General features: G+C 44.3%; 3 protein-coding genes across 4 annotated transcripts; all 3 read left to right on the plus strand.

Annotated features, from left to right (window-relative positions):
* Positions 1-17406: 17406 nt before the first annotated feature.
* On the plus strand, positions 17407-31475 carry LOC126987793 (hormone-sensitive lipase-like). 2 transcript variants are annotated; one of them, XM_050845126.1, is made up of 12 exons: positions 17407-17962; positions 20707-20896; positions 21093-21213; positions 21362-21469; positions 21813-22018; positions 23583-23690; positions 23854-24028; positions 24292-24480; positions 24842-25329; positions 25719-25957; positions 26877-27045; positions 28142-31475. In XM_050845126.1, the coding sequence occupies exons 1-12, from the start codon at positions 17583-17585 to the stop codon at positions 28415-28417; spliced, it is 2649 nt and encodes an 882-aa protein (XP_050701083.1). In that variant the 5' UTR covers positions 17407-17582; the 3' UTR covers positions 28418-31475. The 2 variants fall into 2 exon arrangements, with proteins under 2 accessions (XP_050701083.1, XP_050701085.1); XM_050845128.1 differs by having other exon boundaries at positions 17413-17962; positions 21813-22006.
* A 10320-nt stretch (positions 31476-41795) lies between these two features.
* On the plus strand, positions 41796-46982 carry LOC126987794 (uncharacterized). The gene is made up of 4 exons (XM_050845129.1): positions 41796-42364; positions 44299-44413; positions 44563-45695; positions 45969-46982. The coding sequence occupies exons 3-4, from the start codon at positions 44576-44578 to the stop codon at positions 46742-46744; spliced, it is 1896 nt and encodes a 631-aa protein (XP_050701086.1). The 5' UTR covers positions 41796-42364; positions 44299-44413; positions 44563-44575; the 3' UTR covers positions 46745-46982.
* Positions 46983-54504: 7522 nt separating this feature from the next.
* LOC126987798 (coiled-coil domain-containing glutamate-rich protein 1-like) lies at positions 54505-56950 on the plus strand. Its single transcript, XM_050845137.1, has 2 exons — positions 54505-54670; positions 55726-56950. The coding sequence occupies exon 2, from the start codon at positions 56235-56237 to the stop codon at positions 56691-56693; it is 459 nt and encodes a 152-aa protein (XP_050701094.1). The 5' UTR covers positions 54505-54670; positions 55726-56234; the 3' UTR covers positions 56694-56950.
* Positions 56951-58940: the final 1990 nt, after the last annotated feature.

Below are 58940 nucleotides of genomic sequence, written 5' to 3' on the forward strand. Positions count from 1 at the left end.
TTGAAAGCAGCGGTGCCCACCATGCCGTTGTGTTTACAGCTGTGACGTCACTACTAAGACAGCTGAGGCGTGTCATGCGGAGGAGCAGAGGAATGATTGGCAAGAACTTGGGGACATCTTGAAACCAGGGCGCCAGAACAAAAACGGCATGACTCACAGGAATTTCCGAGAAGGTTTAGCCACTTTTCCACGCAATTACACACACACACACACACACACACACACACACACAGGGAGTCTTTTACCGGCCATTGTCAGCGCAAATGAACCAACCAAATCGGCGCGAATCACGAAATTATAATACGTAATGTGATCGTGTGTTTGTGTGTTTGTTTGTACATTGGAATTAAGGGAAGTTTTATTTGACGTTTAGCTTTCTTTTGCTTCGCTTTTTTTTTTTTTACTACGTGTTGTATTCATCATGACCTCTCTCTCTCTCTCTCTCTCTCTCTCTCTCTCTCTCTCTCTCTCTCTCTCTCTCTCTCTCATGATTGTTTTTTATCGACACGAGTATTTTTTTTTATATTCATCAAGAGTAATTTCGCTACGCTTCCCTTCCCTTCCCTCCCTCCTTTCCTCCTTCCCTCCACATCTCTCTCTCCCTTTCTCTCCTTCTTTCCTCCTCCCCTCCACGTCTCTATCTCCCTCTCCCTCTCCCCCTAAACTACTGACCCATTTCTACATCATTAATTCTTTATTTATCGCCATGGCAACAAGCATTTATCTTTATTTTGCCCCTCCCCCCCTTTCCCCCCTCTCCTCCCCCCCCCCCTCCTCCTCCTCCTTCTTCCCTCCTTTTCCCTTCTCCTTCTCCTGTTCCCTCATCCCCTTCTTCCTTGTTCCACCATCTCATCGATTGATCTCTAACTTTTTTTTTTTTTCCCGCGAGCTGTTTTTCTTTCTCTCTACCTGTTCATCTCTCTCTCTCTCTCTCTCTCTCATTTACTCTGCCACCTATCTCTCATTTTCCTCTTTTCTTACTCTTTTCTTTCTTCTTCTCTTCCTATTCATTCAATTTTCCCTCCTTTTCCTCTCCCTTCTTTCTCTTCCTCTGTACTGATCGATCTGTGTTTCATCTCTTCCTCTTCCTTATTCTCCTCCCTTTCTCTTCTCCCTCATTTTCCTTTCCCCTTCTTTCTCTTCCTCTGTAATTATCAATCTGTGTTTCATCTCTTCCTCTTCCTCTTCTTCCTCTTTTCCTTTCCCTTCCTTCTCTTCCTCTGTACTTCTCAATCTGTGTTTCATCTCCTCCTCTTTCTCTTCTCCCTCTTTTCCTTTCCCTTCCTTCTCTTCCTCTGTACTGATCAATCTGTGTTTCATCTCTTCCTCTTCCTCTTCTTCCTCTTTTCCTTTCCCCTTCTTTCTCTTCCTCTGTACTGATCAATCTGTTTTTCATCTCCTCCTCTTTCTCTTCTCCCTCCTTTTCCTTTCCCTTCCTTCTCTTCCTCTGTACTTCTCAATCTGTGTTTCATCTCTTCCTCTTCCTCTTCTCCCTCCTTTTCCTTTCCCTTCCTTCTCTTCCTCTGTACTGATCAATCTGTGTTTCATCTCCTCCTCTTCCTCTTCTCCCTCTTTTCCTTTCCCTTCCTTCTCTTCCTCTGTACTGATCAATCTGTGTTTCATCTCCTCCTCTTCCTCTTCTCCCTCTTTTCCTTTCCCCTTCTTTCTCTTCCTCTGTACTGATCAAGCTGTGTTTCACCTCCTCCCTTCCTCTTCCTCCACCCACCCAATCACTCTCTCCGTCTCCCCTTTCCTCCTCTCTCCTCTTACATGTGTACCTGACGATCTATGTTTCATTCACATGCTCTTTCTTACTCCCTTCCTTTCCTCCTCAGTCACCCCTCACCCTTTCCATCTCCCTTTTCCTCCCTGTTATCCTCAGTTACTCCTTCCTTCTCATCTACTGTACCTATCGATGTATATTTCATGGTTTTTCCTTGTTATTCATTCATTCATCTCCCTTTCCCATCTCCCTTTTCCTCCCTGCCCCACTCATTCATCCTCATTTCCCGTTTCCCCTTTCCACCTCTCTTCTCCTCCCTGCTCCACTTTTTTTTGTATACACCTAATGGAGGCAGATCAAAGCTCCCTCTCCCCAAATAAAGAAGAATCACTACATTTAATCCTACGATGCGAACAATAGAGGGGGGGTGAAAAACAAGTCAGGTCGATGTTTGAAATTCCCCCTTATTATCTCCCTCTCTCCCTCTTCCTCTCTCCCTTCTGCTTATTGATTTACCTCCCTACCTATCTGTCTAAATCAAAGCTCCCTTAACCAAATAAAGAAAAATCGCGTGGTAATAGAAAAATAACAAGAACAGTGAGAGAAAAAAAGATAGGCCTACGTTTGAAGCTCCCCTTTATTCCCTCTCCCTCTCTCTCTCCCCTCTCCTCTATCTCCAGATCTACCTACCTATCTACTTCCTCACCTGCCTTAATGTCTCCCTACCTGTCTACCTGTACTATGCCTACCTACCCTAAAAAGAGGTCTAAATTTGTGTGTCTATTTCCTTCACTTTTCTATCCTTCCCACTTTCTCCTGCTTGTCTATCTGCTTGCATATTTTCTCATCTGCCTACCTGCCTGAAAAGAGAAAAGGAGAAAGTAGAAAAAATATAGGCCTACAGTTGTTGTATTTCCGCTACTTTCTCACTTGATATTTATTTTTTTCCCTACCTACCTACCTACATACCTTCTCACCTGCTGACCTATCTGCTTATAAAAAGAGAGCAGGTGGGAAATGAAGGCAAACGATACTTCTACACAGCTCCTCTCTTCTACCTATCTACTCCACTACCTGTCCAGTCCACCTCTAACCTTCCTACCTACTCTTCTTTACTCTACCTCTTCACCTACTTAACCTACCTGACTAACCCGTCCGCTGCGATTGGCACGGATTTCGCCTTCACTGGTAGCCTGGTCACCCGCACTCCCAAGTCCTTCTCTGCCTCTGTGGTGGTACTGGTGTGCTGGATATCCCCTCCCAAGGTGCAGGACTTTACATTTTTCTTCATTGAATTGTAGCAGCCACTTTTTGTTCCATTCCTGTATCTTGATGTTTTCTGCTAGGTAATCCGCAGTCAAGGGGTTAAATTAGACAACAGTGGGTTAATAAAAAATTAAAAAAAAACAGATAGGCCTACGCTGCTAGTTCCGCACTGTTCCTCTCTTCTCCCTATCTACTTCACTACCTGCCCAGTCCACCTTTAGGCCTAACTTACCTACTCTACTCTACCTCTTCACCTACTTACCTACCTGACTAAAATAGACAACAGTAGCGGGCTCTTATTTTTAAACATTTGCTACCTTTTTTTATGCCCTTGAACTGACTTCTCTGCTGTAAAAAAAATAATAATAAAATAAAAATAAAAAAAGACAGGCCTACGTATATATTTCTGCTAGTCCCGCACCGTTCCTCTCTTCTCACCTACCTCACTACCTGTCCTATCCACCTGCTGCCGACCTATCTCTCTATCTGCTTAAAATAGGGAAGAAGAAAATAACAAAAAACAGAGACAAGCTTACATAAGACTCTAATACTTTCTCACTGTTCCCCTTTTATCCTCACCTCACTACCTGCCCAGCGCACCTGTACAAGTCGTAATCAGGCGGCCTCTCCTGCGGTTATCGGCCCCGAGTTTTGTTTACCTGTGACGTAGTGGAGTGTGCAGATAAAGACAGGTGAGGGGGATAAAAGATGAGGTAAGGAAAAAAGTCGAGAGAGAGAGATAAGAAATGAAGGAGAAGAGGGACAGGAAGGGAGAGGTGAGGAGGGAGGGAGAGAGACGGAGAGGAGGAGGATGACAAGGAGGTACTCTATATGTAGTTTGGGATGAGGAGGAGGAGGATAGGGATGAGAAGGACGAGGACGACGAGAAGAACAAGAGAATGAAGAACAAGGACAGCAATAACACAACCATGGCTACATACCTCCTCGTGGACCCCATCAGAAAGGAGAAGATGAAGGGATTGAGAGATACAAGGAAAGAGTGAAGATACGTTTTGAAGGAGGAAGAGGAAGATTGCGAACATGGAGGAAGAGGAAGAACAAGAAGAAGAACAAGAACACTACTTCCTTGCAGATCCCATTAGAAAAGAGGAGAAGATGAAGGGACTGAGAGATAGAAGGAGTGTGTGAAGATCCGTTTGGGAGGAGGAAGAAGAAAAGGAACATTGAGGAGGAGGAAGAACAAGAACAAAAACACCACCTCATCGCAGATCCAATTAGAAAAGAGGAGAGGATGAAGGCTCTGAGAACTACAAGGAAAGAGTGGAGATATGTTTTGAAGGAGGAAGAGGAGGAAGAAACGGAGATTTATGGGTTTGAAGCGCTTTCTACAGAGACAAACAGTGAGGGGAGAATCAAAGCGAGCTGGAGATTGGTGTTCGATCCTCTGTGCAAGGGGATGAAAATGGGGAAAGAGAAAAAGGATATTGATATATGGTTTAGAAAGAAAAGGTGAGAGAGAGCATACTACTGGAAGAGCGATAGTGAGAGAGAGAGAGAGAGAGAGAGAGAGAGAGAGAGAGAGAGAGAGAGAGAGAGAGAGAGAGAGAGAGAGAGAGAGAGAGAGAGAGAACCACCTAGGTCATCCCTGTACGAAAATAAAAATGAAGAGAAGAAGAGAAGGAGGAAAAAGGAGGAGAAAAACACCAAGCGAATATTAACCCATAAACACGTTCTGAACGCCACAAAAACACTGCCGATATAAGAAAGAATCCTAAGAAAAATAAATCAGGAAAAAAGTGATATATTGAACCTTTGACGTTTAGAAAGAAAATGTTCGTAAGTGCGTGCTGATGGTGGAGTAAAAAAAGGCGAGGAAGAGAGAGAGAGAAGGAGGGGAATAAGAGATGAGGTATAAGGAAAAAAATAGAGAGAGAAAGATAAGAGACGAGGGAGAAGAGGGAGAGGAGGAGAGAGGTGAGGAGGGAGTGAGAGAGACGGGAAGGAGGAGGATGACGAGGAGAGATAGAGGAGGAGAATGACAAGGAGGTACAGATGATGGGGCAAGAAACGGGGCTGATAAGTCATTCAACCCACAAGTCACTGCCCTCGTTTACACCTCCACATCCATTAAAGGTGGAAGCAAATAAACAGACATATAAGACATCTTAGCCACAAACAGACAGCAAAGACACCTTCATATAGCTTCTCAAACTCTTTCTTCATTTTTTCAATCTTTCCTCTGATCAACTAAACTCTCTTCAAACTCGTACACACTTGCTTTCTTTCTCCTTCCCTGTCCTCCTTTTCTTTAGGTAGCATTTTTTCAACCTCTCTGTAGGAAATAAAGGGTCGTATCGCTATATTTGACAAGGCTTTCGCAGGAGTTTGGGACACTTCCAGGATTAGCTTTATGACCCTGGTGGTAGTTTGATCCCTCTTCTGTACCGTGAACCTAAAGAAACACCCATTAGAACCTGATTAACCCCTTCTTTGACCTTTAGAAATAGCTGATATGAAAAGCGAAAATGTCTTATATATAATACCGGCAGTGGTTTCGATCTGGGTCGCGCGCGTCAATTAAAAACTTCCCAAATGATTCAGCAAAGTTAGTCTCCCTTATGCTAAATTCCTTTTATTTTTACTCTGCTCCCAATTTTTTTTCTTCTTTTTATTTTATCGACGCACCAAATTCGCAATCGTCTCTTTCTTTTCGCCTAATTTCATGTTCTTCGTCAGCAGAATCTGACCGAGACTTGAAATACTACTGTGTCTCTGATTTCTCTCTCTCTCTCTCTCTCTCTCTCTCTCTCTCTCTTCTTTTTTTTACTTTAACCTCTAGATGAGTCATTACCCTTGCATTTTTACTCTCATATCCTCTTCCTCTTCCTCCTCTTCCTCCTCTTCATCTAATCTATCTTTTTTCATCTCTCGATCTTCCTTCCCAACAAACTTTTCCTGAGTTTTTCTTCTTCTTCTTCTTCTTATCTTCCTCCTCCTCTTCCTCCTCCTCCTTCGAGCCGATTTTCCGATATACTGAAGCGATAGAATCTAGTCAGCTCACGGTGGCTTGATAAGGGATTAGAAGGTGACAAAGGTTGGAGGATGTGCGATTAGTTGATATTTATACCATTTATAGTGTATGCTGTGTGTGTGTGTGTGTGTGTGTGTGTGTGTGTGTGTGTGTGTGTGTGTGTCATAATGTACTTTTTTTCTGTGTTGGAACGAAATAGAAAAGTGAAAGAAAAACTGAAAAGATAGAATGAAAATGTGGAAGAAAGTGGAATTGAAAGATGAGGGAGGATGGGAAGTAGAAAGGAAAGGACAAGGAAAGGAAGGAAGGAGCAAAGAAAGATAAGGAAACGAAGAAAAATAAAGAGACAAAAGGAGAAAGAAAAAAAATAAAGAAAAATAAGGGATTGAACATAAGGAAAGTAACAGAAACGAGAAGAAAAGGGAAGACAAGAAAGAAGAAAATAATGAAAGCAAAAAGAAAACGTAAGAATAAGCTGAATATGAAAGAAAGAAAAAAATTAGAACGAAAGAAAAAAAGTATGATAACGAAAATAATAATAAAAATCCAACTGAGATCACAAATTTCCACCAGATGCAAAACCGAATAAAAACAAACAAAAATAAACAAACACAAATAAAAAGGTCAACATATAAACAAGAACGTCATATACCTGTACGTTCCTCTCCATTAAACTCTCTTGATAGCCCTAATTTTTGTTTATTTGTTTGTTTGTTCCTGATAAGACGAGCTTGACACAGCGTTACTCCACAGCCTGATGCGTGTTTATCTGTGTCTATCTTGATGTGTCAGTGTCTATCTCCTCATCTCCTAATCACTCCTAGCCCCCGATCCTTATCTTCCCTATCTCGTGCGTTCCGAAATTAGTACAGCGGGCGAGACAGTGCTATGTTTGGTTAGGTGGGTTGGGCCATCTCGCGCTAGGGCATTATTGGTGTATGTTAGGCTAGTTTAGTTTTTGCATTTTATTTTCATTTTGGTGCATTCCTAATTATAATGGTTAATAATGTCAGGATTTAAGAGATAGTTCGTTTAATTAATGTTAAGACAGTTCAAGTTATAATTTACATTGGGCTACTTCATTTTTGGAAACGATTCGTGAAAGTTAGGCTAGTTTAGTTTAATACATCGGTACTTTTCTAATAGTTAATAATATCAGGGTTTAAGATGTAATTCGTAAGTGTTTTAAGCCAATTTTTGTCAGGGTAATTTCACTCTAGAAAACAATATGTGAAAGTTAGGTTGGTTCGGTTTTATATTTTCTTACTTTCTTAGTGGTTAATGAAAGAGTTTAAAATGTACCAATTCATGTTTGTTTTAAGCCAGTTCAAGTCAAGCCTTCCTTTGTCCGTATTTCCTCCTGTCTACGACTTCAACGCTCTCAAGAGGGGACTATTAAGACACCTCTCCTCTCTTTCGGAAAAGCTTTCACTGCCCACTACGTACTTGCATGCAGGATCAGCGCCAACGAGGTTTTTTTTTTTTTTTTTTTTTTTGGGGGGGGGGGGCCTTTAATGCCTCCTTTGGGTAGTATTAAAGAAAAAAACACAGCAAGCTTTTGTTCGTTTATTGTATAAGTTTTCTTCACTGATGATTACGTTATGCTCTCTTGCCCAAGGCCACCACTTTTTGTAACTCGACCGTTCTTGTTCAGTGTCCCTTATCTTGTCCTTATCTCATGTTCTCTAAACGTAATAGGTATGGCTGGATTACGTAAGGTCAAGGTCCACTAAAGCTAGGTGGAGGTACGTTAATTGCGAGGTCATGGTTGCTGTAGGATAGGTCAGGACTCGTCTGGCTAATCTCTGCTTCTCATAACTTTTAACTACCCTCATTTTTCTTCCCCGGGTCCACAGGATTATCAAGGTGACTCGGGGGAAGTAAAAAATCGATATCATTCACGTATTTTCTTTCCTCGATTTCTTGGGTTAGGTTTGAAAAAAAGTTTCGTTGTGGAGTGAGGTGAAAATAAGCTCAAAAATGCCACCGTTAAACTATAAAGTGGAATGAAGTGGAAGGAAAAAAATAAACTTAAGATTACGGCCCTATATCCAGACTAGGCTATCTCCAGTTAAGCCCGTATTACCAAACGTCTCAGAACCAAAGCACATACGATAACAAGGCTCTCATAGGAGTTGTGGGCATTTCCAAGGGTAGTTTATGATCCTAGTGGTACTTTAAGCCCGTATTACCAAACGTCTCGGCGCCAAAGCACATACGATTAACAAGGTTTTCATAGGAGTTGTGGGCATTTCCAGTGGTAGTTTTATGATCCTAGTGGTAGTTTAAGCCCGTATTACCAAACGTCTCGGCGCCAAAGCACATACGATTAACAAGGTTTTCATAGGAGTTGTGGGCATTTCCAGGGGTAGTTTCATGATCCTAGTGGTACCTTAACCCTTCCTCCTTACCATGAATCTTAGACAACACTCATTGGGTGGGGAGATGCCTTGATACTCTACCTATCTACATATCTATCTATCTATCTATCAAGTTATCTTCGTGTGTGCAAACTTCGTGTATAGTCCAGCGGGTCTTGATTCTCTCCTCTATCTATCTACCTATCTATCTTTCTAGCTATCCTCGTGTGTGCAAACTTCGTGTATAGTCCAGCGGCTCCGGCAACGAACAACAGCACTCCTCCTTCCTTCCCTGGCCGCGGTGTTTGCTCAGCTTCTATTCTTCCCGCCGCCGCTGGGATACGAACGGGGCAAACATCCTCCACTTGAAAGACAGAGAGAGAGAGAGAGAGAGAGAGAGAGAGGAGGGGGAGGGGGTAGAGGAGGTTTGAAGACTGCTGAATACCTGTTTGTTACGTGTTTAAAGAGGAGCAGAAAACAAAAAAAGATGAAAAGGTTGGTTTGTTCTTTTTTTTCTCTTGCTTTCTTTTATATTTTGTTGTTGTTGTTGTTGTTGTTGTCTTACGTAAAAATACCAGAATGAAGAAGCAATGGGGGAACGGAAATGATTGGCGTTTTATCTTAGCAGGACAGAGATGTGTTTATCAATCGCTATCTTAAGTATATATGACGCGCTTCCGTGGTGTAGTGATTAGTATGCCTATCTATGAATCCGCAGGCAAGGGTTCGGTTCCGGCATATAGTCAACATTCATTCCACCCAGCTCTTCATTCTCCCTCCCAGGCTAGTCGATATATGGATACCTGGGGATACCCGGGAAAGGTAAACTGTGGTGACCCGGATATCACACGTTCCTTGCGTACTGGGACAGGGGCCAAAGAGACGGAGATGAGACCCGAGGCAACGCGCAGCTGAAAAGTAGGCCCCTAACTAAATGATTACCTTTTATCTTAGGGGAAGTGAATAGTGAAGAGACGGGGAATGAAAGGGAGGCAGTGTAGGGGAGGTTGGAGTTACTATGCCAAGAAGGGATGGCTAGGCGGGGATGAATGAGGAAGAATAGAGGGAGTGAACGAGTGAGATTTACATAGATTTACATAGATATTCAGACCCCTACCGATCCTATGGTCCAGACTAATAGGTGGCAGGGAAGATGACAAAAGGGATGATAGAAACGGCGGTGATAGATAGCGAGGGGCAGGAAAGGAGAGGAATATAGGGGGTAGAAGGGAAAGATTGTGATGAAGCTTTAGAGGAGCAGGAAGGGAAAGGCAAATAGGAGGTAGAAGGGAATGATTGTGATGAAACTCTCTTAACACACACACACACACACACACACACACACACACACACACACAAACGGACAGTGAAAATGAAAGCCACTAATGATTATAATAAAAAGTGGTGGTATTATTTTTTTTACAGTAAATAAAAAGGTAAATAAAAAAGAAAGAAAAGAAAGAAGGAAAAAATAAAGAGAAAGAAAGTTAGAAAAAGAGACAGAAAGGGGAGGCAAAGAGGAGGTAGAGAGCACCGGGGAAGGAGAGGCATTTACGAGGTAGATGACAGGAGGCGGTGATCTGCTGAAGTTTGGGTCAAGGGGAGGTAGATAGGTAGGGGAGGTCGAGTACAGACTGAGACTGAGTGAGAGCAAGGCGGAGAGTGACGCAGGAGGTTGCAGAGTGGAGGAAGAGAGAGGAAAAGAGAGGGCCAGGGCCAGCGATGTCAAATTATCGTACTCTGAGCATTGCATTTATAATTTTTAGGCTTCAAGACCGTCGTAACCACACAAACAACGATAGAAAATTAAACTTATCGTTGAAACTGTTAAAGAGTGATGGTTTTTCGCTCTTTTTTGCTGGAGTTATCGGTCAGAAACTGGGAAAATGCAATGCGCTGAGTACGATAATTTGGCAACGCTGGCCAGGGGAGACCCGATCAGTATGTTGTCTCACGTTCTCTCCACGACCTGCTTATTTCTTTCCCTGACCGCGCGTTACCCTCATCGACGAGTGACGGAGTGGATTTCTGCGACATGGAGGCAGCAGCAACTCTCTCTCTCTCTCTCTCTGACACACTAGCACAAACATAACCAATAAACTAGAAGTATAATTAATGAAGGAACGAATGGATTTGTGAACTTGTGATAGCGTGAAGGATTTGTGAACGTATGATAGCGTGAAACTTGCAAAAAAAATAACGTTCATCATGAGAGAGAGAGAGAGAGAGAGAGAGAGAGAGAGAGAGAGAGAGAGAGAGAGAGAGAGAACATCCGGGGTAATGAGACTTCCATGGTTACGGTAACTTTCCAATTAAGATACACAGACTTTTTTTGAGAGCAGAAGCGGTTATATTAATACTCATGGAGAAGTTATTTTATCAGGAGTTTTGACACACACACACACACACACACATATATATGAAGCGCCTGAAGTAAAGAGATGAAGTTGCCAAGATGATGATTTGAGTCCATTGCAATCGGGAAAGTTTGAGAAGTCACGTATACATGTTAATATATACTCAACAGACTTATGAATGAATGATTGATTGATAGTTTATTGTTGCAAGTAAACAACAAAGGAGAAGGGAGGAACAGGCCACCCCAACCCCCAGGCAGTACAGAGTGGGATTATACGATTATGGATACATGTGGAAGTAGCACTAGGAAACTAAAGAGATACAATGGTAGGGGACAAGGGCTAAAAAAAATAAAGGCCTATCAAATATCAAAAAGACTAAATAGGAAGGAAAAATGCACGACTTCATATATTTTCGCATAGCCCGATTTGCCAAACAGTAAGGAAATAATGGAAAAAAATAGCAAAATTCTGACATGTTCACACTCAAAAACTGCTGAATGAACTAGTAATTCCTGCAAAGCTCACATTTTATGAAATCTCAAAATATTAAAAAACAAATCATTTAAACTAAAAGCGTTTATTTTATGTTTAAACTGGAAACGGTTAAGATACAAGCTGGGAACAAGTTAAATATCAAAACGAGTAAATAGGAAGGAAAAATGCACTTCATATATTCTCGCATAGCCCGATTTGCCAAACAGTAAGGAAATAATGAAATAAATAACAAAATTCTGACATGTTCACACTCAAAAACTGCTGAATGAACTAGTAATTCCTGCAAGGCTCACAACGTTTTATGAAACCTCAAAATATTAAAAATCAAATCAGTTAAACTAAAAGCGTTTATTTTCTGTTTAAAAACGGTTAAAATACTTGCAACACTAACCCTTTCACCATGTCGAGTAGGCTACGGTGGCGATCGGGGGGCGGTTTTCAGCAGTAACACGAATAAAACACTGAATGGCTGCGCTGGCAAGTATAACACAACACACTTCCTGCCCTCACCTGCTTGATACTACGCCTACTTATACACTTCGCCACTTATCCCCTGCTTAAAGACAGCCTACTACTTCAATTTTCAGCGGTAACACGAATAAAAAAAATGACTGCACTGACAAGGATAAAACAACACACTTCCTGCCCTCACCTGCTTAATACTACGCCCACTTATACACCTCACCACTTATCCCCTGCTTAAGGACAGCCTGCTACTACGGTTTTCAGCGGTAACACGAATAAAAAAAAATGACTGCACTGGCAAGGATAAAACAACACACTTCCTGCCCTCACCTGCTTGATACTACGCCCACTTATACACTTCGCCACTTCTGCTTAAGTCCAGCCTGCTACTTCAATTTTCAGCGGTAACACGAATAAAAAAAAAATGACTGCACTGGCAAGGATAAAACAATACACTTCCTGCCCTCACCTGCTTGATACTACGCCTACTTATACACTTCGCCACTTATCCCCTGCTTAAGGACAGCCTGCTACTACGGTTTTCAGCAGTAACACGAATAAAAAAAAAATGACTGCACTGGCAAGGATAAAACAACACACTTCCTGCCCTCACCTGCTTGATACTACGCCTACTTATACACTTCGCCACTTATCCCCTGCTTAAGGACAGCCTGCTACTACAATTTTCAGCGGTAACACGAATAAAAAAAAAAATGACTGCACTGGCAAGGATAAAACAACACACTTCCTGCCCTCACCTGCTTGATACTACGCCTACTTATACACTTCGCCACTGATCTTCTGCTTAAGGACAGCCTACTACTACAATTTTCAGCGGTAACACGAAAAAAAAACAACATTCCTTACTGCATGGATAACCCAATACCACTTCTTTTCCACACTTCATTGGTCACGTCCACTTATACAATCCCACCCAACCAACGATTTAGTCAAGTGATTCATGTTTTCCTGGTGATAGATGTAGTGATTTCCATGATTTTGTACCTTATTTCCGTCACAAATGTCTGCCTTTCGAGTTATGCCCTTTTTAAGTCACAAGTTATGGCTATGCACAGAACGCGGCGGACTATATAGTTTGAATAGGTAGAACAGACGAATTGGCACCTAAACTCCTTGCGGTTACCCGGGAAACTGCCTAAGTGGGTTGTTAGACGAGCGCTGATTGGCTGCCCCTCGCCATATAAACACTAGAGAATAGGAGAGCTCTTATTGGTTCTTGCGGCTATCAACGTTGTCCCTGCGTAAATATACCTGATTTCCATTTCCCAGTAAGATTATTAAAACTAAGCAGATTGTCTAAGATACTTGTCCTTTGAGGGGGCGGGGTTAGGTTAGCTGCAGGATGATTGGTTTAACATTTTGTCTTCCCAACGGCTCCTCTTAAATGATTGTCTTCGCATTTTTGTTTCTGTATTGTTTTTTTCTTATATTCCAGAGTTCATACACTATATATCGTTTATCCTCTAGTTTTGGTGTTGTTGTTGTTGGTGGTGGTGGTGGTGTTCTTGTCGTTGTTGTTGTTGCTTAGTAGAAAGAGTAAGAAGGGGATGGTAAGGGAAAGGAAGGGAAATGGAAGAGAAAAGAACGAATAAAAAAGGAAACAAAGTAGGAAGTGAAATGGGAGGGGAGGGAAAGGGCGTGAAAGAAAAGGAAGGGGAAGGAAAGGATGATGAAGGGAAACAAGGGAAAAAAAAGAGGGGAAAAGGGGAAAACAGGAAAAATGCAGGGGAAGGATGGAGGGATGGGAGGAAGAAAGGGGAAGGGAAAGGAAGGGAAAGGAAGGAAAGGGAAGGGAAGGGAAAGGAAGGAAAGGGAAGAGGAAAGGAAGGAAGGAAAGGAAGGAAGGAAGGAAAGGAAGGAAGGAAAGGAAGGAAGGAAAGGAAGGAAGGAAGGAAAGGAAGGAAGGAAAGGAAGGAAGGAAGGGAAGGAAGGAAGGAAGGAAGGGAAGGAAAGGAAGGAAGGAAGGGAAGGGAAGGGACGAAGATCGGAACGAACGAAGGAAGGAAGGTAAGGAAGGAAGGAAGGGAAGGAAGGAAAGGAAGGAAGGAAGGGAAGGAAGGAAAGGAAGGAAGGAAGGAAGGAAGGAAAGGAAGGGAAAGAAGGAAGGAAGCAAAGGAAGGAAGGAAGGAAGGAAGGAAGGAAAGGAAGGGAAAGGAAGGGAAGGGAAGGGAAGGGAAGGGAAGGGAAAGGAAGGGAAGGGAAAGGAAGGGAAGGGAAAGGAAGGGAAGGGAAGGGAAAGGAAGGGAAGGGAAGGGAAAGGAAGGGAAGGGAAGGGTACATGAGGTGTTTCGTAGGGGTGACGTTACAAGGGACGAAAAACACTTCTTAGTCTTCCTTCCTCCTCTTCCTCCTCCTCCTCCTCCTCCGTACTGCATCGCCATTCTTTTTTCTTTTTTTACATCAAAGGACACGGCTCAAGGGCAACAAAAACAGTACCCCCCCCCAAAAAAAGCCCGCTAATCGCCGCTCTTGAAGTAGTTTATCATTATTTCAATTTCTCGGATAATTTTGAAGCTTAACTATGAATAATCTACGTTCTCTCTCCATCTTTCTATTTCCCTTTCCCTCTCCTCCCATTCCTTCAACTTTCCTTATTAACTTTTCTTCTCGTTTCTTCTCTCTTCACACCTTCCCTCGCCTTCCTCTTCCCTCTTTGCTACGCTTTTTACTTACTTAGAAGGAACGCCAAGTACAACACCTAAATTTAGTGGGTTTTTTTTTATATAAGTCAAGATAAACTTTCATATCGCGAGGCATTCCTTTCCTTTTTTTTCTTCCTTTTCTTTTTCCTTTTTTTTCTTCTATTTTTACGTGTGCCGTGTGGAGTCGTAATTACATAGTCCGGCATAAGCGATATGTGATAACGTTTGCGTAGACTGATGCTGTAATCTTGTTCACTGTAGCAACAAAGGCGATAAGAAAGCAATTTTAAAGCATTTCCGATACATTTTCTTTTCCTTCCGTATCACTAAGCTCTGTGTTTGCGGAACTAGGTTGGTATCATAAGACACTCTCGCTATTTCTAAAGGTCAAAGAGGGGATCAGTCGGGTTCTAATGAGTGTTTCTTCAGGTTCATGGCACAGAAGAAGACTCACGCTACCACCAGGGTCATAAAACTACCCCTGGAAATGCTCACAACTCCTACGAAAGCTTTGTCAAATATGTGTTTCTTCAGGTTCATGGTACAGAAGAAGACTCACGCCACCACCAGGGTCATGAAACTACCCCTGGAAATGCTCACAACTCCTACGAAAGCCTTGTCAAATATGTGTTTCTTCAGGTTCATGGTACAGAAGAAGACTCACGCTACCACCAGGGTCATGAAACTACCCCTGGAAATGCTCACAACTCCTACGAAAGCCTTGTCAAATATGTGTTTCTTCAGGTTCATGGTACAGAAGAAGACTCACGCCACCACCAGGGTCATGAAACTACCCTGAAATGCTCACAACTCCTACAGCTTTGTCAAATATGTGTTTCTTCAGGTTCATGGTACAGAAGAAGACTCACGCTACCACCAGGGTCATGAAACTACCCCTGGAAATGCTCACAACTCCTACGAAAGCTTTGTCAAATATGTGTTTCTTCAGGTTCATGGTACAGAAGAAGACTCACGCTACCACCAGGGTCATAAAACTACCCCTGGAAATGCTCACAACTCCTACGAAAGCCTTGTCAAATATGTGTTCTTGGGTGGCAAAATATCTCATAACACGACCCTAATTTAGTCTCCTCTTTTTTCCTCTCTGTTGCAATGAATGCGTCAGTAGATACCTCGATGTCATCTGTTACTCTTTAGCATGAGTCACGCGCCTGCTTCCTCTTCCTATTATCTCTACTCACGCAATGCCGCTGACCGTGACGAAGGCTAACTTGCGTAACACTAATGGCTGAAAAATGCTGCTAATCCCTATACATAATCTGAGGTAAGTGAGTAAGCTTATATCACTCGTTCTATGCCATCCTTAGTAACAGTTCGCCTGCCCTTGAATGCCTTGTGAAGTAAAGCACGATAGACTTCTTGATAGATGGTGGAGACGTGTGTATAACGGGATAGGATGAGCAAGTACATGATATATTGATAAAAGTTACTAGAATTTACATAGTGTAGCTGCCCTTGAATGCCTTGTGAAGTAGAGCACGATAGACTTCTTGATAGTAGATGGTGGAAACGTGCATAACGGAATAGGATGAACAAGTAGGTAATATTATGATAAAGGTTACTAGAATTGACATAGTTCAGCTGCCCTTGTATTCCTTGTGATGTAAAGCAGGACATGTCTGTAGCATGATGAAGACGTGTATCATATAAGAGAACTGAGGCTTTAGCAACAAGTGGGTGACAAACTGATAAAAGCTACCAGAATTTACGTCATCTATTTGGACTCTGGTACACTTAGTAATAGTTCGACTCCCTTGAAATCCTTGTGCAGTAAAACAGGATAAGTCGTTTTTCACTTGATGGAGACGTTTATATTGGAAGAGGATTTAGGCAACAGCAACAAGTGAGCGATAAACTGATAAAAGCTACTAGAATTTACATCATCTATATGGATTTTGGAACACTTGAAATCCTTGTGAAGTAAAACAGGATGCGTCGTTTTGAGCTTAATGGAGACGTTTATAATGGAAGAGGATGGAACAAGAGGAACAAGTGGGCGATAAACTGATAAAAACTACTAGAATTTACATCATCTATATGGACTTTGGAACACTTGAAATCCTTGTGCAGTAAAACAGGATACATCGTTTTGAGCTTAATGGAGACGTTTATAATGGAAGAGGATGGAACAAGAGGAACAAGTGGGCGATAAACTGATAAAAACTACTAGAATTTACATCATCTATATGGACTTTGGAACACTTAGTAAGACTTCGGCTGCCTTGAATTTCTAGTGAAGTAAGGCACGAGACGTCTTGGTTGTGTGATGGAGGCGTATATAATATAATAGGTTGAGGCCTTTAAAGCTACTCGAATTCATATAATCTATAGGGTCTGAGGGAGCTTTGGCAGACCTATATATAGCAATAGTTCGGCCGCACGACACGTCTTTGTAGTGTGATGGAGACGCTTTAAGTAGCAGAGGATTATGGGATTAGCGACAAGTAGGTGATAAGCTGATAATGATAACAAATGCCTAAGAGGATATATATAGCAAGATACGTGTTATAGCCCAAGCTTGCCAATAGACAATACGAAGAGAAAGAATCGTTTGCACTAAGATTCATTGCGATATGGAAGAGTATAACTGGGGTAATAGTTTCAACCAGGCACATAGATACTCTAAAAAAGAAGTGGTAAATTCAGGGAAGGGTGGAAATTGTCGTAGAAAGACTTCATTGCTGAGACATTTTCTACCACACCACCAACACGCCAAGAGTAGAGGAGTCCAGTAGAGAGGAACCTATAGAAAATCCTGCCCTGGAATCCATCTATAAGTATCTATAGTGTCGCACCTCTGTGTACCGTACGACAATTTTTCCTGAGCGGCGATGGTGTTTTTCCTGGGCGTCCAGATGCCAGTGAGGGTAATTTCTTAACTTTGGCCAAAATATCATATCGAGTTGCAAAACCAATATTATGAGTACTAGCAAGTCAGTACAGTTCAATTATAGCTATTTTCACATTTTTCGTATTCTTGTATTACTGCAAATCACATTATGCCTGGGGGTCGGGATGGCATGTTAATTCCTCTCTTATCCTTTGCTGTGTGCCTTTACAACAATAAACCATCAATTAATCAATCAAGCAATCACTTATTTTCGATCCAATATTACTTTGTCAAGGGATAAGAGGATGGTATAGGTATGCTGTTGGGGAGGTGTTCAAACAGTAATTATCGCGCCTCCCTTGAGTCAGGGCGTGATGGCGTTTTGACAGTTCAGTGTGTAAACAAACATGGCAGAGGGCAGAGGTACGGACGATGCCTCCGCCTGCCCTGACGCGGGAATGGCGGCGCCCAGCGAGACCATCCTCCCCACGGTGCTACACATGATGGAGGACAACACGGCGCACTTCAAAAACGACGACTCGGAGTACGGGCAGCGGCTCCACAGCGGGTTCGTGGTGCTGCGGGAGAACATGGAGAAGGTGACGCGGCTGTCGGAGTCGCTGCGGCAGGAGGCCCACCTGTACGACCTGTCCCCCGCCACGCCCGGCAACGGCTTCAGGAGCTTCAACAACATCGTGCACCAGGCAGTGACGGCGGTGTTCGGGCTGTGCCGCCAGGTGTGCACGGGGCGGGACTCGCTGCTCTTCAGGAAGGGCCACTACGTCAGGTGAGGCGCGGCGGGGGGCGGGGCGGGGGCAGGGGTCAGCAGGCGAGGGGATGACACCTGGCAATGTTAAACTGTGAGTGACACTAGGGAGTAAACAAAGGGTTAAGAGTATAGGCCCGTTAAGACTCATGTTCCTTAATTGTTGTAATTTATTGCTTTGTGCAGCGTTGCCAGATTATCATACTTAGAGCATTGTACTTTTGGATTTCTGACCCACAACCGCTGAAAAATGAAAGTTATTAACCATTTCAGCAATAACTATAAATGAATCTAGCTATTGGGAAAAGTTCAAAGTAACAGCTACTTTAAATATCAATTTAACTTCGGTTTGTTTATTGGCACTAATCTAAAACCCTTAAAAACACCTAGAGATCTGAATTTTTTGTATGTTGTAAGACACAGAGTTTCCCATAAAAGATATAGCTAGTACTAGCATATCAAGATCAGATGACCAAAGTGTACACAAATAACTAAATGAACAAATGAAATTTCAAGTAAAAAAGGTTTTCATTCCTCTTATCCCTTGACAAAAGAACAAAGTAATCCTCTTGGTAGGGCCACAGGTTCTGAGCCTCCTGGCCCTTGCTCTCACCCTGAATGGCCTCTGCCTGACCCACTGGCACTGTAGGATCCTCAAGAGACACATCTTGAGCAGAACAAAAACATCTTCACTCTCCTTATCAATATGTGATGATGTGTGCTACTGTTTTGGTCACTGTAAGACTGTGTGTGATGTGAGTGTGCTACTGTTTTGGTCACTGTAAGACTGTGTGTGATGTGAGTGTGCTACTGTTTTGGTCACTGTAAGACTGTGTGTGATGTGAGTGTGCTACTGTTTTGGCCACTGTAAGACTGTGTGTGATGTGAGTGTGCTACTGTTTTGGTCACTGTAAGACTGTGTGTGATGATGTGTGCTACTGTTTTGGCCACTGTAAGACTGTGTGTGATGTGAGTGTGCTACTGTTTTGGTCACTGTAAGACTGTGTGTGATGTGAGTGTGCTACTGTTTTGGCCACTGTAAGACTGTGTGTGATGTGATAATGTTGTAAGTGGACTGAACTCTAGAACTGCTCTCGTCAGCTGTTGTTGTGTTGACCAATCATGTCTTATCATGTTTACATGTAGTCAGCTAACAGTGTGGCTGACTGACTGTTGAAGACATGCCCAGAACAGAGAGGAACAAACATGTGTAGGGCCTATACGGTATAAGCTTTGATATTAGAGTTGAACTTAACAAAAGCAATTGGTCTTTTATCAAAAAAGATGAATGATTAGCAGAATAGTGAACTCTTCCACATCAGCTGATAAAGAGGAATAAATAAACACTGCCCCTCACATTAACACTCATTCATAGCAAGCTCCTTGTGAATCTCTCTCAGCACTTCATGTTCATTCATACCACTTATCTTCTCCCTGAACTCTTTTATTACTTTTGCTTTCTGTTATTTTTGTTTACTATTCTGCCACTAACTATCCAGCTCTTCCACATTTTCTTCCTCACTACCATCCTTTTCTCAGGAACCTGTACTGATCTCTATTTCCCTCACCACCCTTTCCTCTCAGATCTTCCACAATTTCTCCCTCATCATTTGCTCTTCCATTCCTTATCAAATATTTGACTTCACTTTGGTTTTTCCCATAGTTCCTTAACATACCTCATTCTCCCAACTTCCCCTCTCTGGAGATTCCTGAACTTCTTCACTTCTACAGTACAGTCTGTTCATGTGTGTGGTGAGGACATTGATATCTTGGAAAATTTCACATATCTTGGTAGCATAGTTCAGAACATCATTGGGTCTCTTGAAGAAGTCTTACTGTGGCTTAGTTTTACCTATAGTGTTAATAACTTGGTCAGCACAAGTAAAATCATTGTCAATATATACTTGTGCAGAAGAAAAAAGGTTTAGATCTTCAAGTCATTTGTGCCCCCTGTCTTAGTCTATGGCTGTGAGAAATGGACATGAAGAGGCAGATTGATACCTTTGGTAATAAGTGCCTGCACAGAATTGTAGGATATTGTTGGAAAGACATTGTGTCAAATTGGTAATTACATACTCTTTGAGACTGATTCGAGGCTGCATGGTCCATGAATGTCAACTCTGGCTATATAGGCATGTGGCATTCTACCCAGAAGCTGACTTTGCTCCCCGAGTAGTTTTTGTAAGAAACAATTCCAAGTGGAGTAAGCCAAGGAGATGCCCACAGAGCTTGTAGCTTGTGGCATATGCCCCTATTAATTCATTGATTGATCTGTCTGCTACATTTAAGCATCATCTGATGGTTCATAGTTGTCTCAAGCATTCCATATGTACTGCAGAATCCAATGAGAGCAAGTGAGACACATTCAGCTATGTAATACTTGGTGTCATGAGTGACAAGCACTATTATGGTATTGTGTATTTTCTTTCTCATAGCAGCTGTGTTATCTGCTGCTTTTTACAAGAAGGTATGAAGTTTGAGTTCAGGTATTTCCCTCTCTGAATTCCTTGCTGGAGTACAGTTAACCTTCAGCTTTCCAAATTTCAGAGTTTGGACCTACTTTTGGACTTAAATTTCACATAACTTGCATTTTCCAGATGCCAACTATAATGGATGAGATGTCCTCCAGTTAGTGCATACAGTGGCAGTATTCTCTTTGTTGTTATGCTTGGCTATGAGTAAAGGGACACTGCACATTATATCAGCATAAATCTTTTATTTATGACGTGTAACAATACTATATACTGGTTTTGTCATTCTCTCAGGGAGGTAGAGGCATGGGGCCAGACCCTTGCCTCGCTGGTTGTGCTGCTGGAGTACATTGACGACGTGCTGCTGCCACGCTGTGAGGACGGCAACCTGCTGAGTGGCACCGGCAGCTCCCCCGATGAGCTGATGACGATGCTGAACTCGGTGCCTCAGTACTCCTTCTACGGCCGTTGCTTGGGGTTCCATGTAAGAATTCTAGGATTGTCATTCATTACATGCTGACTAAATTGTGTTTTGATGTGTAGTTATTGCAATAGATGATTTGGGTAGTGAGTACAATGAGACTGACAGGATAATTTCTTGAATAATTATTTTCAGGTGATTATTGTATTATATACTTCCATTTTTCTCTATCAAAATCAGAATATATTTTTGTTTCCAGTATGTTCCTTCCTTGCGCAAGACTCTGAAGTACTTGAACATCTGCCTGAGTGCGTTTAGTGAAGTCTACTATGGAGGGGGCAACAGCTTCATGCAGAGGACAAAGAACACGGTTATGCTAAGTAAGCTGTGAATGTTTTTGTCATACATTCAAGACCTTATCTAATCATAATATTTGAAAATGCAACACAGAAATGTCAATCGGGCTTCAGTAAAAATGTCATTCAGTGTGTGCCGAGTGTGATGTGGTGTGTGTGTGTCCTGCCCCAGGTAGCCGCTATGTGGTGGACGCTGAGCTTCGGTCCCGCCGCATCGTGGATGTGGTGCAGTACTCATCCATTGACTTCCTCAAGACGTTTTGGTCTGTGGCAGAAACAGGTACACTCTATGCTTGCAATCCGGCTGCAAATTATTTTCTTTTCATCCATTTACTAATTCTTGTCCAAGAATTCACAGTTGCTACAGCAATGTTCAAGTTTCTTCTATAGCCCATCCCTTCTAGGCTGATGATGCAGAGCTTGTAGTGATAGAGGAGGTAGTTGGCATACCTTATATTAGGTTGTCTTTCTAGCCATGGCACTCTTTCTGAAATTGCATTTTTAATAGTACATAGTACTATTATATGCCATTATAGGAGTTGATTTTATAATTTTTATCATGCAGCCTTAACTGATGTAGTGTGTCTTCCAGCAAAGCATAACTTGTTACTGGGCTATTTCAGACATCATGACCCAGCTGCCGGGCATCGTGGGGCCCAGCCTGGCGGTGCAGCAGGTGGTGGTGGTGCCGTGCGAGGAGCAACAGGTCACGAAGGTGGACGGTACCGCCACTGTTGTTGTTCCCCCGCCACACTCCCACCTGGAGGCGCGGCCCATCACCTGCCACCTCCTGTCAGCCAAGGTTCACGAAGGAATGGTAGGCGCCAAGGTAGGCTAGATGGGTCTGTGTGGGTGTGGTAGTGGCTTCCTGCCAGCGCTTGGTGGGTGAGCGAGAGTGAGTCTTCCTCCCTGTCCCCCTTGAAGTGTTCATGAGGTTTGTCTTATTGACTGTGAGCATGCAAGCTTTAGGTATGTGGTTACTATCACTGAAAACTTTTTTGTATTGGTTCATTTTCAGCACTTGCTTTACAGTTTACCATACATACTTTGTTCTACCTTGAGTCATCACTAGTCTATTGCCTTTCCCAACCTCCCTGTCTGATCTAGCATAAAGCATCCTGCTCCAACAAATGCTTTAATTTCATATCCCCACCTGGTTCTCTGACCTGACTTTACAATTTCTGGGTTGCCACTCTGTTCTGTTATCATGGTTCTTCGTCTGTTATCAGTTCTATGCATAATATGACTTTCCCAAGTCCTTTTTTTATTCTCAATAGTCATTAGAATATCTTCAATATTTTTATTTTCCCTGATCCATGTCTCTCCCTATTTCATTACCTTCGTTTTCTTCATATTCATCTTCAGGGTTACTTTTAGAATCTGAAATTCCTCCATAATTCTTTGTGAGTTTTACTTTGAATCACTAAGAATGCATCATCTGTGAATCAAAGTTTATTAAAGTATTCACTGTCTATTCTGATTCCCATGTTATCCCACTCTAATTTCTTAAACAGTTTTTTCAAGCAAGTCATGAATAATTTTGGAGATACCGTGTCACCTTGCCTTATGCCTTTCATAATTGGGAAATTTTCATTTTTTGTGTGGAGTTTGATGGTTACTGTGCTGTCTTTATATATTCAAACATCTTTATGTATGGCTCATCCACACTGTGCCTCCTGAGTGCCTGCATGATTGCTGAGGATTTTACTGAGTCAATTTTTTTTCATAATCTCTGAAAGCCTTGTGCAGTGGTTTATGGTACCCAGATGACTTCTTGACAACTTGGTTAGTGACGTGGGTGTGGTCAGCTGTCGAATATCCACTACGAAATCCGGCCTGTTCTCTTGGCTGATTTAAGTCTAGTGTAGTTGTCATTTTGTTTGTTATTATCTAAGTTAAAAGTATGTAAGTTATAGGGAGGAGACTTAATGGCTGGTAATTCTTCAAGTTTTATGTATTGTCATTGAAAAAATTGTCTTGTCAAAGGAAATACTGTACCAGTTGAAATTGAAACATTAAAACAAGTGAAGTTAAAGTGCAGGTTGTAGTTGTTATAAAGTATGTAGCAAATGTTTTTGATTATATAATTTTCTCCCTAACAGGATTTCTTTTTAGATAAACCTGTGAATGAATTGTAGTTGAGTGATTTTCTAAGTCTGAAGTGTGTGCGTAGTATTTTATAACGCATGGCAGATGGGGTTCATTTTTTTCCAGCATCTCTTGAAATTTTCATAAGTTTGAGTGATGCTTTCACATTGAGAGTACTACTAACTGTTCTGCATTAGAAGTACAAAATCAAAACTTCTCCAGACACTAAGAAAAATGATGTTGCTCTTATTGTTCCAATGCTAATATTTGTTGGTTTACAAACTGAATCATGTCTTCTTTACTAGCCTGGTGAGAAGGAAGCAAAGGCAGGAACCGTGGCTCCACCTTCAGACAACCTCCTCATCCACTGTCATGGCGGAGGCTTTGTCACCCAGTCCACCAAGGCGCAGGAGGTGAGTCACTGACTTGCTACATCATGCTTTAAGTGTGGTTTGAATTCAGTCATCACTTGCAATTATTAATAGAGCTTGCACCAGACTTATAAGAGACTTACTTTGAGACCAGTCATGTGGCATCACCAGTTAATGTGAAGAAAGAGTGACTGGTGCCTTGCAGGTGTTCCTGAGGGAGTGGGCAACCAGCACTGGAGTTCCCATTCTCTCTATCGACTACTCCTTGGCGCCGGAGGCCCCGTACCCCCGGCCGCTGGAGGAGGTGCTGACCGTCTACTGCTGGGTGCTCAACAACCTCAAGATTCTGGGATGCACAGGGAAAAAAATTGTCCTCACAGGTATCAAAAATGAAGATGATAGTGATTGCATTGATTTAATTTTGTTGAGAGCATTTTATAAACTTTCTATAGCCAATTTTGCCTCTGATTGGTCTTTTCGTTTGCATGGTATTTTCTTATATTTTATGCATTCCTTTTACACCAAACCAGCATGTCATTTTTTGTCGTTTATTCATTCATTTGTTACCCTGTTTTTTATATGTTGGTAGCAAGTTTTTTTTTTTTTTTCATAAATCATTTAGTAGTATATTTCTAAACCCTAGGTGACAGTGCTGGTGGTAACCTGATCACCGGCCTCACCATCAAGTGTCTGGAGCTTGGCATTCGTCCGGCTGACGGCCTCTTCCTGGCCTACACGCCCTTTGTGTTCCAGCTGATCCCTTCCCCGGCCAGACTCCTCGCTGTCATGGATCCAATGCTGCCGCTGGGTTTTGCTCTCAGGTGTCTTAAAGGCAAGTACTGGTTGAAGTGATCATTATCCTCCATTCCCATAGTTCATCACAAAATGCCTTGGTGCTCTAGATTTTAGATTAATGCACTGAAGGAAGGACTTGCAAGGATAGTAATCTGGATTGTTTCATACATGAAATTTAAATGTCTAAAGATATTTCCTGCCAAAAACCAGTTATATACAGAAATTTCTTCATAAAAATTCTAATGTAGAGACTGTGGTGTATTAACTGACTTATTTGTTGAGAATATTTTAAAGAAAGATATACCATCAATACTAATCTTGTAAAGTGAATTCTCATTGGCCATTCTTCCCAGGGTTTTCCATACTTGCTGTAACATGAATGCCTTGTTTGCTTGCAGCGTATGCTGGGGTACCAAGCCAGCAGGTGTCTCGGGTCACCACCCCGGGAGACTCCTCCCAACCAACCCCCTCCTTGGCCACGCCCTCCATGGCCACACCTTCCCAGGCCACACCCTCCATGGCCTCCAACATCACCACCTCAGAGAGCAATGGGCCACCGGATGAAGCCCCACCATCACAGACACCGGGTCAGGGAAAATCAGTGGTATCGGAGACAGTCAGTGACACTGAGTCCTTTGTGGAGGTCTCTGAGAGTGATGTGAAAGATGCCGAGGCCTTGGTCAAGAGTCCATCATTCCACTCTGAGCCGGGATCAGACACCCTCACCACGGTCTCCCTTACCTCCGAGGCCTCAAAGCTGGAGGAGTCCACCAAGACCAGTAACGGTGTCATTGGCCAGAAGCCTGAGGAAAAAGAGGAGCGCTCCAGGAGATATGTGGCAGAGTTCTTGGAGAAATATGTTCTTGATTCTCGAACGGATAAGCAGGTAAAGTGTGCTAATTTTTTTTCATTGCTTACTGCAAGTAGTATATTTCATTGAAAAGTTCATATGTACATATTTCAGTAAGTGTATGCGTATATAAATTTGAGAAATTTAGTTTCAGTATTAAGGGATGCAATGCTCACTTGCATTTCATTCATTCTTATTTTGTGAAATTACATTTATCAAAAAGAATACAAATGTGACCATAGCTCATATTTCACACCTCCACCTTGCACTTATACCAGTTATGCTGTAAAGATTTTAACTCCTGGCCCTGTGCTGGGTGCCCTGTAGTGTTGTTGCTCCGGAGTAGTTGCTGGGACAAACTATCCAGAGCCTCATTAGTGCCCTACTGATATGCATTACAAGTTATGTCAATCACTCACTCACAGGGCAGGAAAGTACCCATCCTCCGGACCGGCAGCGAGGAGAGTGAACCAGAGGATGAAACGGTGCTCTTTGAGGCCCCGGGTGTTGGTGCAGGAATCACAGCCAAGCTGGGACGGGCCAGGGATGCTGTCGTCAGTGGCATCTCAGCCGGCCTTACATCATTTGGTCTCCGCAGAAAGGAAAGTGTGTCCTCGCCAACCTCACCTGTCAAGTCACCGCCAGCACCAGAAACCGCAAAAAGGTAACTTATTGGAACACAGTTTTCTTCATTTTATCATTATTTGTCTTCTTCTTTTGACAGTATGTAAACTGTGTCCATTTACCCTGATCTATCTCTTTTTTTTTCAAGTTTTCTTAATCCCTATCTCTACTTATGTCAGAACATTGTCTGTGCTAAGAGTAAATGTATACATCAGAAGTAATTTTTATTTTTTTTATGTGCCAACCTTTAGCACCGGTAGGGTTTCTTAAGGGGCCTGGATGGTAGTTGGCCCCAGCCCGTCATGGGGCAGGCAAGTGTTTTATAGAGGCACCATCTTTTCTTGGCTCACTCGGACGGTTTCCTCTAGAGTCCGGGTTGATGGATGGTCTTCAGGACAGCATATGGGTAGTATTAAGCCACTCGGTGGTGACTGTAAAATCCCAGGTGGTAGCAACGGATTCGAACGAGCGTCTTCCATCACACGGTGAATGCGGGGCCTGCACGCTAACCACTCAGCCACCGCCTACATGTGAAAGAAGAACATGTACAGAAGTTTCAATCAAATTGTAGTGCCTTAGAAGAAAATATATATTCAGTGGATGTTAGAAGTGAAAGGTTTAGACTTAGAGAATAGCATAGAATGGAATTTTTTTATGGGGAGAGGATATTAAATACAGAAGCAATAGGAGCCCAGTAACCAATATTCAGGAGTTATGTTTGACATCTTTCTTAATGCTCTGTGAGATGGCAAAAGTATAATAAAAAAGCCAGCTACAGAGTTGTTTTGATATTTGCTTCATCAGAGACAATCAGAGAGTTTTGTAGTAGGCACAAAAAAAGAAAAAAGAAATAACATTATTTTGAGACTTTCCGTAATTGTGTGAGAAACAAAGTAAATGTGTAGAAATGTCAGGAACAAGATAACTTACTTAATTATTTTGCCACTTTTCTTGACCAGACCCTCCATGGGACAAATACTGATGGGAGGGAACAACGCTTCACGGAGGAACAGCCGCTGCAGCCTGTCGGAGGAGTTCAGGGGAGTGGAGCTGCTCAACGACCACTACCTCAGCCCCCTCACGGCCCCCAAGGAGACACTGGCCAAGTTTCCTCCATGTGTCATCCTGGTAAGTATTATTGGTAGTCTCTTGTTTTTATCATGCAGCCATGTATGCAATAATTTCTTTACTGCTTGGATCCTTGACCTTTGAATGTTATGTCAGAGGAAGATTGAGGAGGGGAGTGGAAAAGAGCCTTGATGAAAGAGCAGGTCATAGGGTCATTAGCATCAGAGAGTCAAGGTAAGTTATGCCATTATTAGTAGAGACAGCAGGTACACAGCAATGACAAAACTAGAGGTGTAATCCAATATTATGACTAGTAAAGCAAATATCATGATGAAATAAGAAACACTGGTGGAGCAGAACTACACAATTACTTGTTCCAAGACCCCCTGACTCCCTTACATATGTTTTATACATAAATGCAACATGGAAGGCTTTAAAACAACACAGCACATGTACCTAGGAATAAATAAGTCCCCCAAACAATGATCTTAGTTGATGATATGAAGAAAAAAAAAATACATATGAGCCTAGTGCAGCCCAAACCTCCTCCCTGCTTCTCCAACCAACTCCACTCCCAAGACATCCTTAACTTTTATTTTCTTAGCTGTTGCCAGCAGCTTCCCCTTCTCACAAGAAACCAAAGGAGAAGCTTCATGGATGGTCATTAAGCAGACCTGGTGGAGCTAAAGTGGCATAAATAAATGCTAAGAAGCACAACACAGAGCGATGCCAACACAGTATTTATTGTAAGATGTGTAAGAAAGGCTCCAGGAACACGATGCAGCACTGTGCATGTAGATGAAGTGGATGAATCCTCTTTCCAGCTGGTGGGGGGAGGTTGCTCTCACCGGAGGGTGCTAACCTTCCTCAGGCACTCATTTATCCACTAGTAGTCCAAAAGAGAGGCTGAGCAGCTGGATGAGCTACGTAACAACTGCCCCGGTTGGGATTTGAACTCTGGCCCATAGATTCGTATCTAGGCATGCTAACCACCACACTACATGAAAATTTCATTTTGTTAGAAACAAAGTACAAAAGATGAATTTGATATCATAAATTTAACATCCAGCAGATAATTCCTTTACTTGAACATTCCAGACAGCGAGATGAGAGTCCTTGCTTCACAGTTGCTAAGTTGTTGACTTTGCCCTTCTAGACTGTGGATTATGACTTCTGTCTGGATGATGACGTCACAATGGCTAAGCTCCTCAAGTCCCTGGGCGTCCCCGTCACTCTGGACATCCTGGAGCAGCTGCCTCACGGCTTCCTTAGCTTATCCATGGTGTCCCAGGAGGCGCATGTTGGGTGCAAGAAGGCCATCTTTCATATCAAGCATCTCCTAGGCATAAATGAAGATCCTGCCCCCTCTGCTGCAGCAGCGGCTGCCTCCACCACCTCAACCTCCAACAACACCACCAACAAGATTACCTAAGTTGAAGAAACTCGCAGCTTTTGTGTTCTACAAGTAAGTAGCTGACTTGTCTTCATTATAATCAATATATTATACATAATTTAGATTTTTTTAGATTGTGGTAATGTAGTTAAAAGTTTGCTCAGTTCTGCTATTACATTATTATTGTATTTATAATAAATATAGTTGAATTAGGTTTATGGGATGTTGAATCTCCTTTATTAGTTTGCCAAAGATGAATAACTACTGTAGCTTGTATTCTTGAAACTTTATATGATATACAATACTCCAATGATAATCCTTGCATAGACTGATAGCACTGCAGATGTATAGTTTTATACTTCACAGTCCTATGAAGGCACCACAATGTCTGCGAGTTTAGTTATAGTTTTAATGTGATACTCTGTTTATTAAGTTATTTCATAATATTACATAATACTTTGGTGAGTTTTTGGAATGTGCTTCAAGTAGTTACTTATATGGAAAGGAATTCTGATTCAGATTTGACCTTTCATTATAGAAGTGTTTATTTATTTATTTATTTATTTATTAGACTGTGCTCCGATACAGAAATGGATTTGCTAAATCTGTGTATTTGAAGTCTAGGCTAAGTCAAACGTATTATATGATGGAACTGGACATCATAGATCCTATGTAACCAAGTAAGGAAATTAGATATGGTCATTCTCCATTGTCAGGTTTGTTTCATAAAGTATTTGGAAGTCCTTTGAAAGAAATTTAAAGGAAATATATTTTTTCACTGAAAGATGTAACTAATGGAGGCCTTTCAAGCCTCATTAGCTGTTATCATGTTGGTGTATTTATTGTGTTTCAGAAAAAGATATGATTCTAATGTTGCTTCCATGGCTTCTCATAAGTAACCTGAAACAATTTATTGATGTCACTTCAGACTGAAATGTGTTAAGAACTCAAGCATTATGTCAATTTACTCCTTAACTTCACTTTGGGGGCTTCATCTTACCAGCCTCCCACCAAAGGTGACACAAACATATCCCCTTCAGTCTTTGGGTTAGCATGGTACTCATGAAGGAACTATCTTTAAGACCAGAAGTGATCAGAAAGAGTTTGTAATTTTTTTATGTGCCATATTTTAATAGTAATATACTGTAGATGTGTTCATTACTTGCATGGACTAACACTTGATAAATGATTTGAAATGCTTTATACACTTGACCCTTAATTTAATGGATTTTGGATTCAATGGACTCCATTCACTACCAGACAAGCAGACTAGACCACTCAAAAAGTCTGCTTCTTGAAACATGTGTCCACCTTACGGCTATGTGGTGATGCAACATTCCTGCCAAATCATGCATGACTTGCAGTACATGTCTACCATTACTACACTACACATGAATGCCATAGTGTAACAACTGCACCATGTGGAAGGTGACCTGCTCACTTTGGATTTGATTATCACTGGTGAGCCTGTCTTGGTAGCGCAACACGGCCGATGACCAAGATCAAGACTTGGTAGATGGAGTGTGCAGCTAAACCTTGTGCTACCATTGGATTATAATGTATGGATTACCGGTTTTACCACAACACTTTTTTATTACCACACAAAAGAATATATGAAGAAGATCAACCCTGAACCAAGACCAAAACCAACACAATAACCATTACAATGGACACTGATATTTATTGTATCAAACACTATTAGCAAGCAATGGACTTTTTCCAGTAACAGACTAGTTGATTTCCCAGTGAGTCTGCTAATTGAAGGGTCGAGTGTATATATATATTTTTTTTACTTTTCTTTCACTACGTATGGAATGGGCCTAATGTTGATGGATTCGCCATATAAAGACTTGGTACAGGAATTCCCGGCTAACCAACCCACGTGCATCTCTAGACTACCAGTTGGATATCGAACAGTGTGATCCTGACCTAATGTTCATATAAGATTGTGGAGAATCAGCTTGGTCACATTTTGGTCACAGCAGTAGTAGACAGTTCCTTGTACCTTCAGTTCTCAGGCTATTTTATGGGGTCATTGTCCATTATCATAACTTCAAATGATATCAGTCTTGACATGTAGCTACAGGCTATGTGACCGTGCTTCCCAAGAGTATTAGGGGTCTTGTTGCATGGCGATCAACTAGAACAGGTGGTCTTCAGGAACTTCAGTATATTTCATTGACTTCTTTTTTAATGGCCTGTATCTCCTGTCTAGTTCAAGCATGTGTTTCATTATCCAAGACTCTCCAGGACAGCTGTAAATCATTCCAATTAGTCATTTTTTCTCTACATCTAGCTTTTCCTTCTCTATCACCTCCACTGTGTCATCTGGTGGACTGGTGAGGAAACGTTTTGCTAGCAGACATGTATGGTTTGAAGAAGTGTTGGGTCTGAGTGAGCCAGTCATGTCTCTGGGGAAACATGGGTTGGATAGAAAATAGACTAGTCAAATAGATATGGCTGATTCTGCAAGTGGTTGGTTATTGAGAGGTTGGTTTGGGGGTAATTCCTGTACACCAGAGTAATACTCAGTGGCATTTTACATACTCAGCTGTTTTACAATACATAGTTACTGTTAGTAGCTACTAACATGGTTCTGATAGAAAAACATATAATGTAGTTATGTAGTATTTATATCTAAACTTAAGGGCTTGCAGCCTGCTTGTGTCTTTTAATAGAGCTTAGTTGAAGGAGCTTTGAAATATCTCATTCAAGAATTGCTGCTATACATATTTATAATGGAAATGAGAATAAGTTTATGGTGTGGTTATGCTAAGGTGCCATTTCTGGAAAAAAAATGTGTTTGATTCTTCATGATCTTGGAAAGCATTCCTTTTTTTTTTTTTTTTGAAAGTATTTCAGGGGGATAAAGTAGGCACTGAGCTGACACCATTTCAGCAGGTTAAACAAGGGTCTAAAGGGGGCAAAACAGGAGCAGCAGTAGTAGGCATTACCTGTCTGTGGGACCCAAAGCTGTCATCTGAGCTGGTCCAGTGATCACCGGGCATCACTAATAAAGACACTTTTTACATTAAGGGAATAGTTCAGGGAAGTATGGGTATTAACTCCAGCAATGATATTTGCAATAATTTTAAATTTAGCAATCACTCATAATATCTGAATGATAGCCTTTGTTTGTGAATGATTGTAAATATTCCTGCTTGCGTTAAGGATATGCAGCAAGTGTACTCTAGTCTTGTTGGACTCATAATTCAAATATATTACTTGCAGCAGCTGCAATAGAGTAGTGTTGAATATATGAGTAGATTATATGGAATCTACACACCATAAGTCATATGCCAGGGGTTACTTTCACAGGTATTCCTACCACAATATTCAGGCTTGAAATTAGAAACTTCTGCCAAAATGGGCAGTGATCTTTTGTAAGATGGAATCTCCTCTGCTTGTCATGTAGATTCAAGGCTAAGGTACTGCTGTAGATGCAAATTGCTAAGCAGAGGTCTATTTTATTACACTGATTTGTTATCGTCTTTTTACTTTGTTTTTGTATATGTATTGAAGAAGAGCCTTTGGCTACTAGAAAGCCATAGTGAATACTGCTATCTGGATCTGGATCTGGATACATGATGTGCAGGGCACCTTTCAGGTGGCATGAAGGATGCCTCTCAGTTTAGAAGAGGCATCGTGCATCATTCTGGTGTGAAATAGTCATCAGAAGTGCGTCACAAATCCACTACTCTAGGCCTACCTCAGTGCATAACTGAGCTCTTCTTAGAGACATCCTAGTCCATGATGCTTTGCTTTTTCTTCATATTTTGTAATAGTGCTATGCTTCTGAGATATAGCAAGTAAGGCAGGTTTTTATATGAAGTTAATTTGAACTAGGTATGTTACTTTATGGGTGATATTGATTAACATTATATATACATATATATATATATATATATATATATATATATATATATATATATATATATATATATATATATACATATATATTGAAGAGAGTGACTTGAGTGCATTATATTATATTTGTGCCAGTTTGAGTGTAAGTTCTATATGGTTTAAATATTTATATTTATTGCATCAGTTTTGGGGCATAATTGAGTATGTAACGGAGCTGCAGTCCTGAATTAGTCATGAGGGGTGAATCATCCCTTGGCAGGACTTCACCTGCAGTGAGAGCTGTGATGGGTAGTACGGGTGTGTAACATTAGTACCTAATGTGTGTTGCAAGCATTGGCAGACTATCAGAAGGAGCTAAAGCTGTTCTCTTCACCAAGTCTTTTATTTTATATGTGAAATGGCACCCAAGATAGAGGCAGAAAAAATATAAATTATATGTTTTATAGTGTTGCCAAAGAATATACACCTTTGACATGAAATTTTCAAAACAAAGGGAACAAATGCCTTGAAGCTGTTGCAGTACATACATAAGTGATATGAGAGTTGATGCTGTGAAAAAGGTCCTTAGATAGAGACTAAAAGTACAGGCTACGTCACTATAGTGAAACCAAATTGTCGAGTCCGTTTTGGCGTTGGCTCCCACGGGTCCATTTCTCCCCTCTGCTCTGCCACACAGTCCCAACACCTATTTTTTCCTCTCATATGTTACCTATAGCTTACACATGAGAGGAAGAGATAATTGTTGGGACTTAACAGAGGAAGAAAAGACCGAAGACTCATGAACTCCAGCCCCGACATACTTGAAAGACTATAGAGCAATAGCATGTATGTCATGTTTGCGCGTGGCTTTCTGACCGTTGCATCATGGCGTTTTGTGCCACTACCCTCTAGCGTTTGCATTGCATTTTATAAACAGAAGAAAGTAAACCAGAGAATGTTATCCTAGCCATATCACAATGAATAAAACTTGCATAATCTCTCTGTCGTTGCTGCTCTCAAGCCTCTTGGTGCAGCTTGTCTTAGCTTTGCTGGTGTTTGCCTGCCGTGTTAGCCGTATAGACTCTCTTTTCATTACACTGTGTCCTTTGTCTCGTGACCTGACCATATATCTGAGTCGGTTCTGTGTCATCAGTATCTCCACGTGTCATACTCATTATCATGTCAGCATATACACATTTTAATTTTTGTACATAGATATTTGTATAATTAAATGAAAGCAATAAATTTCACATATCTTTTGGAAATACTTTATATTACATTGTAAACAAAATTAGCATGTTGATGCATTTTTTGTAATGTATTGTAAAAACAAGTCACCATATATGGAGGAAGTACTCCATGCTGCCAGACATTCCTGTGAAAGATAGTCATACTTTGTTTTCTTTGTGTTGTTGATGTTTTTTTGTTTTTGTTTTGTAAACCACTGAATAAAAAAGTCCAAAATGTTGAACACTGGAAAAATGGTTGTTTTATAAATGGTCCCTTCATAAACAGTCTCCTGGTGTGCAGAGTAGTGCCCGCCCCTGCAGCTCCCTGGGCTTGTGGACGGCTTATTTGTCTTGGATCAGCGCCCCGTCCCACCACCAGGATACCAGTGATTATTATAATGACAAATATTTTCATTGCATAGTTATTATTGTTGCTACATATCATTATTATTATTGCCATTATTGTTATCAACATTATCATTATTATTATTATTATTATTATTATTATTATTATTATTATTATTATTATTCCTGTTATTATTATTATTATTATTATTATTATTATTATTATTATTATTATTATTATTATTATTATTAGTAGTAGTAGTAGTAGTAGTAGTAGTACCAGTAGTATAATCCTTACCATCATCAACATAAATTACTTCAATAACTTGTGATATGTAACTGAGATGTTAGTTTATCATAAAAAAGTTACAAGAGTCAGATTAAAAAAAAGATAAGACCTGGATATTTAAAAGGACAAGAAGAAAAATGCAAAGAAAAATGCAACTGAAGTATTCAAGAACTGAGGAGCAAAGAAAAGATGGAAGGCTGGAGGGGAAGAAATTCTGGAGGCGACTGGACGGCACACTGGAAGAGCTGAGAGGAAGGCGCCGTCAGGGACAACCTGGCGAGGAGTGCTGCCGGGTGCCTGGCTGGCCAAGTAGAATTTGCAGAAGTAGTGTTAGTAGTCGCAGTAAGATCATCATTGCTATTATTTTTATCATTATTATTCTTGTCATTATTATCATTGTTGTTATTTTGATCATCATTTTTATTATTATTATTATTACTGCTCCGTGCAGGCCACTGATGACGTGTGTCTGCCGTGTGCCTGACTCCACCTATGCAGGCAAGGCATTGGTGAAGTCTAGGAATTGTCTGAAGTGCAAGTTTGTATTTTCAGGACAACGCTAGGCTCGGCGAGGCTACATCGTTCTGGCCGAGTTAGCGTCATGCCGTGACCCTCCCCGCGCCCCTCCACTCTCGGGAGGTGCAGGTGACCTTCAGGCTTTCCAGTGAGGGCGAGTCACTGTGTGCTCAGAGGCCCTGCAAGGACCAGGCGGCGCGGGGCCGAAAGCGTTCAATAAATACATTTGAATTATTTGTATTCCAGTGAATTTCTCCCACGCCGAGGACAACATGTTGACAACATGTTGTCCTCGGCGTGGGAGAAATTCACTGGAATACAAATAATTCAAATGTATTTATTGAACGCTTTCGATATCTTTCTGGGAAGAGACGTGGCACTCAGCTCTCAGTTCACGGGAGAAGTCTGCAGGTAGAAGGCCCAGACTGCGCTGGGCAGGAGTGTCCGGCCCCGCCAAGGCCGCCATGCGTGGCGCACCTGCCGTCCCTGAGCCGCCGCCGCGCCAAGGCTGCGGCCACGGGAGGCGGGGTGGCAGGGACTGTTGGGTGGGTGTTACGTATCACCCTGGTGTGAACTGCCAATGTAACACAATATGCTCCTGGTTTGCACGCGTTTAGCATTATCAATTTATTCAGTTTATTATATTCATCAATTTTCGATTTATGTCAGGCCTTACCTTAATTAGTCTGTTCTCACTGCGTTTCCTTATCGATATTAACTAAAGGATAGTTGTCTAGCTGCGGATTGGCTTGCATTGCCGCGAAGCTCGTGTTGTGGTTTCAACGAGCCTTGTTGGTACCTGACACACACACAGAGAAAAGTCTTCAAGGAACAAAAGCAAATCGGCGAGTCACTTGGACAAACGAAACGGAGCACACACCTAATGTTGACCGACGCCGCAGCCCTCACCAGCCCGCCGCGCCGCCGATGGTGCTCTGCTGCCTCGCCGTAGTGGACTTTAAAGACCACAACTCTGCTCAAGCCTCAGAAACCTGTGTTGAACTAATATTGAAAGGAGATATAGGAGATCGATAAAGAAAGCTAAGTTCATGAAAAGAGACAAACAGTTTCTCAGTCTTTCCAAAAACCTTAAGCAGAGGAATTTTTAAAGGGATGCGTCGTTTCGATCCTAGATAAACATTGTCAATGAAGATGCACAGAAGCGCGGCACTCAGCTTTTTTAAGTATAATCTTTCAGCGAGGTAACTTGGCGCTGGCCCAAGTAGTAATCAAAAGGGATAAGTCAAGTGTCCCGCCAGGGTTTGATATCACAAAGAAAGATGATCTCCTATTAGCACCTGGTTACATCGGCGGCAAGGTGACCCGCAATAGCGTCGACTCATGGCCGCGTGTTTGGTATCCAGCAAACAGCGTAATAATCTACATCGTCTGAGCTTGTAAATGATCAAATTTTCTGGTTAGCAATGCAAGAGGGTGCAACTATAAACACTTGCCTGCACCCCTAACAGGCTGGGGTCGACCATCAGGCCCCATCAAGAAAGCCTACAGGTGCTACAGGATGAATGTAAAATAAATAAAAAAGAAGAAAGAAAGACAGCTTGGTGAGACTCCAGTCCGGTGCAGGTGAACGTGACTCCTGAATCAAGGCTCACATCCATCCGGATACTCTGCTTCCAAGAACCTGCCTCCAATACTGCTGCATCATCCTTCCTTCCAAACTAAACATAATGTGCAAGTGGTTGGCCGTAAGCAAACAGAAGCAACGCTGTTGGGATATTAGGGAGCTGCCGAGCCCGCCGAGACCAGTCACGGGGCGTCTGTGGCGGATCGTTCGTACCCTCGAAAAATCTTGCCACACCAACAACTTGCTGAGGAGCTTACCATAGGACTTTCCTGTGAGTAACAGTTGGCTAGACGGAGACTTATGCATAAAAGATAAGTAGACGAATTTGCGGAGTCAAAATTATAGGCTGTGAATGCAAAATAAGTAGGCTAGTGTATAGCTGGCTCAGTTTAACGGCGTCCTTTCCTGCCCTTACGCTACAGGTGACCATGGGTAGGAGAGGCTGTCTCTTGCTGGTGGTGGTGGCGGCGGCGGCTACTGGTGTTCTCTCCGGATCTCTCACCCATATCGGCGGGGGCGTGGACGGCGCCTCCGATCACCTCACAAGACAGAAGCGTGAGCCCGGCCGTCCCACCGCCGTCGCCTACGCCAGTGCCAGCGGCAACGGCGGCTGCTCGACTTGTGGCGGCAATGGTGGGCACGGTGGTGGAGGCTTTGGAGGCGGAGGTCATGGAGGTGGCCACGGAGGAGGCCACGGAGGAGGCCTTGGAGGCGGAGGTCATGGAGGAGGCCTTGGAGGAGGCCTTGGAGGTGGCGGTTTTATAATAGGTTTTGGAGGCGGCGGCCTTGGAGGCGGCAGACACCACAAAGGAGGAGGATGTGTGGGAATACACTGCGGTGGAGGATTAGGAGGAGGAGGAGGAGGAGGAGGAGGAATAGGAGGAGGAGGAGGAATAGGAGTAGGAGGAGGAGGAGGAGGAGGACATCTTGGTGGCGGGAGTGGGTGTGGACATGGTGGATGCAATGGAGGGGGACACCATGGCGGCAACGGATGTGAAAATGGTTTATGCGGTGGAGGCTGCAGTAGCGGAAGATGCAACGGCGGGCATGGTGGTGGCGGCGGGGGGTACAGCGGCTCCTGGAGTGGCGCGGGGTCCTTCAGCGGCTCCGGGACGGGGAACAGATGGCGTCGCTCCCCACACAAGAAGAAATCAGCTTCAAGCTCCGCCAGTGCGTCAGGAACACTCGAAACGCCGCGGGTCACCGTCACCGGCTCCTTCAGCGGCTCAAGAACCACCACGAAGAGAGGCCGACGATCACCTGATGAGGACGCCATGATGCTTCTCTCCGGCGGTCGGACGAAACGTGAGGCCAAGAAGAAAGGATCTGCGTCAGGGTCCTTTAGCGGGTCAGCCTCCGTCAGCGGGTCAGGTTCAGGGTCAGGGTCCGCGTCAGGCTCCATCAGCGGGTCCTTGAGCGGCGGGAAGGGCAGCGGCTCCGCGTCAGGCAGTGGCTCCTTCGGTTCAGGCTCCGGCAGTGGGACGATATCAGGAAGTGGATCGTTGGGTGGAACTGGCTCAGGTGGAGGTAGCAAAGGGCATGGGGGTGGAGGAGGTCACGGTGGTGGAGGAGGACACGGTGGAGGTGGAGGTGGAGGACACGGCAGTGGAGGAGGTGGAGGACTTGGTGGAGGTGGAGGTGGAGGACACGGCAGTGGAGGTGGTGGAGGTGGAGGACACGGCAGTGGAGGTGGAGGACACGGAAGTGGAGGAGGTGGAGGACTTGGTGGAGGTGGAGGTGGAGGACACGGCAGTGGAGGTGGAGGACACGGAAGTGGAGGAGGTGGAGGTGGAGGACTTGGTGGAGGTGGAGGTGGAGGACACGGCAGTGGAGGTGGAGGACACGGAAGTGGAGGAGGTGGAGGACTTGGTGGAGGTGGAGGTGGAGGACACGGCAGTGGAGGTGGAGGACACGGAAGTGGAGGAGGTGGAGGACTTGGTGGAGGTGGAGGTGGAGGACACGGAGGTGGAGGAGGAGTTGGAGTTGGAGGTGGGGGAGGTGGAGGACACGGTGGAGGAGGAGGTGGAGGACACGGCAGTGGAGGAGGAGGTGGAGGACACGGTAGTGGAGGAGGAGGACTCGGTGGAGGAGGAGGTGGAGGAACAGGAAGCTCTGGTGGAGGAGGTGGAGTTGGAGGTGGCTCTGGGGGTGGATCAGGTGGTGGAGGAGCAGGTGGAGGAATAGGAGGTGGAAGTGGAGGAGCAGGTGGTGGGTACGGTGGAGGAGATGGTGGCTCAGGCAGCGGACTTGGTGGTGGAGGGGGTGGAGGAGGAGGTAGTGGAGGAATAATAGGTGGGGGAGGAGGCAGTGGAGGAGCAGGTGGTGGATACGGTGGAGGAGATGGTGGAGGTGGAGGAATTGTTGGAGGTGGTGGAGTTGGAGGGGGATCAGGTGGAGGAATTGGTGGAGGTGGAGGTGGTGGAGTTGGAGGGGGATCAGGTGGAGGTGGTGGAGTTGGAGGGGGATCAGGTGGAGGTGGAACTGGTGGGGGTGGCGGAGTAGGAGGGGGATCAGGTGGAGGAATTGGTGGAGGTGGAGGTGGAAGTGGTGGAGGATCAGGTGGAGGTGGAAGTGGTGGAGGATCAGGTGGAGGAATTGGTGGAGGTGGAAGTGGAGGAGGATCAGGTGGAGGAATTGGTGGAGGTGGAAGTGGAAGTGGAGGTGGAGGAATTGGTGGAGGTGGAGGCGGAAGTGGAGGAGGATCAGGTGGAGGAATTGGTGGAGGTGGAGGAGGATCAGGTGGAGGAATTGGTGGAGGTGGAAGTGGAAGTGGAGGAGGATCAGGTGGAGGAATTGGTGGAGGTGGATCAGGTGGAGGAATTGGTGGAGGTGGAAGTGGAGGAGGATCAGGTGGAGGAATTGGTGGAGGTGGAGGTGGAAGTGGAGGAGGATCAGGTGGAGGAATTGGTGGAGGTGGCGGAGGCGGTGGAGTAGGAGGCGGATCAGGTGGGGGAATTGGTGGAGGCGGTGGATCAGGTGGAGGAACTGGTGGAGGTGGTGGAACTGGTGGGGGCGGTGGAGTAGGAGGTGGATCAGGTGGAGGAATTGGTGGAGGTGGAGGGGGATCAGGTGGAGGTAAGGGAACTGGTGGAGGTGGAGGTGGTGGATTTGGTGTGGGAGGTGGAGGTGGAGGTGGTGGATTTGGTGTGGGAGGTGGAGGTGGAGGTGGTGGATTTGGTGTAGGAGGAGGAGGAGGTAAAGGATAATATGGTGGCGAAAAGGTGGCGGAAAAGGTGGATTAGGCGAATTGGAACATTCAGTGGATAATCTAATATTCAGGCGTGGATGGAGTGGATAAACAGTCACTCCACCTCTCTCTCTCTCTCTCTCTCTCTCTCTCTCTCTCTCTCTCTCTCTCTCTCTCTCTCTCTCTCTCTCTCTCTCTCTCTATCTATCTATCTATCTATCTATCTATATTTATCTATCTACCTTTCTTTCTACCTAGCACTCCACATTAAACAGATCCACCCTTTCTCCTTCAAGTCCACCCTTAGTCCACTCATCCACCATGTGTCACTGGACTCCTAACCCATCCACTCCACTAGCTAGCTCCACATGGCCACAACCAATCCCCTCGTCCTCCTCTCTCGCCAGCTACTCGTTATCCACTCGCTGATCCACTTTGGCCCATCCACATGTCCTTTGTACTAAGACGAGAGTGTTGGCTATACTTTAATCCAGTGAATATATGATTAACACAACACAACAACAACACAAGACAAGAACAACACACAACACAAGAATAGAGAGAGAGAGAGAGAGAGCAATTTTTTCATCATCTCGGGCATATCTTTTTATTTTATTTTTGTTTTATTATCTGTGTTAATAGGATAAAGGAATGCCGTAGGAAATGGTAATGGGAATAAACTCATGTATCAGCTAAAATTGTAAGCAGGCAAAGCTGAAAACACACACACACACACACACACACACACACACACACACACACACACACACACACACACAGAGACAGCATTAAAACAAACACTTACACATTTTTCACTTTGATGTTGAACTAGTACCTTTAAGTTACTCATTTAGAAAAAGCAACCACTGAATTCCATGCCATGAAAATAAAGCATTAGCCATATATAGGTCGCCTCGTTCTCTCCACTTGCTTAATTTTGCACCGAGAACTTAATTGTTTCCCGTGTCGGTCAGAAAGTTTGTGCTCTTTTCATTATTATTTTCTGCATGAATGTTGTTACTTTTTAATGATAATCTTGTGGTTTGATCTATAGGCATGATTACCATTTATTCGATGTACTTGTTAGTCACTTAAATATATTCCCGAGTGTACCTTCGCCTATGTCTGTATGGAAACAATAAAAGCTTTGTGTCAGTTGTCCTTTACTTTCATTCACCAAGGGCCTACGACGATCACCAAGGGCTCGTAACTGAACCTTCCAGGAACACTTCAAAACTGTCTCACGTAGCTGACTGCTCTTTCGGCCACCTCTTCGGATTCTTTACGGGAGCAGCGAGTAGCGGGCTTTTTTTTATTGTTGTTTCCTTTTTTTTTGTGCCCTTGTGCTGTCTCCTATGCTGTAAAAAAAGGTATGGAAATAGGGAGCAACTACAACAACAAAAAATATGATTAAAATGATTGTTCAGAGTGTAATCCAGTCAATAAATATCGCGGGAAGCAAGCAACTCCTGCGCATTGCGGCCTTCAGTTCAGCAGCTGCACCCCAGTGACCTTCATGGCGAGTATCTCAAAATTTCTTCATCTTCATCATGTAAGCAAACCGTGTGTTACCTCATCATCCACTTGTTGGCATAAGGTTGCCTCCGAAGTGGTGAGTTCTCCGAAAGACGGTGTTTGCATGGTGCCACATCCTTGTCCTCTGCTGGATTTTTTTCTCCCCTACCGATAGGCCAGGCTTAGATGAATATCCAGTTTTTGCCCCTATATTGCAATCTCTGTATGTAGTTCCTTGTGCAGGGGGCTTCGTGGTGCAGTGGTTAGCACACTCGGCTCACAATCGAGAGAGCCCGGGTTCGATTCCCTGGCGGAGTGGAAAAATTTGGGCGGCTTTTCCGATACCCTACGCCCCTGTCCACCCAGCAGTGAATGGGTACCAGGTATTAATCGGGGGTTGTGTCCCGTCTCCTGGGGTCTGTTCCCTTCTCCTATAATACCTTCCCCTTCTGTCTCTCTCCGGCATATGACCACATGTTGCGCCGACTAAACGAAACCTTCCTTCCTTCCAGTCCCTTGTGCCTGCCCCCTGCCTTTGTACCTCCATGTGCTGTGTGTGTGTCAATAGTTTTATAATCTGTACTGTACATTACCAACACTCTGTACTCCCTGGGGGAAGGAATGACACGCTCCTCCCGTCTCCTTTGTTGTGAAATCAGCAATGAACTTATCAATCAATCAATCTTACCAATAAGTGATTCTCTCCTCGAGTCGTGCCGTAGGATAATGAGAGACAGCAAATCTTTCACACTTGAATCCCGTTATTGTTTTCTTGCCTAGGGGTTGGTTTAAAGGAATTACACTGACGTCACAAGCCGCGCCACTGATCAGCTGACCCTAGTAAGCTAGTTCCCTGTCTGACCGTGGCGGAATATAAACATCTCGCGGCGCTCGCCCTCCCGACACATAACATTCACATGCCTTGAGCTCCTCCTTATGGCTGGAGAAGTGATTGATGGTGTTCGTTAATCAAACTGTGTTCTTGATATGTTGAACACTGATCAAGCGGGTTCTAATGCGTGTTTCTTTAGGTTCACGGTACAGAAGAAGGGTCAGACTACCACCAGGGTCATAAAACTACTCCTGGAAATGCCCACAACTCCTACGAAAGCCTTGTCAAATATGTGTTCTTGGGTGGCGAAATGTCTCAAAATACGACCCTGAATGTCTCTCGATATATTGAGAAGTGCGCTGAAATAAGTAATCTACACCCACGGAGCAGAACCGCGGCACACATCAAAGGGCATGACAACTCCATAGTGGCGATCTTCCAGACTTACTCCAGTGACATTTCCGGTAATTGCCAGTATTTGAAACGGTGTATATAGTCACAGAGAATAATTGAGAGCACAGAAAGTCTAAAATCCTACAAATACTGAATTGCTGGCTGGGTTAGTGAGTTGCTTGTAAAAGACATTCAACGCGGGAATGGTGCTACAATCTACATACCTATGTAAACTTCATAACAGGTAAGGTAATGTATCTTAAAGCAGTTTGTCTGTTCACGGGTTGTGTAATTCCCATATGAATCAGTTAGTTGCAATATTTCACACACACACACACACACACTGGTAAATTAATATGTTCGCTTCAACCGAGAGGTCCAGGGTTCGATTCCTGAGCGGAGTGGGGACAGATAGGGAGTCTCCTTTAATCCGTGCCCCTGTCCACCCAGCAGTGAATGGGTGCCGGGTGTCAGTCGGGGGTTGTGTCCCGCCTTCCGGGTGTGTATGGATGTGAGGTTTCAGCCGTGCCCTGTGATTCGGTGAGCTTGCTGGCTGGCGATCACGAGTCTATCGCGTGGTCGGACTGTGGTGAATGGTGAATTACACACACTTGCACGCGCCCATAAATAATATATACAGCTGAATGTGTAATTTATGTAGGTAATTACAGACCTACATCTTTTTTTCATTACAAGATATCTGTCTGAGCAAAAGAAAAAAAAAATACGCTACTTGAACAAAGAGTAAAAGAAAATAGTAATTCTATAATGCAGTCAATATAAAATGTTTAGTAATAATAAGACATAATCCGTGAACTTTTTTTTTTCTTTTCCGTGGGTTCCCATGTCTGGTCACGGAGAGGTGAGACAGGGAGCCGGACTGACAGTGCTGCGTGCTGTCACTCCTGCCCCGCCAGTGTGTCCGCGGTGCACTGACCTCTGTAAAGAAATGTCTCAGCTCTTCACTGGGCCTATGTACCGCGATGTTAAACGTCCTCTTCGTCTCCAGTTCGGGAGGTCATCAGCTCGAATCCAGAAGGTATATTAGCTTTTTGATGCGAGGCCATGCTACCTCACAGACATATCCAGACCACGTAGTCTCATAAGTTAGGTGCATGTCTTTGAGGGCTGTGCTACCCCCCCCCCCCTTGGTGTTCCTTTTGAAAAATGTCCCTCAAGTTGGGATTGATTGTTGCTTATCTGGAGAGTGCATGGATTGTCTTCGTTCACTCGACAATGGATGAAAAGTGTCAGCTGGTAACGGAAGAACTCGAACCCAGGACACCAGGATCACACTTGTCGGAGAGAGTAGAACAGATGAAGAGTAACAGACGGAAATAACTGATGTAAACAGACTCAAGGGAAGGGCGTTCACCGGATGGAGTGATGAAATAATTAACAAACTTACGGGAAGGTTACATCAAACTGGTAAACTAGAACCACAAAACATAAACAAATGCGAACGTTTTGGAGGAGAGCCATTTCCTGCAGTGGAATACAACCCGCCGCCGCCGCCGCCGCTGATGGTGACGTCATGATCAGCCACTGCGTTTGATGTATTCATGCAATCAATAGATATTTTTAACCTGTTAGCTGCGGGGTCATGTTTCTTATAGGCCCCTCTAAGCGAATTAATGAGAAAAAATCATCACTCACGCAAACCATTTCATAATATATATCAACGCATTTGTGATCAGTCTATACATCATCTATTTTGCGGGGATTATATCATGGCAAAAATTTGGCCAATCGCTGGTACACGGTAAAGCCACAAATTTGGCCCGTCGCTGGTACACGGTAAAGCCACAAATTTGGCCAATCGCTGGTACACGGTAAAGCCACAAATTTGGCCCGTCGCTGGTACACGGTAAAGCCACAAATTTGGCCCGTCGCTGCTGCCGGGTTACTCATCGCTATGTTTACCTATTATGCATTGTTCCTCAGCCCCTGTCTCTCGGTGGCCTCCACGTAAAGGCCTGACGTGCTTCCCGCTAAAAGGCGTCATGGGCGGCCGTGGCATTGCTTACACGGCCCTTGCTTAACCCTTCCTTCTGCGAACACTCCCGAGTTACCTTCCTTATCCTCCAAACATTGCCGACTCACCATTGTTGCCTAAATAAATACCATGCCACTCGGTCAGTCGCTGGGCAAACTTAATCAACATATCACCGGGGTTATTTAAGGCAGAGGTGTGTGGCCGCCGGCAGTCTGGGTGCATCGGTAGGCCCGCACGGTAGCCAAGACGTCACGGTCCTCCTCACGGCGCTGACTGTCTACCTTGGATCTGCTCCTCATCTTGTAAGTGTCTTTAACTTTTGATGGACAACGTATCTCCTGCAGTTTTTTGGGGAAAAGATGTGTAATGATCAGATATCCTTGTTCCAGTCACTTGTTGCTTTCCTCAGTGCATCCGCTTATAGGTGGAATTAAGACGAGTTTCTTCACAGGCAGGGAGCAGCCATGCACCGGCGGGCAGGGCTGGTGCTGCTGCTGGCGGCGGTGGTGGCCGAGGCGCTCCACACAGACGCAGCCTCCCACGCGCGCGCACGGCGACACGACCTCTTTGGCAACCATAACCATAATCACAACCACGACCACGACCACAACCATGATCACGACCATACTTTCGACCATAACCATGACAGTGGATCCCTCACGAATAAGCCTGGCGTCGGCGGGAACCAGGGCGGCCATAACACTGGCGGCTCGCTCACAAACAAACCTGGCGTCGGAGGCAACCAGGGCGGCTTCAACCCCGGCGGATCCTTGACCAACAAACCTGGCGTCAGCGGGAGTCACATCCAGCGGCGGTCACCCAGCCACGGACACGCCACCAGCTACCCAAGAGCCAAGAGGGAGGCCGAACCAGGAGGCGGCAGCAGAGGCGCGAGCGGGGCCTGGAGTGGCTCATTCAGCGTCAGTGGCTCTAAGGGCTCCGGCTCAGGGTCCTCCAGTGGCTCCTTCAGTGGGTCCAAAGGGTCCGGCGGCTCAGGGTCCATTAGTGGCTCTTTCAGTGGCTCCAAGGGGTCCAGCGGCTCAGGGTCCATCAGTGGCTCCCTCGGTGGCTCTGGCTCTGGCTCTGTTAGCGGGTCGTTTGGTGGTGGTGGTGGTGGACTAGGAGGTGGTGGTGGACTAGGAGGTGGTGGTGGACTTGGTGGTGGTGGAGGTGGAGGACATGGTGGTGGTGGTGGAGGGGGAATAGGAGGTGGTGGAGGTGGAGGCATTGGAGGTGGTGGAGGTGGAGGCATTGGAGGTGGTGGAGGTGGTAGCCATGGTGGTGGTGGAGGTATTGGTGGAGGTGGAGGCCATGGTGGTGGTGGTGGAGGGGGAATAGGAGGTGGTGGAGGTGGAGGCATTGGAGGTGGTGGAGGTGGTAGCCATGGTGGTGGTGGAGGTATTGGAGGTGGTGGAGGTGGAGGCATTGGAGGTGGTGGAGGTGGTAGCTATGGTGGTGGTGGAGGTATTGGAGGTGGTGGAGGTGGTAGCCATGGTGGTGGTGGAGGTATTGGTGGAGGTGGAGGTGGTAGCCATGGTGGTGGTGGTGGAATTGGAGGTGGTCATGGTGGTGGTGGAGGTATTGGTGGTGGTGGAAGTGGAGGACATGGTGGTGGTGGAGGCATTGGAGGTGGTGGAGGTGGAGGACATGGTGGTGGTGGAGGTATTGGTGGTGGTCATGGTGGTGGTGGAGGTGGAGGACATGGTGGTGGTGGAGGTATTGGTGGTGGTGGAAGTGGTGGACATGGTGGTGGTGGTGGAATTGGAGGTGGTAGCCATGGTGGTGGTGGAGGTATTGGTGGTGGTGGTGGAGGTGGTCATGGTGGTGGCGGTGGTATTGGTGGTGGTGGAGGTGGAGGACATGGTGGTGGTGGAGGAATAGGTGGTGGTGGTGGTGGTAGTCATGGTGGAGGTGGTGGAATTGGAGGTGGTGGTGGTGGAGGAATTGGTGGTGGTGGAGGTGGTAATCATGGTGGAGGTGGTGGAGGTGGAGGACATGGTGGTGGTGGAGGTGGAGGAATCGGTGGAGGTGGAGGTGGTAATCATGGTGGAAGTGGTGGTATTGGAGGTGGTGGAGGTGGAGGACATGGTAGTGGTGGAGGTGGTGGCTTCGGCGGAGGTGGAGGTGGTGGATTCGGTGGAGGCGGCGGATTCGGCGGTGGATCAGGAGGTGGAGGAGGTTTCGGTGGGGGTAGTGGATCAGGAAGTGGAGGAGGTTTCGGTGGAGGTAGTGGATCAGGAGGTGGAGGAGGTTTCGGTGGAGGTAGTGGATCAGGAGGTGGAGGAGGTTTCGGTGGGGGTAGTGGATCAGGAAGTGGAGGAGGTTTCGGTGGGGGTAGTGGATCAGGAAGTGGAGGAGGAGGAGGTGGAGGAGGTTTCGTTGGGAGCATCGGAGGTGGTGGAGGAGGTTATGGAACAGGAGGTGGAGGCAGTGGAGTAAGTGCTGGAGGAGGGTGCCTCACTAACAAGCCTGGAGCTGCCTGTGCCGGAGGGGGAGCGGTACAAGCTGGGGGGAGTGGGGGAGGATACGGTGGGGGTGACGGGGGTGCGTGGGCCACAGGGGGCGCCTTCACCTCGGATGGCTCTGGGGTGAAGGGCCTGAGGGTGGATGTAAGGAGTGGAGGTGATGCCTAGTTCTTACTCCACCTGTTTCATTTTGTTTCGTTTTCTCCTTTTCTTTGATTAGTGTCTCGTCTCATGTTGCATTAAAGTGTGTGTGTGTGTGTGTGTGTGTGTGTGTGTGTGTTTGTAATGGTGTTTGTAAAAGTATAAAAATTTGTATCCACTTTTGTATTTTGTTTTCACGTTTGAGATTCTCCATGTTAAAGGTTTCCATGTCGTTTGATGTCAATGATAAAAGAGAAAAATATTATCTTAAGTGTTTCGTCCATTTCCTGTGTTTATTAAGACCATCAATCAGAGAGACGCCTCATACTTCCCCTTTTCTTTCTTCTTATCAATCGTCCAGGTGTCGACAGGAAGCAGATTAGAAGTGTTGATATCTAGGAAAAAAATATGTTGGCTGAGAAGTAAAGATCCATTTATAGCACAGGCCCAACACGATGCACTTATTGAGTCGAAAAAAGAAATAGATACGAAGAAAAAAAATGTTGGTTGAGAAGTACAGCTCCATCTATTTCACCGGCCTAAAACGAAGCACTTATTGAGTCGAAAAAAGAAATAGATGATGAAGAAAAAAATGTTGGTTGAGAAGTACAGCTCCATCTATTTCACCGGCCTAAAACGAAGCACTTATTGAGTCGAAAAAAGAAATAGATAATGAAGGAAAAAATGTTGGTTGAGAAGTACAGCTCCATCTATAGCACAGGCCTAAAACGAAGCACTTATTGAGTCGAAAAAAGAAATAGATACGAAGAAAAAAATGTTGGTTGAGAAGTAAAGCTCCATTTATAGCACCGGCCTAACACGAAGCACTTATTGAGTCGAAAAAAAAGTAGAAAATGAAGAAAAAATGTGTCACAGTCATGAGGTCCTATTTTTTTTTTCTTTGTGGGAGCAGCAAGTTGTCGGGGGTATTTTCTTTACATACAAAATTGATAGGCCTCTTCTTTTTTTTTTTTTTTACAACAAAGGAGACAGCTCAAGGGCACAGAAAAAGGAAACAATAATAAAAAAAAAGCCCGCTACTCGCTGCTCCTAAAAAAAGAAATTAATCAAAAGAGGTGGCCGAAAGAGAGGTCAATTTCGGGAGGAGAGGTGTACTGAGGTGTCTTGCTTCTTCTTACCGTAAAAACAATAGCACAAACAATCATCATTTTTATCACAGCGGCGCAGTTAGATATCATCCGTTGTAAAGATGAAGAAGAGAAGGAAAGTGTAGGCCATCGCTGTGTTGTTGACTCCACGGATTAGTAGAAGTTTGGCAGTGTTGGTGGAAGATAATCTGAAGTGAGTTGTCTCATTAGCACGTCTGTTCTCCGCGTCACCTCGCCACACACACGAGGTAGAGAGGCGCGCTTAGTGCTTGGTCACCCCCCCACCACACACACACACACACACTACTACCTCTACTACTACCACCACCACTACTACTACTACTACTACTACTACTACTACCACCACTACTACTATTTTGTCACTATTTTTCGTACCGTCCTTGACTTAAGAGCTTTCGGATTTAATGCTCTCCATGGTCATATGAGCCCAAGATAAGGATAAACTTGTGTGTCTGACTCACGCACGTACGAACCTTCGCTTCCACACGCCGGATATGATGGACCGCCAAGAATGTGCACCTCTTGCGTCACTCGCTCCTCAGTTACAAATATGATTATGATCCTTTTACTCCACATGTGATTATGACATAGATACAGTTGCTTTATGGAGCTCGTGATTGTTTGCAGAGGGAAACGACGAGGAAATGCCTGCGTCCTTCCCTTGGCGCGTCGCGGGAAAGGCAAACAAGCGGTGGATAGCAGAAGGTTATGTTTGGTCTTAATGAGAAGCGTTAAAAGGGAATATACATTTTTTTTCACATAAAACAACGGCGATTTAATTGACTCGGAAATTTGAGGATACCTTTTTTTACAGCAAAGGAGACAGCATAAGGGCACAAAAAAGGGAACAACAATAAAAAAAATAAAAAAAAACGCTACTCGCTGCTCCTGTAAAGATTCCGAAGAGGTGGCCGAAAGAGCAGTCAGTTACGTGAGATGAGGTGTCCTGATACCTTCCTCTTGAATGAGTTCAAGTCGTAGGCAGGAGGTAATACAGATGACGGAAGATCGTTCCAGAGATTACCAGCGTGAGGGATGAAAGAGTGAAGATGCTGGTTAACTCGTGCGTAAGGGATTTGGACAGTAAAGGGATGAGCTTGAGTAGAAAGTCGTGTGCGTGTGCTTTGGTTCCCCTTCATAAGAGAACTCAGAAGCACTAATGGCACTGGAAGCAAACTTGTGGGCAAAACACTATCCGCGCGTAGCCTCGGTGCTCATCTCCGACCCACTGGCCCTCGAGGCTGTGGAGGGTGAAAACTGAACCCACTACCCGGGACACAGTGTAACATCTGGCTTACCACACTTAGCCATCCCCAGGTGTCTCCAAGTACCCATTTATTGTCTATCCTGAAAGAGAGGATGAACAGCTGGGTGGGGAGTGACAAGCCCTCTAAGACTGCTAATGCCGGTGTGGTGTCATGAGACGTCCGGTATCGTGAGACATCCCATCCTGAATACATACATGAATTTCGACACGGTATCGTTCTTGTCGGGATCTTTCCCACCCAAGTTTATTTATTCTATTATAAAAGGAAATGATGACGCATGTTTGTATATAACTAGGAAATCAACAATCACTCTTCCTCTTCTTGTGACTAATAAGCTTTGCATCGCTTTTTAGGTCCTCCTTGGTACTTTTTTACGCTTAATGCTTCACTTAGTCACTCTATGATAGTAAATTTTGAGTTCCGCGATGCTAATTTAAGGATGGGATGTCTCACGATACCGGATGGCAGATGACACCACACCGGGACCCGAACCAAGGCTCGCGGATTTATAGCTAGGCGCGCTAATCACTACACCACGGAGACGCTGCTAAGATAGGAGTGATAAGGTTATATTTGACTCTTTGTGAGAGAGGAAAAAAGGGAATTTAAAGCAAGGATATCATGTGTGTTATATTTTTTTGGTTTTCTTTCATTAAAAAAAAACAAAATAGAAAGTACAAAAAGAAAAACATTGGAGAGAGCCCTGGTCTATCATGAGGCCCATATTCTCAAACATTTTGGGGCTCACACACACACACACACACACACACACACACACACACACACACACACACACACACACATTTGACCGGGCTTTCGTGGAGGTTGAGGGCATTTCCATGGGTAGTTTTATGAGGTTAGTGATATTTTGGCAACACTTCTGCATCATGAACGTGGACAAAAAAATCAAGAGAGCCCTATTAATCCCCGTCGCGGCCTTTGGAAATCCGGAAGCATCTGGGAATACGGGTTGAAGGTCTATATATGGGCTTTGCGAAGTCTACATATACCAAGTCAAGTCACTCTGCTTCAAAACTGCGACCGGTACGCGCAGGAGGCGGTTTTAGGGCGGAGCAGCGGGATGACGTCACTTGGAGCCAAGAAAAAAATACCCGCCAGTTCAGGGGTGACTAAAGTTGGGGCCGTGTGTGCACTCTGGATGTACATTCTCGCCTCCTTTCACAGCGCGTTCAGGCAAGCCACTGACGAAAAAATGTCTTTTTATTGTGCTATTGCGTGACTATAATTCCAATGCGTACAAACGGCGGTGTGGGGTGTGAGGGAGGACATGTTGAAGTGATTGATTTAAATTAGTCCGCCTTTCCTCGTTTTCTCTAAATCCCTGTTTCTACATTCTCTAGTTTGGCTCCAAGCAGTGTCACGCATAAACCACGCCTCGGCCGTGTCTCTTCCCACAAACTTTCCTATGACTTGACTTGGTGTATATAGACTTAGCGGGCCTTGATGTAGAGGGCCGGGGCGTGGAGAGTTTGGCCGTCCGTGGTCAGCCCTCAACGCCATCACACAATACCAGGAAAACGCAGCCAATTCTTTTCTTACTTCAACGATGATTTCCACATTCTCCTTTTTTTCCTCTCTCTGCTGTCTTGTTTTTTTCACTCTCTCAACCCGTTTATTTGTTTTATTCCATGACGAGGACAAAAAATAAGTTACATCCGCGTTATAATAAAAGGAAGGAAGGGAAAGGTGTTTGTGTGTGTGTGTGTGTGTGTGTGTGTGTGTGTGTGTGTGTGTGTGTGAGGGGGGATGTGAAAAGGGAAAGAGTGTGAAAGGGGTGAGTGTGTGGGGGGAGGAGTGTAGGGGGGAAAAGGGGAAGGATGTGTAGGGGAGGGGGGAAGAGAGAAGGGTGTGAAAGGGGGAGTGTGTGTGTTGAAGGGGAAGGGAAAAGGGTGTGAAGGAGGAGTGTGTGTGTGTGTGTGTGTGTGTGTGTGTACACTCCGATCACATTTCTTCCCCTGTTATTTCCACCGTACCAAAACCTTTCATCGATCATTTTGCTTCACTTTCTAAAACTATTTCTATTATATTTTTATCACCCAAAATCTTGACAATTTTTTTTTGTTTTTTTTTGTATGTGTTTGTGTGTGTGTTCTCGTAATGGCAACTTTCCGTAGATTATATACTTGTTTACACTTATATATTTTACATACATATTTACAATCATTTACACATTTTTCCTCTTTGTGACAAATCTGAATAGTGTGAGCATGTCTCCTATTTTTCTTATATTTTACATCGTTGAGTGGCGCTTTTTCCCTCATCAATCTTCGGTTTCTCATGATCTTCTTTTCACGTCCATGGTGCAGAAGCCCTGTCAAACTATCACTAACCTCATAAAACTCCCCATGGAAATACCCACAACCTCTACGAAAGCCCTGTCAGATGTGAATGTGTGAGCTCCGAAATGTTTTAGAATGTGGAACCTAACAGTGGACCAGGGAGCTCAGATTTTCTCTCTCCAGTGTTTTTCTTCTTGTACTTTCTAGTTGTTGTTTTTAAATGGAAATACTAACACAACCTCCATGGAAGTCCTGTCAAATGTGAGTATGTGAGCTCCGAAATGTTTTAGAATGTGGGAGCTCACGGTGGACCAGGGAGCTCAGATTTTCTCTCTCCAGTGTTTTTCTTCTTGTACTTTCTAGTTGTTGTTTTTAAATGGAAATACTAACACAACCTCCATGGAAGTCCTGTCAGATGTGAGTGTGAGCTCCGAAATATTTTAGAATGTGGAACCGGACAGTGGACCAGGGAGCTTAGATTTTCTCTCTCCAGTGTTTTTCTTCTTGTACTTTCTAGTTGTTGTTTTTAAATGGAAATACTTACACAACCTCCATGGAAGTCCTGTCAGATGTGAGTGTGTGAGCTCCGAAATGTTTTAGAATGTGGAACCGGACAGTGGACCAGGGAGCTTAGATTTTCTCTCTCCAGTGTTTTTCTTCTTGTACTTTCTAGTTGTTGTTTTTAAATGGAAATACTAACACAACCTCCATGAAAGCCCTGTCAGATGTGAGTGTGTGAGCTCCGAAATGTTTTAGAATGTGGAACCGGACAGTGGACCAGGGAGCTCAGATTTTCTCTCTCCAGTGTTTTTCTTCTTGTACTTTCTGGTTGTTGTTTTTAAATGGAAATACTAACACAGCCTCCATGAAAGCCCTGTCAGATGTGGGTGGGTGAGCTCCGAAATATTTTAGAATGTGGAACCGGACAGTGGACCAGGGAGCTTAGATTTTCTCTCTCCAGTGTTTTTCTTTTTGTACTTTCTGGTTGTTGTTTTTAAATGGAAATACTAACACAACCTCCATGAAAGCCCTGTCAAATGTGAATGTGTGAGCTCCGAAATGTTTTAGAATGTGGAACCGGACAGTGGACCAGGGAGCTCAGATTTTCTCTCTCCAGTGTTTTTGTTTTTGTACTTTCTAGTTGTTGTTTTTAAATGGAAATACTAACACAACCTCCATGAAAGCCCTGTCAGATGTGGGTGGGTGAGCTCCGAAATGTTTTAGAATGTGGAACCGGACAGTGGACCAGGGAGCTTAGATTTTCTCTCTCCAGTGTTTTTCTTCTTGTACTTTCTAGTTGTTGTTTTTAAATGGAAATACTTACACAACCTCCATGGAAGTCCTGTCAAATGTGAGTGTGTGAGCTCCGAAATGTTTTAGAATGTGGAACCGGACAGTGGACCAGGGAGCTTAGATTTTCTCTCTCCAGTGTTTTTCTTCTTGTACTTTCTAGTTGTTGTTTTTAAATGGAAATACTTACACAACCTCCATGAAAGCCCTGTCAGATGTGGGTGGGTGAGCTCCGAAATATTTTAGAATGTGGAACCGGACAGTGGACCAGGGAGCTTAGATTTTCTCTCCTCAGTGTTTTTCTTTTTGTACTTTCTACTCATCTCACTGTCAAATTTTCTATCCCATTTTTTTCATTGGTGCAGTTCTTAAATGTGGGTTCCATACTGCAGATATTTTCTTTCTCACAGCAGAGGGAGCAGATAAACACGTAACAACACTCACCTTTTTGCACCTGTCACTCGGGATATCTGTCTGTCCCCTTCGTAACCTCGTCTGGACACCTCTCATTCCCTGCGCACACCTCCACTCGGGCCCGGCTCACCTGTAATTAAGGAAACACTAAGTCTTTCCCTCCTTAATGAGTTACTGCATGGATATCTTCTTTCGCAGCTTATTTTCATCCATACCTGTAAAAACTGCTTTCCTTACATGTGAGTTGCCGGTACTACTCGATAAAGATGAGTATAATATGGTATTTTTATTAGGACGTACGACACGCGTTGTTTGCAGAGGCTCCGTTGGTTTGGTTCTCCACGTCCGTGTTTGCAGAAGCCTTCCTCGTGGACTCCCTTGAACGATCATCCGCGTCCTCAGTTCGGGGAAGAGGAGAAATCTTTGTGGGATCCTTATTTAGCCTCTGACGTCAGTGGTCGTGTTTTCTATTCCCTTTCACGACCAAGTGACTCCGAGAGGGAGGACGCGCACCCCGGCCTCCCCTGGGGAACTCCGTCTCGCATCAACGGATCTCCCTCAGGGTCATGTTACAGTGATTGCATATGTGGAAACTAGGCAGGACACATATTTACCTAATGTAGATGTAAATATTATCATGTGTACGCATCCACAGAGGTTGGTGTGAGCGTGTGTATATGTGTGTGTGTGTGTGTGTGTGTTTAGTGGTTAGGTAACTGTAATCGATGCATAGAAGGGAAAAGGATGAATCTGCCCCTCCTGCCTTTCGTGGCCTACACACACACACACACACACACACACACACACACACACACACACACACACACACACACACACACGCAGGGTACAGAAATGCGCACTGGAATTCCCATTGTCATCTTTTTGCTGTGCGCCTTGCTCCTGATGCCACACTTGCGTCCGAACTCACAAACTCTTCGGTGATAAACAAACCTTATGGAGATACTTCGACTCTTACTGGCGCAATGTGAATTAAGGGGCTATTACACTGGGCAAATTTTCCGTGGATCTTCAAGTCAAACCACGATTTCCGCTGGCGTGGCTCTCCTTTGTTTCTTGTTATTGCTACTGATGATGGTGAGTAATACCGTCTTCCTCTGGTGAAATCTACCGTAGCCTTGGAAGATCGTGGACACGTCAGAAAACCACGGAAATATGAGAACCACGCCAGCGGAAATCGTGGTTTGACTGAAGATCCACGGAAAATTTGCTCAGTGTAATAGTCCCTTAAGTAGTCCCCCATCCCTCCGAAGACACGCCAGGGATGCTATAACCGAGTGACGTAACAGGGACGAGGACGAGGCACCCACCCATGCAGGACACGCCTCAGTAAAATTCCCTGAGCCGTGGCAATGAAAGGTAAACAAAGGCAGATGGCTCTCGGGTGTTTAAAGTGCCGCCCAGGACGCAGCAGGCCAGTCGGTGGTGTGCGGTCGGCGTCTCTTCTTCCACACTCTTGGAAAATCCTCCTCTTGCTGGTGCTGCCGCTGCCGAAGTGTTCCAAGCACACGACGCCCCACGGACCATGAGAAAGTAAGTGTGGTCACCTCCCCGTAAAGACTTAATGGCGTATAAGATCTTGTATACCGTCATTGCTCCCTCCCGTGTAGTTTGCAGTTCTAATTTATGAGCTTTCAATAGTTTAGCAGTAAGTTTAAAGCAAGTTTTATTAAGTGGGCGCCGATTTCTAGCGTTACATAGGTAGATAGAGAGCGAAATAGATAGACTGGTAGAGATAGATAGTCATTGTCCCTCCCGTGTAGTTTGCAGTTCTAATTTATGATCTTTCAATAGTTTAGCAGTAAGTTTAAAGCAAGTTTTATTAAGTGGGCGCCGATTTCTAGCGTTACATAGGTAGAAAGAGAGCGAAATAGATAGATTGATAGAGATAGATAGTCATTGTTCCCTCCCGTGTAGTTTGCAGTTCTAATTTATGAGCTTATAATAGTTTAGCAGTAAGTTTAAAGCAAGTTTTATTAAGTGAGCTCCGATTTCTACCGTTACATAGGTAGATAGAGAGCGAAATAGATAGATTGATGGAGATAGATAGTCATTTCTCCCTCCCGTGTAGTTTGCAGTTCTAATTTATGATCTTATAATAGTTTAGCAGTAAGTTAAGCAAGTTTTATTAAGTGGGCGCCGATTTCTACCGTTATATAGGTAGAAAGAGAGGGAAATAGATAGACTGGTAGAGATAGATAGATAGGGATATATAAATGCAAGCGTAACTATAATTTCAATCTGCCAAAATGATCAAACAGCGTATTATTCCCTGTTCTCAAAGCGTAACACTTTCCCCGACTACCTCCTACCTGGTATGCCGTCATTACTCCCTCCCGTGTAGTTTGCAGTTCTAATTTATGATCTTTCAATAGTTTAGCAGTAAGTTTAAAGCAAGTTTTATTAAGTGAGCGCCGATTTCTAGCGTTACATAGGTAGATAGAGAGGGAAATAAATAGACTGATAGAGATAGATAGATAGGAAAAGATAAAAGCAAGCGTAACTATAATTTCAATCTGCCAAAATGATCAAACAGCGTATTATTCCCTGTTCTCAAAATGTAACACTTTCCCCGACTACCTTCTCAGATTCATCATGGGCAGGTGGGCTTCAGCGTCCCTGCTGCTGCTGCTGGCGACTGCTCCCTACGGCGAGGCTCTAAATGTGCGCAGGAGCGGGTCACTCTCCAACAAGCCAGGCGTCAGCGGGGGCGGATCCATAGGAAGTGGTGGATCATTGACGAACAAGCCAGGCGTCGGCGGCGGATCTATTGGAGGAGATGGATCGCTGACTAACAAGCCTGGCGTCGGCGGCGGATCCATTGGAGGAGATGGATCGCTGACTAACAAGCCTGGCGTCGGCGGCGGATCCATAGGAGGCGGTGGATCACTGTCAAACAAGCCTGGTGTCGGTGTGTTTGCCTCAACGGACGGAAGAACGGGAGTCTGCAAAGTCTGTAGCAGTGGGCAGGTCGGGGGCAGCGGCGGGGGCTATGGTGGAGGCGGAGGTGGAGGTGGAGGAGGTGGAGGCGGCAGTGGAGGAGGTTATGGTGGCGGGGACTCACTTGAACACCAGGTAGGAGGGAGTGGAGGTGGTTATGGTGGTGGAAGTGACTCACGGGAAGAGCAGGTGGAAGGGGGCTATAGTGCTGGGGCTGTGGCGGGTGGATGGCAGGCCGGAGGAAGTGGAGGTGGATTTGGAGGAGGCGGCGTACAAGTTGGGGGAAGTGGAGGAGGTTTTGGTGGAGGAGACTCTGGGGAACACCAAGTGGGAGGGAGTGGAGGAGGATACGGTGGAGGCTCAGGAGGTCATGGAGGAGGAAGTGGAGGAGGATTCGGAGGTGGATCAGGCGGCCATGGAGGAGGAAGTGGAGGAGGATTCGGAGGTGGATCAGGAGGTCATGGAGGAGGAAGTGGAGGAGGATTTGGAGGAGGCTTTGGAGGAGGAAGTGGTGGTGGTTTCGGAGGAGGTGGAGGTGGAGGAGGCGGAGGAGGCGGAGGTGGAGGAGGAGGTGGAGGAGGAGGAACCACTCTCTACCCTCCAATCCCTTCCGTGACTCCTGTTTATTAAGAATTCCACTTCACGTCTTTCATCGGACATTAAATTCTAAGAGCAGAGTCCAAAAACATTATAAAAAGTCTCCCAAATATTCCACGTATAGAAAATGTACAGTAGAAACCTCAGATCAGTTTTATATAGCATCAGTTTTGTTCTCTGGTCAGACCTTCCACTGCTCTCATTCTTTGCTATTATGTTGATGTATCTCTCGAAGTATTGATTAACTGCACGTAGAAAGTAAACAGTTCCCATGCATTAGTCTTTGTTTATCAATGTGTTGTCCCTACCTTAATAAGTTCGTCTGTTATTGCATTAGTTTATCGTGCATGGGGTAACTTATCTATTTGTTTAACCCCTTGGAGACGGATTTCCTACAAGAACACATCACCAAGCTACAGGAGTGGAACAAAAAGGGGCCGTTCCAATTTAGTGAAGAAAAATGCGAAGTCATGCATCTTGGGAGGGGAAATCCAGCATACCAATACCACATGGGAAACACTCCACTACCCACCACAGAGGGACAGAACGACCTGGGAGCATATGTTACCAGGCTACCAGTGAAGGCGAAATCCGTGCCAATCGCAGCGGACGGGTTAATTTGTTTGCTTGGTGCTTTCTTCAACTGTATAGCGTCGTTGGGTCATGTTATTAGATAGAGGCGCCGTCAAGACCTCGAAGTTCATCTGTTGCTATATCAAAGTGTTTCTCGTGCATGGAATAACTTAATGGTTTGAATTGTTCCTTTGACGCTTTCTTCACCTGTATAGCGTCGTTGAGTCATGTTATTAGGTACAGAAGCGCCGTCTCAATTTCGAGCGCTGTAATTTCAAAACGTTACGGTGAGAATGAAGAATGACACCAGCCGGTTCTTGTTGATTTTGGTGTTACGAAGGTGAAGCGACTCGACTTTTCTTGTAAGCTTAAATTTATTGTTGGCTTAATTATCTGACACCACCTCAGGCCAACGGTAGTCAAGCTGATTATATTATCAATGTTTTGTGTTCGTTGTGGATTCTAATAGACATGGAATATTTTCTAAGGTATATTCATAACCCCTTCAGAAATATAGTCAGTTCCGGAATGCCAGGCGAGTGTTATGTATTTTTCATCGTGTTTAATATTACATGAGCGTTAAGGATAAGGATGTATCGTGAAAAATAGTAGAAGGAACATAATAAGATAAAGCAATTGATAGTGGAAACAATGTCTGAGCCTAGCATTTGATTTAACTGGAGTTCGCTGGCTTGTCTTGCGGAGTTTCTTGGTTGCTGTGCTCTCTCTCTCTCTCTCTCTCTCTCTCTCTCTCTCTCTCTCTCTCTCTCTCTCTCTCTCTCTCTCTCTCTCTCTCTCTCTCTCTCTCTCTCTACCTACCTTCCAACACCTTTATGCACGGTCCATCTACGTCCTGCCTCCTGAGTGCCTACGTGAATTCTGAAGTTGAGTCAAATTACTTTTTTTATATATATGTAATTTATGAAAGTGGTTTATTGTTCTCTGCTGATTGTATGACCATAGAATAATTTTTTTTTAACGCAGTAGAACAGTTTATTTGATTATTTCGTGTTAATAAAGATGAGTATCATTAAGTTTACAGGCTGAAGAAAAGAGGAAAAAAAGTAAAATTTATTATTATTTATTTTTCTTTCCGAGGGTGATGGTGAGCAGAAGCAACGTTTACTTAAATAATGAAAGGGAGTCCGGTTCAGGGAAATGATTGCGTGTGATAGGAAATAGCAGTGGGAAGGTTGGCTGCGAATGACCGGGCGTAGAGTAGTGTAAAAATATATAGGATGATGATAATAATAATAGAAATAAGAATAAGAATAAGAACATCAACGACAACAACAATATCAGCACGTGCGACTGACTGAGTTCCGCCATGACAGGAAAGTATCGCCTATCACCGATGATGAAAGTCTGCAGGAAAGGCTCCCTTAACGACACGGCCCATACGTTGTAAAGGGGACAGCTTATCATCGGGGGCAGCGGAGGTTCTCACGGTGATGACGCGCGGCGCAGGTGTTCACATTGCCACGGGTCTTCCTTTGACAACACCCGCCACGAACTTCCGCTTGACACCCGCCGCAGAGCCGTAGATAGAATAGAAGCCAGGCACGCTGACCACTACACCACGGAGGCTAAAAACAAAGCATGGAGCGTCATAACGTTTGTTACTAGCTTGACGGCAAACAGAGCCGTAGTAAATTTAAAGCTTATCGTGAGGCTCAAACGCTAGTCCTGCATC

The sequence above is a fragment of the Eriocheir sinensis genome, chromosome 66, assembly GCF_024679095.1.
Source record: "Eriocheir sinensis breed Jianghai 21 chromosome 66, ASM2467909v1, whole genome shotgun sequence".
In the NCBI taxonomy this organism is placed as follows: domain Eukaryota; kingdom Metazoa; phylum Arthropoda; class Malacostraca; order Decapoda; family Varunidae; genus Eriocheir; species Eriocheir sinensis.

Bases quoted from the DNA above. Each gene is read 5' to 3' on its own strand.
- LOC126987793 (XM_050845126.1), top strand. From the start codon at position 17,583: ATGGCAGAGGGCAGAGGTACGGACGATGCCTCCGCCTGCCCTGACGCG. The intron at 21,214-21,361 runs GTAAGCTGTGAA...GTCCTGCCCCAG, and splicing joins AAAGAACACGGTTATGCTAA to GTAGCCGCTATGTGGTGGAC. The intron at 21,470-21,812 runs GTACACTCTATG...GGGCTATTTCAG, and splicing joins TTGGTCTGTGGCAGAAACAG to ACATCATGACCCAGCTGCCG.
- LOC126987794 (XM_050845129.1), top strand. From the start codon at position 44,576: ATGCACCGGCGGGCAGGGCTGGTGCTGCTGCTGGCGGCGGTGGTGGCC. The intron at 45,696-45,968 runs GTGGTGGTGGAA...GTGGAGGTGGAG, and splicing joins TGGTGGTGGTGGAGGTATTG to GACATGGTGGTGGTGGAGGA.
- LOC126987798 (XM_050845137.1), top strand. From the start codon at position 56,235: ATGGTGGTGGAAGTGACTCACGGGAAGAGCAGGTGGAAGGGGGCTATA.